The 72,089-nt window shown below is 35.7% G+C and overlaps 5 protein-coding genes and 1 long non-coding RNA gene across 8 annotated transcripts; 2 read left to right on the forward strand and 4 right to left on the reverse strand.

Moving 5' to 3' along the window:
- Positions 1–11,176: 11,176 nt before the first annotated feature.
- LOC112710294 (uncharacterized) lies at positions 11,177–16,014 on the reverse strand. Of its 2 annotated transcripts, XM_025762466.3 has the most exons (3): positions 15,239–16,014; positions 14,711–14,758; positions 11,177–13,987 (listed from the first exon to the last, which is right to left on the reverse strand). In XM_025762466.3, the coding sequence occupies exon 3, from the start codon at positions 13,860–13,862 to the stop codon at positions 11,541–11,543; it is 2,322 nt and encodes a 773-aa protein (XP_025618251.1). In that variant the 5' UTR covers positions 13,863–13,987; positions 14,711–14,758; positions 15,239–16,014; the 3' UTR covers positions 11,177–11,540. The 2 variants fall into 2 exon arrangements, with proteins under 2 accessions (XP_025618251.1, XP_025618242.1); XM_025762457.3 differs by lacking the exon at positions 14,711–14,758.
- A 10,915-nt stretch (positions 16,015–26,929) lies between these two features.
- Positions 26,930–30,159, reverse strand: LOC112710308 (NAP1-related protein 2). The gene is made up of 10 exons (XM_025762473.3): positions 29,888–30,159; positions 29,671–29,793; positions 29,509–29,559; positions 29,328–29,399; positions 29,059–29,172; positions 28,892–28,953; positions 28,583–28,643; positions 28,364–28,420; positions 28,144–28,188; positions 26,930–27,409 (listed from the first exon to the last, which is right to left on the reverse strand). The coding sequence occupies exons 1-10, from the start codon at positions 30,008–30,010 to the stop codon at positions 27,320–27,322; spliced, it is 798 nt and encodes a 265-aa protein (XP_025618258.1). The 5' UTR covers positions 30,011–30,159; the 3' UTR covers positions 26,930–27,319.
- A 9,693-nt stretch (positions 30,160–39,852) lies between these two features.
- LOC112710313 (probable methyltransferase PMT2) lies at positions 39,853–42,394 on the reverse strand. Its single transcript, XM_025762485.3, has 6 exons — positions 41,743–42,394; positions 41,454–41,655; positions 41,072–41,360; positions 40,461–40,814; positions 40,304–40,381; positions 39,853–40,224 (listed from the first exon to the last, which is right to left on the reverse strand). Exons 1-6 carry the CDS (start codon positions 42,256–42,258, stop codon positions 39,993–39,995), a joined length of 1,671 nt encoding a protein of 556 aa, XP_025618270.1. The 5' UTR covers positions 42,259–42,394; the 3' UTR covers positions 39,853–39,992.
- Positions 42,395–44,759: 2,365 nt separating this feature from the next.
- Positions 44,760–47,713, reverse strand: LOC112710322 (uncharacterized). The gene is made up of 4 exons (XM_025762496.3): positions 47,492–47,713; positions 46,244–46,921; positions 46,061–46,159; positions 44,760–45,494 (listed from the first exon to the last, which is right to left on the reverse strand). The coding sequence occupies exons 1-4, from the start codon at positions 47,645–47,647 to the stop codon at positions 45,135–45,137; spliced, it is 1,293 nt and encodes a 430-aa protein (XP_025618281.1). The 5' UTR covers positions 47,648–47,713; the 3' UTR covers positions 44,760–45,134.
- A 1,524-nt stretch (positions 47,714–49,237) lies between these two features.
- On the forward strand, positions 49,238–49,762 carry LOC112774401 (uncharacterized). Its single transcript, XM_025818463.1, has one exon. It carries the CDS (start codon positions 49,238–49,240, stop codon positions 49,760–49,762), a length of 525 nt encoding a protein of 174 aa, XP_025674248.1.
- Positions 49,763–62,208: 12,446 nt separating this feature from the next.
- On the forward strand, positions 62,209–63,975 carry LOC140175339 (uncharacterized). 2 transcript variants are annotated; one of them, XR_011865922.1, is made up of 2 exons: positions 62,209–62,729; positions 63,602–63,975. It is a non-coding gene; the product is annotated as an uncharacterized lncRNA (long non-coding RNA). The 2 variants fall into 2 exon arrangements; XR_011865923.1 differs by having other exon boundaries at positions 62,209–62,710.
- The last annotated feature ends 8,114 nt before the right edge of the window (positions 63,976–72,089 follow it).

The following is a 72,089-nucleotide window of genomic DNA, read 5'->3' on the forward strand; positions in this document are numbered from 1 at the left end:
AACTCCAGCACACTGTCATCGTCGGTCAAGCCTGGTCGTCGCTGTTCAATGCTTCGTCTTCCTGGAGGAAACAACTAAAATGAAGGAATTGCAAGGGTTCTTGCTTTTCAGAAGAAAGATGCAAGTTGAGAGAGAATACGAAACAGGGATGAAAACCTAAGTGTTGTAACGAGGAGCAACGAAAACGACGTCGTTTCAGCCTTCGCTGACGTGTCACACTAACGGCCAGGTCAGCATATGTTCACGCCGTTACTCAAACATTTGACGGAAGGACTAACGTTACCAATTTTAAATTTTTCAGGGACAAATTTTATTATCTTTTTCTCACGGGGACTTGTTTGAAGATCGAGCTATCTTTTGGGGACCAATTTGACTATTTACTCAAATTATAAAGGCTATTGAAATAGAGTAAAATCAATTTAGGTCTATAATGCCGCGACGCGACGCTGTGCAAATATGGGACATGATATGATACAAAATATGCCATACATAAATTTTTAAATTTTATAAGATACAAGAACGGTATATATATAAAATATAAAGTATTATTTAGATAAATTTTAATTATATTTTGATATTTATTAATATTAAAATATAAAATAATTAAAAAATTAATTTTTTATGGAAGTTAAAATAATGATGTGCAATTATATTGTGCTATGATGTGTAATCCACAAATATAAAACGAGGAGTGCTAGGGGGCTAGCAACTTTTGTGTTTTGTAACCATCAATTGGCTATCAATAGTAAAGTCAGTAACCTGCAAAATATAGGTTACGTTTTAACTGAGCTGAAATTTAAAAAGCTGTATGTAGCTGCAAAACGCAGCTTGCATTTGGCAAGGGGAGGAGAAGGAAGCCTCAAAACGTGTCCCTATCCCTGCATGCCAACATGTCCTACAACTTTGACTATTCTCGAAGCTCCAAAATGCAACATACATTTGTTAGGATGTACAGACAAAACGGAATGCGTTTGGCAGCCTCCCCACCTGCATGTGTGACAAGTGTAAAGGAGAGTGGTGGAGCCGGCTTTTAAAAGCAAAACGTAGGCCGTGAGTGTTTTATCGTTTTCTTTTCATTTTACTTGCTGTGAGTGAAAGTTTTAAGAGTGAAAGGTTTGGGATTGAGAGTAAAAGGGAATAAGTTTGTGAGAAGGAAGAATCAGTGAAAGTTTGGAGTTTTATTTAGTAAAGAAAGAAAAATGGTTCGTAATTTTATTTTACCTGAAGAATACTTTATTAAATATCTGAATCATTTTCAATGGATAAGTGATTTTTTTTAATTTTATAATGAATAAATAAATTTATATTCTTAATTTATATGTTTTAATTAATAAATTTATTGTTAATTTTATTATTATTATTATTATTATTATAATAATAATAATAATAATAATGTCTATGATATCAATAATAGTTTTTTTATCATACTGTTAGTCATGAATTATTATTATTATTATTATTATTGTTATTATTATTATTATGCTTAACTCTTGGAGAAAAAAACTGTTATCATGATTAGTATAATAGAATACTGTTTAGGATGATAATAATAAATGATTATTATTATTTTGTAATAAAAAATAAATAATACTGTCTAATAAATAAATGTTTATTTTTTAATAATTTATTAATATTTTCTAATAATAAATGATACCGTTTAATAATAGAATATTATTTAGGATAATAATAAATTGTTATTATTTTTTAATAATAAATAATATTACTTAATAATTTTTAATTATATTTGAAAATTGTTTAATAAATAAATAAATAAATTATTTTTAATAATAATAAATAAATATCGTTTAATAATATTGTTGTTATTATTTTTTAAATAAACTATTAACTGATATTATTCCGAATTTAAATAATTATTATTTTTCTTTTTGCAGGCTATCAGGAATTTGTTGTCCAAAAAATTCGATCCGCCAGATACCTTTAACGAGGTAGCTGCAGCATCATTAGCGTTTACTGGGTTTCAACACGTTTCGCGAGTAGGCAAAATGAGAGGTCATTCTGCACTGCTGAGTGCATTGGTGGAACGGTAGAGGCTGAAAATTCACACATTTTACCTTCCAGTTAGGGAAGTGACGGTGATGCTGGAAGACGTTACGTATATACTTTGCCTCTCGATTAATGGGGAGCCCGTGACAGGTAGAACGGACAACAGTCACCAGTTTTTTATGGAGAACTGCATTGCTTGTTTTGGTCGGGAGCCAGATTTGCAGGATCACGTCTTGGGTAAGGTGAATCTTGCATCGGTTTGGCGGTGCAGAGACACCGAACCGTGTGACACGCATTGAGCGGTATGTCCGGGCTCACATTTTCTGCATGCTTAGAACGATTGTGTTTTCGGATAAGTCCACCACTTCATTGAACTCGAAGTTTCTGCCTCTACTTTGCGATTTTCACCGAATTCCAACTTACAGTTGGGGGCAGCCAATCTGGCACACCTATACAGATCGTTATGTAGTGCATCACGATACAACTGTAAAGAGATGGATGGCCCCTCATACTGCTTTTTGTTTGGGCGTGGGAGCGTATGCCGCTCCTGGCACCTATACCTCGCGATCAGCTCGGCAATGTTGGTATTCCACTTGCACGACGGTATTGTTTTTTACTGTACTTATTGTTATTGTTATTGTTGTTATTATTATTATTATTATTATTATTATTATTATTATTATTATTATTATTATTGCAATCGTTCTGTTTTTGTTTAGGTGGAGTCATTGGCGCCGACATACAAAATATATACAGGCCTACTGCGCATTTTAGGCGAGGACTCGATGACATGGGAGTTGACGGTGTAAGTTTTAACCATTAATGTCCAATATTTTTCTTCAGAAGAATAATTTTCCTAATCGGCCTCTTGATAACTAATGTGCAGTTTATATGGCAGCCGTATATGGGAGTGGGGGTTCCGGATGACCTCGCTGCCCATTTATTTTTGTGCTCCACGCAGTCTCCGCTAGTGTCATTCGAGTGCATAGAGTGGCATCCGACAGAACGAGTTAGACAACAGTTCGGGATGCAACAACTTTCACCAGGCCCGACATTCGACCTCGGTCGTGATCATTGCAAGCGGTTGACAGGAGCACAGAACCATGACTGGGGAGAGATTTACAGTCACTTGGTTAATATGTAGACATCTGACTGCTATAACATATTGCACTTAGGCGAGGAGATTATCGACTTTCATCCTCTCCCAGTGTACTACGTGTGGTACACACAGCAGTACAGAATTCACCTACGACTGTCAGATAGAGTTGTACGTGAAGAGGTTGGCGCGAATGAACCACAGCCACAACAGGAAGAACCAGCTGGTCCTCAGCAGCAAGTCCGGCCTCATCAGCAGTAGTTTCAGGTATTATTATTATTATTATTATTATTATTATTATTATTATTATTATTATTATTATTATTAATTTTTACCGTTTTAAATTATTATTAATTATTATTGTTTAGGTTTATCTATTATCATTAATTACTATTAATGGTAATTAATTGTTAACTAGGTTCCAGCATATGAACACCACTATCAAGTCCAGGCATATGAGCACCAGTATCAAATGGCGGCATATGCCCAGCAGTTTCAGGATCCGGCATATACCCAGTAGTTACAGGCACCGTCCTACGACCAACAGCAATAGGAGTGGCCGGCATATGAGCAGCAGGCACCATACATACTAGAACCACAGCCATATCAGGCACCTGAGCCCTACATACCACAGCTGGTAATTCCAGCCGATGGTCACTTTAGTCCGTTGGGTGGATCTAACACCCTCATCTTGTCTCAGGTCCTGAGAGATACAGATTATCTATTTTCGACGCCACTGCAGGAAAGGTCTGCTCCATCTCAGCAGTTTGGCGGTCGTCGCGCCACATTAGGTCATGCCAGTGACTTCGACTTTGATCGATCGACGGGTCATGTAGATCCACCCGGTCCTTCCGTACCACCGCATCCCCAGTTGTTTGATTTGAATGAGTACCCACAGTAAGAAGAGGGAGATTTGGGACATGACTTGTAACATTGGTATGATCTTGGTGGAGCGAGTGCTCCGGGAATGAGTGGTTCCGGTTTGTATGACACTGGTGGTATGAGCATGCCAGATTTCAGTGGTCTCGACGTTGGTAGTGGTCTGGATGCCGGTGTGCCTCAGAGTCATCTGTATAACTTACGGACACAGACTGCGCCTCCGAACAAATACACCCCATCCTTGTATTCGAAGAAGGTGCTGAGGAAGTAGTCTTGGACATTGTTTCTTCTAAATTAATTTTTTTATCTGAAATGTTGTTTGCTGCAATATCTTGTAATACTGGTTGAAAAACTGGTTGGTAACGATGCAGGAATGAAGCTCAAAGGTGGGCCAATCTGCTACTAGATTGCGCTGTTGCCAGAGCATAAACCACAACAAATCGTGGTTGATCAGTCCCCTAGTGAGCTCCTGAAAACATTGAGCCTCTGAAGTTTCTTTGGTATTCTACAGCTTCCAAGTACAAAGAATCTATCAATAGCTGTTAGCACCATCGAACATTGAAAGAGCATCATACCAAGGAATGTGACTTAAATCTGAACCACCATGGAAAGCGGTGATCACCGTCGACATGGTGTTTAGTGAAAGCACCATTTGATACGACATTGTATCAAGAGATAGAGAGTTAGATAAAAATCAAAGAGAATAGAATAGGAATTCTTAGAATTAGGACCAAGAAGGAAATTAGAGTTTTCAATTATATCATTGATATTCACATTATTACATCCTATTCCTATTTATAGCATAATTCTTTAAGTGAGCTATATGTCCAATACTAATCCTAACATTCATGTGAAAACCAGGGTCTCAGTACATTAAAAAAAATCAAATAATAAGTTTTTTAGTTATTAGTTTTATGTGAAAGAATTTAAATTTTTTACGAATTAATATTAGGGTAAGTATATTTTTTGTACTTAAAATTTGTCAAAAATTTTAAGAAAACTCCTAAATTTTATTTTGTTTTAAATTTGTCCTAAAATTTTTCAATTTACATCAAATATATCTCTTAAAGCTAAATTTTAAAAAAAAATAGGACTAATCTAGCAATAATGCATGACAATTATCTTTGATATGCTTGTGTTGATGTTTATTCTTATAAAATTGTTGCTGAAATAGTCTTAATTTTTTTTGAAAAATTAGCCGTCAGGGGTATATTTGATGCAAATTGAAAAATTTTGGGACAAAATTAAAACAAAATAAAACTTAGGGGTATTTTTGAAACTTTTAACAAACTTAAAAGACAAAAAATATACTTTATCCTTAATTTTAACATTCATTATTTAAAATTTGAAAGAATTTAATCTGTATACTTTTACATTTAATTAGGTGTTAAATTTATTGCACAAATAAAAATAATTAATTTTCATCCTTATAATTTAAAAATAATATTTTTTTTCTCTGTATATATAAAATATAATTAAATATTAGTATAAAAAATTTATATTGATAGTTATGAAATTAATTTAAAATTTTTTTTTTTGAAATAATTGAATCTTAATTCTAATTATTAATTACAACATTAGTATTCTATCCAAATTATATGTAATGAATATTTGAAGGAAGAGAGGTAAAATTATATATAAAAAAGATAAGCGATAAAAATTTAAAACTAAATTAAAAAATAAAAAAAGTGCATATAATAATAATAATAATAATAATAATAATAATAATAATAATAATAATAATAATAATAATAATAATTTTTTTATGTAAACGAGATATTTTTTAATTATATTTAATTATAAATTTAAAGTATTTTTTATAATTTTATGAATTTATTTGAATTATTTTATTAAATTTTTTTAGAACAAAAAGGTAGAGAGATAGAGAATGAGAGAGTAAAGAGAGAGAAAGAGGAAGAAGAAGAAGGACAGAGAAAATTTGTTCATTTTAAAAGAAAAATTTTTATTTTAATTATAATGAAAAAATATCTCCCGACACATTTTATTTTGTCAGATTAGTAATATAAAATATAAATTATAAGTGAAAAATTCTGTAATGCTCAAAGAAAGATTCATCTACACATGCTGAAGCCTATGTGTTATGGTCTGGAGGGAAACGCGTGTCCCTTGGATGTGATCGTCTGGTGTGAGCCCTTGCAGTTGGTGCTGAGATTTCATTGAGATTTCACTTTGTGACAAAAGAGTTAAATAAAGTCTCAGTGTCCAAAATACATGTACAAATAGAATGTAGATTCAGCGCCGAAACATATGCACAATACACGAATTGGTGACTCAATACTCGAATTATTTATTTTAATTTAAATAATTTTAAATTTTAAAAGTATGAAAATATTTCATCTAAAATTTAGATGATTATAATTTAAATTAATAATTTAATTTAATTCAATAAAAACAATATACTTATATTATTATTATTATTATTATTATATTATTATTATTATAGGATTATTATTATTAATGTAATAACCATATTTTAATATTTATTATTTATATATTTAAAAATTATATTTGAGAATTATTTATTTAGTTTCATAATAAAAAATATTTTTAAATTTGAATAATTTATTAATTAGTTTGTACTTATTATATTATATACTCAATAATTTATTGAAAAAATATTAATATAATGAATAAAAAAATTTAAAAAGATATTATTTAAAAAATAGAGACAAATAAATTCCTAATCAATTTTAATTTAGAGACAATCAGACCCCTATTCACTCCTGAACCTAACACGTCAACGTTTTTCATTCAGAGTTGATGAAAAAATACAGGAATCTCGTTGTGTCACAGAAGTAGAGGATAGAGACCGAAGTAAGTTGTTTTTATTGTGAGGAATCCCGTTGTCATTATGAGAAATAAACATGGATCAAATTGATAGTTCACTCTAATTTAAATGACATGGTTTCTAAAAAAATAATGTGATGGCAGTTTTAAAGTACGTAACTTAATCGCTACGGTTTAAATGTACAGTTTTAAATTACGTTTAATCTATCACCGTATTAATTAAGATGTTCCTATATTAATTTGAACGTTCTCCTATACAAGAATAAATTGTTATAATATTATTTATGATTATTTTAAAAGAGTACTATATTTAATAAAATTATTATCTCTTAGGTATTATGGTGTGATATTATTAAAGTAATTTTATATTATATCTTATCATACTAAGATAGAAAATGACGTTATTAGACTAAGTATGCACGTAGAAAGGAGCCAATTTATTTTTATATGCTCATGATTTAATTTAATAATATTTTTTTTTTAAATTAATTTTACTGTAGTACAACAATACAAGTATATTTATTCTTATTGAATTAAATTAAATTATTAATTTAAATTATAATCATCTAAATTTTAGATGAAATATTTTCATAATTTTAAATTTTAAAATTATTTGAATTAAAATAAATGATTCGAGTACTGAACCACCAATTTGCGTACTATGCATATATTCAGTGCTGAGTCTACATTCTATTTGTGCATGTATTTTGAGTATTAAGATCTCATTTAACTCTTTTGCCACAAAGTGGAGTCTTAGTATTCGAAATGGGTTCAAATTTTAAAACTTTTCTTAGTATCTAAGATATGGTCAACTATGTATTTATATAATTACGTTATATTTTATGTATTTCTATAAATTTGATATTTATTTAATTTAAATAAAAAAATTTATTTCTATGACATAATTTTTTTTTACTTATTTTGGTTATGTACTGTGCATGCATTTTTCGAAGGCCATGATCATACTCATCACATTTTCATCACTTCACACAACCCACTACAAATCCAACGTCCAAGGCCAGCCGACCATTAGGATATGTGCACAAAAAATAAAATAAAATATTACATTCCAAAACAAATTACCTTTGTAAATTTAATTAATTAGTGTGTTTTGATAATCATCTTAACATCTATCATCATGCTCATTGTGAGACAAATTCTGAAAAGGATTGGGTCCACTACTACAATTGCCAGCACCAACTGCACTGGCTCACATCAGACGATCACATCTAAGGGACACGCATTTTCTTTCAGACTATGACACATAGATTTTAGCATGTGTAGATGAATCTTTCTTTTAGCATAATAGAATTTTTCATTATAAATTATATATACAGTGAAAAAGATAGATAGAAATAGAGAATAATAAGAGAAAGATATATAAGACTATTGAGAAAGAAAATTTATTAATTTAAAAAAATATATTAAAAGTTGTGGTAGGCTTAAAGAAGGGGGTTGAATATATGCCTTCCTTTTTTAAGTTGCTGTTTTAACTTTTTAAATCAAAATTTTCAATTCTGATTCTGTTTGTACTCAGCAACGAAAATTTATGAGACAATTTATTTTTGTCTCATGAATATCAGAAAACAGAATACAGCAGAGAAGAGAAAAGTTAACACCAGCATATATCCTGATTCGGTTGCCTTGTGCTATGCAACTCACGTCTAGCCTCCTCCACAACAATGGAGAAATTTTCACTATAGTTAAAAATATTACATACACCAATTTCACACTCAAGTTCTAACCTAACTTGACATTGATTATGCTAACACCTAACTATTCACTCTTAGTGCTAACCCAACTAAGAAAGGGATACCTAACAGGTACAAGATACAAGACACTTAACCAACCTAAAGAAATCAGAAAATAACTCTAGACTTTTCTCTCAAGTATATCACTTAGCCTTTTTCCACTCATGGCTTTTACTTGAGCTTTCTCACAATGCCTTTTCTCATAAGAAATTACAGAAAGATAAACATAGAAAAGTGCATCACAATCTGTAAAACATGAAGGAGATTGACTTCATCAACAGCCTCTTAGCTATGTGCATAACCAGATTTGCAAATCTCAGATTGAGTTCTTCAGTATTGGCCGAAATGCTTCTTTGAAAGAAAGCATTATCCAAGTAGAGGAACTTTTCTTCAGAACACAACTCACAAACTCTGGTTTTCTCTCCTTGCTTCTGAATGAGCAGAAAGTCTTCTTTTAACTCCTTATATGTTGCTGGGTTCTTCTTCCAAGGTCAACACCTTGAGCCTTGAGCTTCACCAACCCATAGATTCACTTTTTCTCCTTAAACCTTAGATTAGAAACTTTGCTTCTGACTTATCCAACTTGACCGAAAGCCATGAAGGAGTAACCGAAATTGTCTTCCAATGGTCAACCAAATCTGAACCATAGAGATGCAACTTGGTCCCCAAGAATCTCTTGTGATTGAATTTGTAGCAGTGAAGAACAGAGATCAACTTTCCTTTGTATCCCATTTCGGACCAAGCAGAGAGTTGGGAAGCAGAGAAGAAGCTTTGATGCATGCAAGAGGAAATGGGTTACCTTTAACCTTTTCTTAAGCCAGATTTGGTTTGAACTTGTTGAGATGACATCTACCTTTCAAACTTAATTTTTCTTTCTTGCTTTTTTGGTGATTTGCTTAGGGAAGAAGCTCTCTCTTTTTCTCTTTCTTACTTTTCTGAAACTCTGATTTAACTAAGACAAAAAAGAGAGGAACGTTGCTTTGGTAAGAGCAAGATGGAGGGAATTGAACTCAACTCGGGCTTGGATCGGATATGGTTCATGTAACCCGTTTGGCCCATATGACTTCTTTCTTTATTTTTCATTGGGCTTCATTTGATTTACTAACCCACCAGCTTTGTTTTATTTTCCATTCTATTTGGACTGTAATTCAAATTTTGGCCTGCAACATTTTATAAATAATTAGTAATATGCAATTATAATTAATCAACACTAATTATTTATTTGTCCAAAAATAATGTTTGTCATCACTAATTAATTTAGTTAATTTCTTAACTCAACAAATATTTTATCTCAATTTTAATGAGTGTCATATGTCATATTTTGATTATTAAATTAGTAATATAATATAACTATATTTTAATTTTAATATTTTAAATTTAATTTAATTTTAATTGTAATTAAAAAAAAATCATGTATATTTTGATTGTGAAATTTATAATTAATCATTGATAATAATACATAAGAAAGATAGAATTAGTAAAGGGATAAGAATGATAGAGAAAGATAGATAGAAAGAGGAAGATAGAACTCTTTAATTTTAGAATGAAAGATTTGATTTTAATTACAATAAAAAAGTGACATTTGACATATTTTAGTTGTGATTTGTAAAATTAACAAAGTATAATAAATGTTTAAAAAATGAGTTAAAAGCATTTCTCATTATTAAATTTCTAGATTAAAAAAATTGAACTGACTGCTAAAAATATTAACAAAAAACAATCAACTCTGTTGGTCTGAGTTTTTCTCTTTCAATTAATCCAATTTGAATTTCTAAATTTTTAAAAATTTTGATTTGTGATGCGTGTTAGTAAAAATTGAGTTGACTCGTTAAATTACCAAAGTGCAAAGGTTGCTTAAAATTGTGTTATGGAGGAAAAGGAGGGTAAAATAAAGTTCAGAGGATTTTGTATGAGAATGATGATCTCTTTGCAAAGAATGATATAATTTAACTTATTATGAACTTGTTTGGAAATCCTTTAATATTAAGAAAAATATTTATTTTTATTTAAAATTTAATTTTATCATTTAAAATAACTATAATATATCAATGGAATATAATTCAAATTTAAAAATTGTGTGAATGGATTTGGAATTCAAATGCTTTTTTATCTGATTTACAAATTAAAAAAAAATGAAAATTAAAATTTTTAAAAAAATTCAAATCATTTATTTTTAATTATTCCAAAACAAAAAAAAATCAACTTTTGAATAAATTTTAATTTCTAGCATTCCAAACAACTTCTATACAAGGGCGATGAGACTTTTTTTTTCTTTCCCACAACGACAAATTAAAGAAGAAAAATTGCTAAAATCAGAAAACAACATATACCAATCACATAAAAGATATAACCAGATGCAATTTCTTCTCAATATCCTTTCAACCATTATTTTCTGTAGAATACAAATTCATGTAACCTTACTAGCAGAGCTATCTTTAAAGTTTAAACTATACCTAATTCTTGTAATTGTTTTTTTTTACCAAAGATATGGAGACTCAGATCTGCAACCTCTTAAGTGAGTATAAAAAGACTATATACCATTTGAGTTATAACTCATTAGCTACCCAATTCTTGTAATTGTAGGTAAATAGATGCACCTTTTAATGAATTTTGTAATAATATAACTAACATGAAGAACTGAAGACAACTTTCGTCATGGCATTAAATTTAAATATCCTTTTTTTTTATTTCTTGAGTAATTACAAAACAATTAGATTTCTGATTTCTCTGTACATGTTATATTCTCTCACACTCACACTCGAGGCCAAAATTTGGTTTAAGTGACACTCCAAGCAGAAGACACATCATACTTTGTGCCCCTTCAATTTCTTGCTATGAAAGTTGGTGATGTGCTTGACATGAATAATCACGTTTTCATGTCTAGATTCCTTCATATTTCCGGTTCCTCTTTTTGTTTTTCTTTCCCGAATGTAAAGAAGATTTTCCACCATGAAACTTCCTACCATTTTGGCAGGATTCTTCCAGTAGAATCAGCAATTTTCTTAAGTAACAGCTGCTGACGTGGCCCTTCGATCATGAGACTTCACTGTTGGAAGCGTTTTCTTAAGTATCTTCCTATCTCTAATGCCATCAAATAGTAGTTCATAGGAATGGTAAGTTATGTGGCCTTTCTTCAACAAATCTTCTACAACAATCTTGGGTGCTGCAACCACCTTTTTATCAGCTTCAAAGATTGTATTTACAATATCCGGGACGATACCCTTTCCGATCATAAGGTTGATGATACCAACTGCTTCATGAAGCTTGTCCTCCATGCAAAGACAATTTAGAACTCGTCCAAATGTAATTAGCGATGGAATAAACCCCTTTTCAATATTTTCCACTAGAAGATTATACCCTTGTGTAACATTTGCAGTTTTGCAGAAGCCATCAATCATGACCCTATAGGTATAGTTATCTGGTTCACAGCCATTTCGCTTCATCTCAGAGAAGAGCTTTACTGCCATTTTCATGTTGAGCTGTTCGGAAAACGCACAAAGTACAATGTTATATGTTGCTGTTGTATGATAAACATTGTATTGTTTTTCCATCCTTCTAAATAAGCTGTAAGCACCATCAAGATCCCCAATTTTACAGAAACCAGTGATCAATGTGCCAAAACTAACCACATCAGGTGCCAAACCCTTGCTTCTCATATCCCCAAGCAAATCCAAAGCTTCATTTACTTTCTTATCTTTACAAAGGCATTCAATGATAATGTTGTATGTAATTATGTTTGGAGCGGATCCCTTCTCCGCCATAGCCTTGAAGATCTCCATTACTTCATCACTTTTCGCAGCCTTGCAAAGCCCATTCAACAAAGAATTGTATGTGATAACATCAGGAGTCACACCTTGGCTCCACATTCTATTTACCATCTCAATTGCAGTGTCTAACTTCTGCTGTTTACAGTAGCCATCAATCAAAGTATTGAAAGTAAAAATGTCAGGAAGGCATCCTTTGGCAATAGCATCATTGACAAGATCATTGGCATCAGATACACAACCCATCTTGCACAGTCCATTTATGACTAAATTGTAAGTCCACATATTAGGGTGAGAGCCATTTTCTGCCATCTCCTTCATCAACTGCAAAGCTGGCAAAATCAGACCCAACTGAGACAACCCTTTAATCATGGTATTGTAAACAACAATGCTTGGCCTCAAACCCTTCTCAATTCCATGCTTAAAAATAGCCATGGCTTGATCAGGATCACCATCCTGGCACAATACATTGATCAAGGAACAATAAGTAAACTCATCAGGCTGGAAGCCCTTAAAAACTGCATCCTTCAGAATCCTATTAGCATCTTGCACCTTCCCAGTCTTGCAGTATCCATTAATAATAGTATTATAGGTGAAACCATCAGGCTCAAGCCCACAATTAACCATCTTATGCAAGTATCCCTCAGCTTTGACAACCTGAGAATTCCTACAAAGCCCACAAATCAAAGTGTTATATGTGACAACATCAGGACTCAAACCTTCTCTCGCCACAACACCAAGCAACCTAACAGCACCATCAATATGACCTCCATTACAAAGCCCTTGAATAAATATATTAAAAGTAAACAAATTGGGATTAACCCCTCTCTTTAAAACCTTGCTCAGAAGCCTTTCACTCTCTCCCACAATCCCCTTTTTACAGAGCCTATGAGCAAGCTTGTTAAAAGTTGTAACATCAGGAAACAAAAGTCTCTCGAGCATTTCATCAAACACCTCACGCGCATCATCAAAACACCCGGATTCATAAAACCCTTCAACAACGTTACAATACGCCACCGCATTCGAATTACACCCCATGAAATGCATGTTCTTAAGAAGCCTAAGAGCAGCATGGGGTCTCCTAGTTCTACAAAACGACTTGATCCTCACGGTGTAGGTGCACACATCGGAACAAACCCCTCTATCCTTCATCCTCATGTAAACCTTATGTGCTTGGTTGTGGTACCCGTGCTCAACCAGAATGTTCATGATAGCGTTGTAGGAGTGTACGGAAGGGTCGCAGTTGAAGAGGTCCATGTGCTCGAACGTGTCAACAGCTTCCTGAACTTTCCCTCTTCTTCCGTAGCTCCTCATGGCTTCGACGTACGCTCCTTCTAGAATCGCGTTGTCGAGGTTGGTTCTCATCTCCGAGAGAATGTTCTCCATGTTCTCGAACTCGCCGTGGAGACCAAGCTTCTGAACCATGCATTTGTATGTTAAAAGCGTATGCTTGAACCCTTCCTCGGTTTTCACCGAGTTGAACATTTCCAATGCCCTAAGAGGGTTCTTTTGGGATTTTATTACCGCAGCGACATGTTTCGGAAGAAGAACACGATTCATTCCACAAAAAAGAAACTATAAACATAGTCTTCAGAACCGAACTGGTGATCGAATCGGTCAGACTCCTGATTCACTAGTTTATTGGTTCAACTGATAGATCACTGATTGAACCGATAAAATTGATCCTACATAAATAAAAAATATAAAATAATTTATTTTAACAAGTATTAAACGTAAATTAATATAAAATACATGACAACAATCAATTATCAATTTCTAAAAATACCTAAAAAAAAATTTTCAATTAGCATTAAACCTACATTAAAACAATTAAATAAAAATAACAATAAAAATTAAACCTAAATTAAATCAGTATCAATCAAGTATTTAACCTACATTAAAACAGCAATAATCAAGTATTAAAATAGTAACAATCAACCGCAACAATTAAGTATTCTATACAAATTTCAATTAGCATCAAATTTTTATTTAAACTTACACATTAAAACAACAGCAACAATTTATACACAAAGTCTAATTGCTTTTAAATTTGTTATCAAGTGTCATTCTATACCAAGGTTCTGAAAACCGGACCGATTATCGAACCGCTTTAGATACTGGTTTACTGGTTCATTGGTTTACCGGTTCAACCGTGGTTCAACTAGAAAAATCGTTTTATAATAAACACCTGATTCTAATAAAAATTCAATGAATAAAGCAACTGGTTCTAAACACTCTTCTGCTGCATTTTTTTACTTCAAAGGGGGATCATAAACTACTAGTTCTATGAATAAACAAACTACAATGATATGCAATGCCAAAAATAGGCCAATGATGAAATAATAAAGGGCTTCACGCTTCAATTCTATATTCAAGTTTGTAGGGGACCAGAATCAACAGAGTAATACCGTTGGAATAGTCTTCCTTCTTAATTCTCATATACCTCAAAGAATTTCCTACAAAATGAAAATTGAACACAACACACAGCCTTAAAACAAAAACAGAACAACACTCAGAAATCAATCACCTCTTCCAAACACAGCCTTAAAACAAAACAGAACAACATTCAGAGTATGAGCATTGATCACCAAAAATTGATTTCTGAAACAAAACAAACACAGCAAAACCAGCAGAACAACATTCAAAGTTTGAGCATTGATCACAAAAAAAATTATTCCAGAAACTAAACAAACACAGCAAAACCAGCAGCACATCACTAATCATAATCAATAATCAAAAGACATTCAATAATCAATTATCTCACAAGACCTTCAATAATCAATAATCAGCAAAATCACAACACACAAAACAGCAACACAGGAGAACCAGAGCTAATCAGTAATCAAATAATCATTCAATAAAAAATTTAAAACACAACTTTCAAATAATCATTGAACAGGGCATAAAAAAAACGCAGAAGTGAGCAGTGAACAGACCTTCGAAGTCTGGGGCTCTGGACAGAGTACGTTGCCGCGACTGACGACGCCGACCACACGACAGCGAGCAGGACGGCGAGCAGATGAAGACGAAGCATGGGCCGAGCTTGCGGAAGAAGGGAGCAGGGGTTGGAGACGGGGAGAACAGGACGAAGAGAGAAGACCTGCGTGCGACGGACGGCGGCAGTGGCTAGACGGACGGACGGCGGCAGAGGCTAGGGTTTTCAACTTTTTCTTTGGTTGAGGACTTGAGGTTGAGTTCTGAGTTCTGGAGAAGGAGAGAAGGGGATTGGCTCAGCGCCACTGATTGTAGACAAGACGAAGAGAGAAGCCCATGCTGCGTGCGACGGACGGCGGCAGCGGCGAACTCCTTGCGGCGGTGGAGGAAGCTAGGGTTTCTCTTTGGTTGAGGGAGAGGGAGAGGGAGACGCGTGCGGCGCGGTGACGGGGACCGGTGAGAGGAGAGAAATCAAGCTGAGGCGAGGCGACGACGCAGCGACGAAGGTGGCTGAGGCGACGAGGAGGCAGAGGAGCCGGCAATCGTGAGTGTGAGAGAGAGAAAGTGCCTCTGCAGCTCTGCGGAGGCTGAGTGAGGATGTGAGATTGAGAAAGAGTAAGGTTCACTTCACTGGCTTCAGGGAGGGAGAGGAACTGAGGGTTAGGTTAGAGTTTTCTTTGCATAGGTTGAAGGGAAGAAGATCAAGAAGAAAGAGTAGAGGAGTTTGGTGTTTATCTGCTAGTTCACAGCACAGTTCTCGGACCGAACTAGTCGGTTCGACCGGTCTAACCATAAACTGAAAGTAATTATGGTCCGACTAACCTCATAAAATCGTTGAGCAAAAAATTAATGGTGAATTGCAAAATTGCTCGGTCGGATCAAATTGGAATTCGTCCGGTTTTTACTTTTCAACTAAAAAATTAAAAAGAAGCCTCTAGTAGGAGAGGCAGTAGGACCAGAGGTCATCTGAGACGGGTCAAACGAAACTGTCCGGACTCTCGGAGTCGGGATAATCTTTCTTGGAGTCAGGATAATCTTCTTCGGACCCTGGGACTCAGCCACCAGCTTCTTCGGAGGCAGCTGTGACGAAGACCCCTCCCCCAAAGTCTTATTTGACAGATTTTGGGCGGCCACCGCTTTCTTGGCCTTCCGAAAAGACTTCATAGAATCCGAAGATTTAACCATCTCTGAAAAGGAGCCAGGGAAACAATTACACAGAAGGAAAAAGATAAATTTACAGACAATAGAAGAAAACTACCAGTGAAGAAAGAGGCTTGTTCCACAAAGGGGCTCCCCCAGTGCTCCTCTAAAACACCCACAAAGGCTTGTTCCACCTCATCTAAACTTTTCCAAAGATACTTGAGAACTACTGTATCTTTTTGCCAACATAAAGAAGATGTTGGCTCATCATTTTCATCCAAAAAGAAAGGACGAGCACCCTCAACAGTTCGGACTTTAAAATAGTAGTTCTTAAAGACGCGGAAGGATTCGTCAAACATCGAAAACACTTTCTTCCCCTGGGTAGCTCGGAAGAAAATCCAAGAAGCCTTCTTCTTGGCCACCCCGGGTTTGGTCAACACAAACAGGTAAAGAAAAAGGTTCAAGGTAGGTCGGACACCTAGCTCTTGGCACAGTAACTGAAAGATCTTTACGAAGGCCCAAGAGTTCGGATGAAGCTGTGAAGGGGCCACATTACAGTTCCATAGGAGCTCGGTTTCAAAATGAGTGAAAGGAAGGATAATACCTAACTGGTTGAAGAAGTAGTCGTAGGCATAAAAGAAAGGGCGCTCTTCCCGAGTCAAGAGAGGGAAACAAACCCTCTCCTCAGGGTCGGGCGACAACAGCTTATAATTCTTTTCATCCTCCCTATTACTACACACCCTATGGAACCTCCTAAGTCTCTCACAGTACTCTGGATCGGCCACAGTAACACACATCAACACTATAGAGTCTAGCCAATCGGCCATGCCAGTAGGGACCCTAGTGGACATCTCGACAATATTCTTACGGGAAGACATATAGCAACTACACCTACAGTAATAAAAAAGAAAAAAGGTCACTACCAAACAACTCGGACAGTAAGAGAATGACAAGAAACAATCAACAAGCGTCAGATATGGCAGCAAAAGGGAACCCCAGGACTTGCGAAGAACAGAGGATCAACACCAAGAGCCTAGGGGCACCCTTTGGAGGCAACAACAGAGCAAAACGCAGAAAAGGAAACGACACAAAAGTCAGAGCCCTAACCCTCTCAAACAAAAGAAAATACAAGGAGGCAAACAGAAACCTAGGTACCAGCCTTTCTTCATACAAACAGCAAGATAAAAAGACTGTAACTATAAAAAAACAGAGGCACACAAAGAGACATGCAGAAAGCTTCAATCTTCTCGAAGGAAGTCCAGCAAAGATCAAAACTTTTTCCAAAAAGATAGCATGCAGCAGTTATTAAAACGCATAAAAAAAAGGTATGAAGTAAAATACCAACCTGAAAAGAGGAACAAGAGATAACAACAGATGTGCAGCAAAAAGCACGAACGGTCCAACAGACTCTTTGGAACTCCAAAGAAAGAAGAAAGCTAGGGGCAAACTGAAAGCAAAGAAAGAGGAGTCAAACAAAAGTCTCTTAGAACAAGAAAGTAGAAGGAGAAGATAAACTTCTCTAAATTCAAAATTGAAAGGAGGGAAGGAAATGGCAAAATAAAATTAAAAACCCTATTAATGGGCTTTTAAAGTACTCGCACATTCGAAGGAAGCTAAACGCACCCCAAAAGCACGCCGCAATTAAAAGACTAGAAATGCTTCACATTAAAGCAGAAGCAACGCTAGATTCGCCCAAAGAAGAGCTACTCACAACCAACTAAAACAATGCTTGAGCACGACTTCCTCAAAGGGGTCGAAGTATAAAAACACGGCCTCAAAGGGAAGATCGAAACTGAAGTAGGGGCACTGTTTATACCCTAGGTCGAGCTAGGCGATCTGGGTTGGACGAAGACAAAATCGACCGACTTCTTATAAGGGTGGCTCGTCACTGACTTCTTCTCAAAGAGCTCAGTCAAATCGCTATAAGGGCATAAGCAGGTCCAAAGCAGAAGATCACAGCCCACTTGAAGGCGGCTGGCCAAAGATAAGTGGACTCACCCACAAAAAAATAAGATAAGATAACTAACTTATCTCAGGGGAGTCACTCCACACTACTATAAATACACTGGAGCACTCAGGTATAACTCACACCCTGATTCTACACAAAAAAAACCTGCCTAAAACCCGTGCTAACTTAAGCATCGGAGTCTCTTGCAGGTACCACCATCCTTCGGTGATCAAGGATCAACAGCATCTCAAGATTCAGCAAGTCGGACCTAGCAGCTCCGATCACACCCAAAGATCTCATCTGAGATCGACCTTCAGTTTTAGGTAACCCTCGGAACACCTAGCTTCAAGTAGAAACCTAATGATGTCATATCCAGGCAGAAAAAATGACGGAAACCTATGGTAGATCCAGGAGACAACAAGCGGCATGCACCCCACAATGTCAGTCACATCACACCCAGCAATGGTGCAGAGTAAATAGTACATGTGTGTCAGCAGTGCAGACCCCAAGACAACTGCCTGCAACAATCAAAATCCACCAGCAACGTCAGCCATCTCAAAGGAACAAGTGTATCTGACTTGTCCGTGAAAAGAAAGCCCCCGATAAGCATCATCAAGTAGCACATGACGTACTTACGGAGTGTCTATGTATCTTCCCCATATGGAATGTGTGAAACCCTGTTCCTCAGCCAGGTCATCGTCAAACTGAAAACCTGTTTTCCTTCCCCTGGCTGTGGTGGTAGCTTGGCACCAAGTAAATCCTCAACCCACTCCCACGTGGGGTAGCCATGGTATTACTAGAAGTCTCTAGTACAACCCCCAATTGGCTCACCCTTCATGTGCAGACCAAGATGATAGGAAACATCTTGAAGTGCAATGCTACACTCACCTTGATGCACCACTATTTCGTGGTACATTTTGTACTTAATTGATGGATTTTATCCACTAAACTCACACTTATTCATATAATTCACATGTTTTACATTTTCCTTCTTAATTTTGTGCTATGATTGAAAACATGCTTCTTTGGCCTTAAATTTGCTAATTTTAATCCTCTCTTATTACCATTCGATGCCTTGATATGTGTGTTAAGTGATTTCATGGTTTATAGGATAGGAATGGCTTAGAGAATGGAAAGGAAGCATGCAAAAGTGGAAGGAATACAAGAAATTGAAGGAATTGTTAACTTGTCAACCCTGATCTCTTCATACTAAATCGACCACAACTTGAGCTACGGAAATCCGAATGAGGCGGTTTTGGTTGCGTTGGAAAGCTAACATCCGGGGCTTCAAAATGATATGCAATTTGCCATAGTTGCCATGCAGTTAGGCAATGCGCACGCGTGCATTACGCGTACGCATGACCTTGAGAAAGTTCAATCGACGCGTACGCGTGACAGAGCCACGTGTTGGACGTGTCAGAAATTGCTGGGGGCGATTTTTGGGCTGTTTTTGGTCCAGTTCCAAGTCCGAAAATACAGAATAGAAGCTGCAGAGTGGGGGATTCATGAATTGATACAAACTTCTGATTCACATAATTTTAGGTTTTAGATGTAGTTTTCTAGAGAGAGAGGCTCTCTCCTCTCTCTAGGTTTTAGGATTCTTAGTTTTATTCCTTTTCAATTTCTGAATTATATCTTATTTCAATTTAGTTTCTCTTCTACTTTTAATTGTTCTAGCTTTCTAGTTTATTTATTTTCCTTGTTGATTACTTTGTGTTGCTATTTTAGTTTATGAATTCGATAAAATCCTATAACCAATTATAAGTACACTTCCCTGCAATTTCTTGAGAGACGACCCAAGGTTTGAATACTTCGGTTTATTTTATTGGGTTTGCTTAGTGACAACCAAATTTTTGTATGAAAAGATTCTTTGTTGATTTAGAAACTATACTAGCAACGAGAATTTATTGTGAAATTCTAAACTATCAAAAATCCATTCGTCACACCCCTTCCAAGGTTTAATTAGATTCGGGTATCGCCTGATTTGTTGCATAAAGATAAAGACATTTCGCTGAATTAGCTCTAGTTTTATTTATAGAATAAAGCAAGGAATCCATCTTAAGCAAGGACTTTCAAGGAGCCAATAGAAAATATAGATCTTATTTTTTCTTTGTTTGGCTAGGTGTATATCTCTTTATTTATTTTTGGGTAATTGATGTGCATATGAAATGGCAGAGCTTCTTGTGCTTCCTTTGTATATAGCTTTTTGAAAAATGCAATAGCCATTTCTTCTAACTTGTCTAAGTCTTCCTCCCACATTCCAAAGGGCGTTCTAAGTTTTAAAATTCTATTTTTTTTCTTTTGTGTATGATCATTTTAGTGTGAAAGTAGTGAGTGTTTTGATCATCTTCCACTACCCATAAATATCTTGAGTTTTGCATCCACATCACTTCCTCCTTATCTAGACTTTCTTCTAATTTTTCTATTAATTTTCCTTTCAAGTTAATTAAGAAAAGGGTTTCTCCCATAGCTTGCAGCACGTTGAATGTCCCAATTTTGTTAAAAAAAAACCTTTTCTATTTATGGATGTTTCCAAAGATTTCTTTGTTACAGATTTTCAGACCTTCTGTCAAATGAGATAAGAACACAAATAAATCAATATACTACTCCCAATTTCTTACTATACAATCTCTAAGATCAGAGTCAAAATCTCACATTGCCTCCTCATAGCGAAAGGGTAATGTTTTCAATACTCTTCCTGTGGGTTAAGAGTGACTAAAATCGGATGGTGGTTTGAGTTAGATCTTGCAAGAACTTTCACCTTTGCATTTAAAAACCTATTTTGCCAACTAGGATTTGCTAGAGCACGATCCAACCTTTTAAAAACTCTTTCTAATCCTTCCCACTTTGGACTTTTCCATGTGAACTTCAACCTGACCCATCCAAGATCAATAAGCCTGCAATTTCTAATCCATTCAGCAAATCTCCTACAAGCATTAATATCTATTCTATCTCCCCTATTTTCTCTGTAGTGTTAGCAATTTCATTTTGAAATTCCCACAATTAAGAACTATTCTCTTCTCATACTTTGCACAATGTTCAAGAACTCCTTTCATAAGATTCTTCTTTGACTTTCTTGAGGACTAGCATATACTGCAGTGAAAAGCCATCTTTTTTAATTGTTCTCCTTCACCTCCATATAAACAAATTGAGTTCTCGCGAGAATTGAGACCAATAAGTTATGGTCATTCCAAAGAATCCATATTCCACCATTGAATCCTATGGCTTCTTCTAAATGATACAACTGCATGCCAAATTTTTTAATAACATATTGGTCCTTCTGGCCACTACATCTCATCTCTAGTAACATGACAATAATAGGCTTAAACTGTTTAATTAACTTCTTTAGGGTGTAGCATAAAATTTTACTAGCTACCCTCTACAATTTTATGAAAGAATTATCATTAAAAGGAGAATAGGAAAGCAGCTATCTCAAAAGGTAGCATGGACATACTATCCTATGGGCTCATCACCATTTTGTTCTTTAGCTGCACTAGATGCTTCTTCACATTTCATATCATTGTTTCCTATATTTTGGATGATTTCTCTGTTCCTTGCCGTAGCGGAATTTTTCTCATACATCTTTGTAGCTTTCCATCATGATATCAGAGTCAATAGAATGAAGATCCAAGGCTCTAGGTCAGGGGTGCAAGGGCTTTTTTCCATTTGTTCTATATTTTCTACCACAAGTTCCAACATGTGTGTTGTATTCTCCACCATAATTTCGTCCATAGGTGTGACCTGTGTGGTGGGTTGGGTTTGGATCCAATTTTTAAGGTAGTGTTAGGGGTTGTGTCTTAGGTGTTGTTGTCTAAATCAGTATTGGGCTAAAGGATGTCAGGTTTTGGAATTTAGAATTCTATTTATGGTTTGTGGATTTGGTAGGGGCGGGGTTAGGATTTTGATAGTTTTGTCTTGGTAATTCAAAAGGTTTCTGGTTGAGTTCATAAGTGATGAGTTGTGTTTTGTTCTTTGTTGGAGCTGCTAGGTTGTCTTGAATTAGGTCAGGTATGGGATGAGGCTGAGTGGCGTTAGTGCGACTTAGAATATTCTCTATAGTCATTGTTATCACTCCATCAACATTTTTATTATTTGGAACATTTTGATCTCTTTCATTGTCTTCATTCTCCATGTCATTGTCCTGCGTGCTTAGAATTGCAAACCTCATACTAGCACTGCTAATTTTTCTTTTACCCCACTATCCATGCCACCATTGCTACTAACATCTCCTTTGCCTCCTTTTTTTCGTGTCACTTTTTGAACCACCATCTATGCCCATGTGTTTCATTGTTTTTTATTGGACTTATTTGTCCTTGTCTTTTCTAGTAATTCCAAAGCTGTCATTTTTTGCTCTCTCCTGTTTTTTGCTGATCTAGCCTAATTCGCCGCCTTGATGCTTCCATTTCTATGGTTGTTCCTTTTAAATTTTTAGCGTCTTGACTTTTTAGACAATTTTCTTTCTCATATCCAACTATGCCACATCCAAATTAGATATTATGTAAACCTTCATATTCAATCTTGTTGTGCATTGATAGAACTCAATTTATTGACTAAAAAATGTATACACATAACCTAAGTTTTTAGAGAAATAGGCTATTTTAGCTCACTTTTTTTTTTTCCAAATCTTACCACAACCTCGTCGTGGCCACATTTCAACCTTGTTGAAAGTCCTCTTGAATATATATGCATGTAAATGGTTTCACATTGTAAATCCTAGGAGAATGACAAGTTAAGAAAAATATTTTGTAAGGTTGAATAGGATGAGAGTTTAACTTATACACTTGAGAGAATGAGTGATACACTATTTTGATCAATGCATGAATGAGTAAATAGCAAGTCAATTAATTTTAAATTATTTGAAGTATTAAATATTTTCATTGTATATATTTAAGTTTTAAATATTGTCAAAGTTCAAAAACTAAGTTCTTAGATCCTATATATAAGGTATAGGATATTTTGTTGAGATGTTTAGGTACTAGCCTTTCTCTTTAAATTTTATTATCTTTTGGGAATTATTGCACCGGAACATGCAATGGTTTAAGTGTGGATGATTTGATAGAACTTAATTTATTAACTAGAAAAAGCATACATTCACTTGGATGTTAGTTAATTTTTTTTTTTACTCTTCATACAATTCAATTAGTTTTGAATTCTCTCTTTCAATTTTAATAATTGATAATTTGAATGAATTTTGCATTTGATTTGAGAATAATTGGTTTGATATTTAACTGATATCCGTGACAAATTTTGTTTGAGTATTCATTTTGAAATAAAGGGCATTATTTAAGGAAAAGGTATCACAGAGAGCTATAATAATCGGATTGGAGTAAATTTAGAGTCGTTGAAAAGAAAAATCCAAGTTCTACAACTTTTATGTTGAATACTTTTTCCAATTCTCAATGATTCTAGGTGTAATTCATAACCAAATATTAGTGCTAAGAATGTTCTAGATGCAGTCAATCTTGACCTCTTCATTTTAATTTGATCATAACTTGAGCAACATTACAAAGGTCCAAATGAGGCAGTTACAGTAGCATTTGAAAGCTAACATCCGAGGATTCAGAGTGATGTGTATATGTCTATAGTGAACATTAAATATGAGCCGTGCATCTCACCGTTTTTTGGCGCCACGAATCAAGACTCACATGACACCATTAATGAAGGCGTGACTCACATTTTGGGTCTTCAAAAGGCCCCAAACTTCATATTTTTTGAGTATTTAAAGATAACATATGAAAGAAGAAAAGGGAGGAGATTTTAGGGTGAGTTTTATTTTGAGGTTCATAGGTTTCTAGAAAGAGAAGTTCTCCCATCTCTCTAGAATTAAGGTAGATTCAATTAATTTCTTGTCAAATTTTCTCTAGTTTTAGTTTCTAATCTTGTTTTAATTTAGTTGTATTTATATTTTCTTGTTATACTATCTTAGTTCATTAACACTTTCTTGTTAGTTTTTTGTTATGTCATTTAATTTATGAACTCTTGTTGAATTTATATTTTTATGAATGAATTTGATATTTTATACTTTATTCTTACTTACTTGAGTTGTTATCGTCAATTTCTTTAATTGGGTAGTCATAATTTTAATATTTTTTGTAATTTATGAATTTTTTATGTTTATGCACTCTATATGTTTGATAAAATGCTTGACTTAGTTATAAAGTAGATTTTAGATTCTTGACTTGGGTTAGAAACTTGGGAGAACCTGAGTTACTAATGTCCAAGTTGATTGATAATTTAGAGATGTTACTTAATCTTGTTTCTACTAACGTTAATCTTTTACTAATTTAATTAGTAAGTTGGTTAGAACTTGTGGATTAGGGTTAATTAAGCCTAATTGATTTTCTTTAATTTATAGAAGTTGACGAATTGGATTTGCTCTTTGTAATTATTATGTTGTGCTTAGTGACAAAGATAGTGATTTTTAACCCTCAATCTTTACCAAAATCTTTTAGAATTTGAATTTACTTTCATTCCCTAGTTAATTGTCTTAATTGCTCTTAGTTTAATGTCTCTTTCTCTTTAGATATTGTATTGCTCTTTAACATCTTGTGATTTACATTTTTGCTAATTTCAATCAAATCTCCAACTCTCCTATAGCCAATGATCATGCACTAAATTGTGATTCTAAAGGAGAACGAATCAGAATTAAACTCCCGATTATTGTTTTAATTTGTCATATTTTTAAACTAAACTTTGATGTTAATTATCGGTTTAAAACTACAACGAACCTGAGCTTTTTAACTTGTGAGTTTTTTAAACCGCTACTTAGCACTCATCACGCATATCATTGATAGAATATTGAGATACTAGGGGTTCTTTAGATCAAGTTCCACACAAAGTGTTGCAATTTTTTTTTTCTGCTTTTATCAGCTGTGTTTGCATCCACTTTTAAGGTTCTACCAACCACATTCCCTATTTTCTTCAGCATGGACTCTTCATAGTATTCAATGGAAAGTCCTAGGAGTCTCACTTATGCTGCAATGTGATTAATGGAGGTTTCCAGTGGATTGAAATCCGGTCTCCAGAAACGGATAGAGAGGTAATGATCGAATATTTTTCCAGGGTCCGTCTATGAAAGCATAATCTAGGTCTTCCTGAGAAAAATTTAACTATGAAAAAATCATTTCCCAGATCTATTACTTCGATGCTTCTCATCTTTCCCCCACATTGCCTCTAGCCTTCTCTAGTGAGAACAACTAGTGAAATGTGCCTGCCAAGCAGTTTCACAATGAGGGTGTCCCACCAAGGGTTCCTCAATTTCTTCCTAGCAGCTTCATTGATGGTGAAGTTGTATATATCCCTCACTTTCTCAATTTTTATTTCTGACTATTGTTTCTTAGCACCTTCTTCCTCTTTCTCATTTTTAGGATTACTATCTTTGACACCTTCTGCTTCTGTATGAGCGTTTTTTCTCAATAGCCTAATTTTCTCATCAGAATCATTCAAAAGCCTTCCCTTTCTTATAGTGTCGCTAAACGATCTCTTAGAAACAACTATTGTAGCTGTTGTCTCTTATTCACCAATCATCCAATCCTCTTCTCTGGGAATTGCAGCAGCCTCAAGGTCTCTAGAAAAGTGGGAGCTTCATCCTCAGTTCTTACCTTTTTTTCCCTGGCGAAGCAATTGGTCTTATTTCCTTCTAAGAGACGAGTTTCGGTTATGTGACCGGAAGTGCCCTCTGCAGACATAGGCGCCCTTCATGAAGCCGGTAAAGGTGGTAGAAATGGTGGTTGTAAAGGTCTAAGGTGGTGTAGGGAGAGAAAACTATAGCTTGTATTTTTTCCTTTTTTCTTTCTTTATTTTTTTGGTCATACCTTTTTCTTTCCCTTATTTTTTTTCTGGTTTTTGGTATAGATGCTTTTTCCTATTCATATATATATTTGCATCTAAGTGGACCCAACGATTGGTGTGGCCCAATTGAGCAGTCTAGGGCCTGATGCTTTCTCCAATTTGCCCCCCTCACCAGTCTGAAGACTGTACTGTCTGTAACTGATAGAGCAGAATCAAAGAGAGTCAGTAATTTAAGAAAAAGAGATTCGGTTAGCATATACATACATATATGTGTGGAACTAGAACGACAAAACTGAGAAACAACTATGATTTTCTTTCCTTTTTGGATTCAATTCAGTGCAATTATACATGTATCATGTCTCTGAATGCTTTGGAGCATTCAATTCCACTGCTGTCTTCCAATTAGATTCCACTGAAAAACTAAACAAATATAAAATAGGTTGCTCTGAAAAAAATTGATCGAGGTGCCCGGTAAGTATAAATTATAAAAGCGATGCTCATGGCTTCGGTAGCGGACGACCTGACAATACTGTTTCAGACGACTTGGAAATATTAAGTACGGCCGAAAAGTTTTTTGCATACCGATTAAGGAGTTATTAACTTGTGTTAATGAGAGAACATCTCAATAATTCCACGCCAGTTAATTTACTAGATTTTCCTAACTCAGCTGCAAATTATGACTGCATGGTCTGCATCTAAAATATGGATGGAAAAATGTTCTAATTTGAAAACTAACATTCAAATGTAGACTACTAAATCATCGTTACTACATTCCAAATATAGTAAACGGTAGACGGAAAAAAAAGCAAACAAGTTAACATTGAAACGACTACATATCAGTAAAATGCTTTAGAGCTAAGATGGTTTTCATGCTAAGATATCCAAACTACTATACACTAAATAGTAAATACTGTAATTTAACCATGTGGTTCCACAAGAAGAGACCAAAAAAGGGAAAGGGGGGGGGGGGGGGTAACGAGGCTAATATACCATCAGTATCAAGAAATAGTGCATGAGGGATGAAACCAGAATAAATAATTTCACAAATATCATTATGGTCAGGGAACCTCTATCTGGCCGTCATAACTCTACCTGTTGACATGAGTTAATAGCCTGGAGAATGGCCATGGTCACTATTGCCTAAATAGCCAACTCAAACTCATAACCAGTGGAAAATAAACAGGTAATACTATAATGTATGTTTTCAATTGCCATTATCGTCATCGTTGTCATCATCTTCCTCGTCATCTTCATCCTCTTGATCATCGTCTTCAGAATCATCCTCATCATTTTCCTGCCATGTGAAACACATAACCAAAGAAACACAATAAAGAATTGCTTTGCAGTTCAATAATATATTGCTTTTTCAAGAAACCAATAGACCTCTGCCTGTCATGTAAAATAAATATTCAACCATGGATCAAGAAACTGATACTAGAACCTCGGCCAATCAGAATTGTAAAATAAGAAGCAACAAAGAAACAAAATTAGCAACCACTTTACATAACTTCCACCAAGTTTTTTTTTTGGTGATCGCAGCTATACATCCCAGGTACAGCGATTCACCTTTTATTCTTATCTGTGTTGTTTGTAATAGAACTACCATGGTTACAAGTTTTTCCATGTTCATTATCAAACATCTTAAATGTTTGGAATTTTTTGTTGCTTGTGGACCATGAATATAACTAAACTTTTAGCATTCTACCAATGTTGAAAGCATGACTTATTAACTTAGCATTACACCTTACAAGAATGGGGGGAGTTTTGAATCATTCAGGTCAACACCTGCTGTTAAATATATCACTACTGCTAGGAGGCACATGCACATCAGTACATGGTACACATACTAACAATGAAACATGCAGCACTAAAAAAATTAGGTACTTTGATAGTTTGATATTTATTTTACTTTTTTAACTATTAAACTTGAGAACCCACTGACTCAACTTGTATGGAGTTTTCAAAAGAAATTTTCCAACGTTTTGCCAATTCACTATGTTTTGGAAAGAAAAAAGGAACCTCATTTACCTCATCATTAGCTTCATCATCACCATCCTCGTCATCAATCTCCTCCTGTTACCTCATATAATCAAATACCATTAGAAACATAACAAATTGGAAAACAACAGGAAAATGGGACAATAAATGGTAAAGTAAAATGGGTAAGATGTGAATCTGAAGTTATAATTGGTATTCAACACACAGAAGGTAAAATTATATCTCAAAAAAGAACTGCAAGATAACTAACATTGTTGACATAAGTGAGTGGGTTTGGCCATAAATCATCCTTGATTATTTCTGCAACCTGCAATTCAGATAGAAATATTGCAATTAGAATTAGAGTGGAGCAGAAAAAGCAACAAACTAAAAGAAACATAATGCGGGTGTTATAGAGATAAAAACGAACAATGGGGTGGTTGGACAATTCTAGAAAGAACTTTACAAGAGAAAAAAGATAAGAACATACCTCATCATGAATCTCATCCATATCATCTTTCTGCTCACAGTCACTAAACCAGCTAAAGAAACTGCATTCAATAGCATAAGAAGTCAACTTTGAAGTCTTAGAGAAGGAGTCATGACGATATATTTCTCACAAATACATTAGGTAACAATTAATCAACAAGAAAAGATTCCATCCTCAGTGACCTTCTTTAAAATTAAAAATCTCATCCATGAATCATGAATGAACTAATGTAAAAGACAAGTATGAATGTGACTATTATATTTCAATATTTCTGTACCCAAAAAAAAAATTTTAAAAATAGAAAATAACCTGATATCATCAAGAGTCCGCTTGTTCCCTTTATCCTCATGACTGACTCCATTGGGTATGCCCTGCACATTTAAGAATTATATTTCAAAATAAAGCACAGAGAATACAACAGAAGAATCCAACAGGGAGAAGGTAAAAAAGTTGATACTTGATATTCATAGACTCACCTTGCCCTCTTTCCATTTTATGGGGGTGGCAGTAATTTTTGTTGTTCCCTCTTCAAGGAAATTAAAGGTCTTTACAAGCTTTGTTTCCTCAAAATAAGGATTTGGATTGAAATTCTGCAGAAGAATTAAATAAAAACCGTTTACTATTATTCAATATAGTGAATAACTACTTCATATGGATCATGAAACACCCAACAGTAATGTGCAAATTAATTCTGCTAAGAAAGAAATCACAACTCCATAGTTAATAGAAGGGAAGGGTAACTTACAAGGGTGATTTTGAAGCCTGATTTGACATCTTTATGATCTTCAACTTCGAGAGAAGCCAAATACTTAAATATCTATCAAATAAGGAGTCTTTTCATTATTAACATATTACATATACAGTAAAGGTGTTAGTAGTAAGTATCAATGTTTAATTGCAAAACTTTAGTAGATATGAGGCAAAACCTTTATGTCTTCCTCATTCAGAAGCTCAGAGAGAGTGGGATGACTCATAAACTGCGAAAAGGGAAAAAATAAATTCAAAATTTTATAAGTATAAAATTAACAACAAAACTTGAACTATGAAATTAAGTAATTAACCAAAAGAGAATAAAAAGAGGAACTCACTGCAGTCAACCAGAAATCAGGAATAGATTTGATCAATTCGTTTCGTTTGTCGTAAATCGGTTTCCTAATCTCATTGTACTTCTGTTCTATCTCCAGAACTTCATCACCTGCCTTGTCATTAATCTACATCCCAAGTTTCATGTTCCAAATTCAATAATTCAATTCAATTTAATTACATACACTACGTTTACGAATGCAAATTGGAATAATATAGAACCTTTTCGAGGTCGTCTTGGATCTGTTGCAATTTCTCGATGTTGATGAGGAGCTGTCCGTGAACTTCGTCCAAATTCTCGGACTTTTCAGAAGCTTTGAGCTTCTTGCTCCTGTCGCCTGCCATCGTCAAAGTACAAGCTCGTTCGTTCTTCTGCCTCTGAGAGAGTAAGGAGTGAGTAGGGTTAGGGTTTATGTTTGGGGTTTATGCTTTTATTTGTGGGGTTACTTTAGTCATTTTAGGTCTATATGACATGGACTTTTGACTTTTGACTTTTGATCAGGTACCTAGATACGTTAATGGTCCCAGAAGAAGGGAAGAGATCAATCCATCAACTCGGGTCAAGGAGGGAAGTGTCTTTCCCATGGTTTGAAAACCGAACCGGACGAAATAGCGATTAATTGATGAACCGTTAAAATTGGTTAGGTTTTTTCTAGTTCACTGGTTATATATATCAGAATCTCTCTCTCTCTCTCTCTCTCTCTGGAAATCCTAACAAACCTAGTTCTCCTACCTAACCGCCATTACATCACCAAATTTTCACCAAATCCTAACAAACCTGGACGGTGTTGTCACCGCCGGCCGGGATAGACCGTGGGTGTCGTCGTCGCCCGTGAAAGGTCTACTCGCTTCTCCTCGATCCTTTTATCCTCAACGTCCACGAAGGCTTGTTCAGAGCTGTTGGTGTCGCCGCCACGAAGGGTTTCTCTGTCATCGTCTCTGCTAAATCTCTCTCTCTCTCTCTCTCTCTGCAACGTCTCTCTCTACTCGGTTGTGGAGGATTCACCGTGCCGTCACCTTCCTTCCTCGCTGTAAGAACCAGATTTTAATTAACAAGTTAATTAAAATAAAATAATAATTAACTTTTCCGAAATATGTTCGAAATTTAGAAATGTTAATTTGAAGTTTAAATATGATAATTGGACTCTTTATATTTTTCTGAGTGAGAAAATGTAATTTTTTACGAAAAATTGCGTAAAAATGCGTAACGGTAATTTAGCCGGCAGTACTAATTTAAGTCTATCCAGTACTATGTAAGAATAATAAAAACAGTGAAAAAACTTGGGAAAACATTTAGAATTAAAAATTGGACACTAATCTTAAAGGGAAAATTATTCTAAAGGACCGTTAGGAAGATTTAATTATTAAAAAGGACCTTTAATGCCAAAATTATTAAGAAGGACTAAATCTTTTTATATAATATTTAAGAAGAATAACAAAATCTTTTTATAAGGAGATAAATATCTCCTTAACTATTTTTTCTCAACCATATTTATTTCAGTAGTCTTGACTACAAAAATTGAAAATATATTTTCCAACCTTCCACAATCATGCACCCATATCTTTTACAATTTGATATCACTCCATTTTACTTCTTTCTTTTGTTTGAATACATTCTCCAGTTTCGGGAGTGTTTCTAAATGAATATCTTGCAACTTGATGTTATGCATAACATCTTGTTTTCTATTATTATCGTCAGCTTCTTCAAATATAACTTTGATTGACTCACAGTTCGTAACCCTCAAGCAACTTAAATTCGACAATTTTTCAACCAAATTATGAGGAATCACATGGACCAATTCATCACATTTCTCAATGATCAGAGTGTGTAGTTTGCCCAAAAAAATTTCATGAGCTTCAGAATTCCATATTTTGCACAAACTCTTTATGTTACTCAGTTTGACAGCCTTCAAATTTAGAAAAATTGCATCCTGCTTTTGGTTCACAATAGTAAGCTAATTGAATTAGCAATTATGCTAATATGCTAAATACATTTACTGCATTCAAAGTGCAAACAACTCATTTGAAATTCTTTTTTCCTTTCAAAAATCCTATCAAAGCTATAACTAAATAGGTCATTCACCGAAGGGTGTAGAAATTAATGTGTTGTATGGATATATAAATGTAAATAAATAATCAGTAATTTAAGAAGATAAAAAGATTTGGTCCTTTTTAATAATTTTGATATTAAAAGTCCTTTTTAATAATTAAATCTTCCTAATGGTCCTTTAGAATAATTTTCCCAATCTTAAAGGTTTTGGCCTAAAGTAGGCCAAACAGACTTAAAACACTAACGGGTTGGATTGGACCCAAGTTGGGCCAAAACCCAACATATATAAACACCTTTTAATGAACATTCAGCTCATTTTCAACCCTAAAACAAGAAAGGGGCACTGCTGAAGTGAGAAGAGAGGAAGAAGAGAGTTGCACTATTCAGCCTATGAGAATGCCAAGCTCTATAAGGAGAGAACCAAGTTATTGCATGACAAGAAGATTGCCATCAGAGTCTTTGAGCCAGCACAGAGAGTGCTTCTGTATAATTCAAGGCTCAAACTCTTTTTCGGGAAGCTGAAATCCCAGTGGTTAGGACCGTTTGTGGTTACCAGAGCATCACCATATGGTCATGTGGAAATACAGGAAGAAAATTCTGACAGGAAATTTACAGTGAATGGCCAGAGGTTGAAACACTATCTTGGAGGCGAGATCGATCGCCAGAGGTCTGCTCATCTGCTAAATTAGTAGAACTGACCGTCAAACTAGTGACGTTAAAGAAGCGCTTGTCGGGAGGCAACCCGATAATTTCGTATCCTTAATTACTTCTCGTAGTAGTAGTTTTCTTATTTATGTGATTTTATTGAGTTTTCACTGTTTTTCTGATTATGTAGCTATCTTAGAACAGGAACCGGACACTTCCTTAAAAAAACGAGCACACGACGCGGGAGTGTCGCTGACGCATACGCGTCATATGTGTGTGCATGAAAAATAAAATTGGATAGAGAGTTGAGCAGGAGTAGCGCTGGAACTGTGCTGGGCGCATAAGCCGCATCACGCGTATGCATCCCTGACGCGTGCGCGTCGTTTGCGCAAATGGCCACCCACGCGTGCGCGTCCCTGACGCGTACGCATGACCCTTAAAAACGGCGTCAACGAGTGTTTGGGCAGAGAGTTGTAATGGCTTGGGGCTGGAGGTGTGCTAGAGGCACAAACTTGATCACGCGTAAGCGTCCCTTACACATACGCGTCCTTTGCACAAATGGGCATCCACGCGTGCGCGTCCCTAACGCATACGTGTCATAGGAAAATTTTGGTTCCCAGGCCACGCGAACAGAGAGTTGTGCGTGTGCGCGGCCACCTTCGCGCGATTCGCACAAATCAAGGGCACGCGTACGCGTTCCTGACGCTCAAGCGTCACTAGGAAAATTGCGCAACCCAAGCGTACGCGTACGCATCGCCTGCGCCGCACAACTACACTAGTTTGCCACCCAGTTTTAATTTTCCTTCTCTCTCTCCCAAATCCTAATTCTCTCTTGTTCTTTTATCCTTTTCTTCTTCTTTCATCATATTATTTCTTTTTGTTTTCAGATTTTCTTTGCTTGAGGACAAACAAACCTTTAAGTTTGGTGTTGTCGCTTTGCTTATGGCTTTTCCATGGGACTAAAGGGAGGCGAATCGTATTCACTGAGGAGCATAGCCGGAGGAATGAGATGGCCACCAACATAACTGAGGTGGTTAAGTTCTTCTCATTCTATATTCCTTTCCGCTCTTGCTATGTTAAGTTCTGGTTTTCTACTATTTTGTCTCGTTTATTGCATGATCCTTTATTAGATAAATCCCTAGGTTCTAGTTTAGTTCTACTATTTTAAAATTTTGTTATTTGCTTTAATGTTGAAAGGTGCCTCATGTATTGCCCACTGAGCTTGAAATAAAAAAGAAAATACAAGAGTGATGTATTGCATGAGAAATTAAGTTTATATTGAAGAGAGTCTTATTTACTTAGATGTGGTGGTGTTTTCTGTGACTCTGAATGCATGACATGAACAGTGCATATTTAAATTTGAATCAAAGAATGCTGATGTACAAGGAACAGGAATTTGGAGAATTATTATGACTTCTCTGAAAGAAGTAAAAGTTTAATTCTTGAAGCAAAAGAAACAGCATTGAATAAAGAAAAGATATAAAAGTAAGGTCCAAGGCTTTGAGCATCAATGACTAGGGAGGTCAGACATGATTAAAAGCTCAAAGAGTTGTTTCCCTAGTCACATGTTTGTGGTGTTCTTGTGTCAAGTAATCCTTGAGACAAAGCATTTAGAGTCGAGATCAATTGCAATTATCAGAGTATGCCAAAGGCTTTGAGCACCACTGTCTGGAATTAACTGAAAGAAAAATCAGAACTTCAAAAGAGTTCCCCAGTTAAGTGCTTGTGGTGTTTCTGTGTCAAGTAAAACTTGAGACAAAACATTTAAAGTCACGGCTAGGCTTAAGGTGCAAAGCACCAAAGAAAAGAAAAATTTCTGTGTTCAAGAGTTAAATTGAGTTACAAAATATCAGAGAATTCATAATATGATCCGGATTCTAATTCCAAATGACAGTGACATCCTTCTGATTCAAAGGAGACTGAGATGCCAAAACTATTCAAGATTGCAGTTGTAAACCCCACTATAAGAAGAGACATGAGCTTAATCGAACTCTCATTCTCATGCAAATTCACATCTAAAGCCTATATTAGTTTTGGTTGATTGAGGACAAGCAACAATTCAAGTTTAGTGTTGTGATGCGTGAGCATCTTTCCTATATTTTTCTTGTGAATTTGCATTTAATTTGATGAGTTTAATCAAGAATTAATTATCTTTTAGCCACTATGGATGCTACTTTGAGTCTTGTACAATTCTATTTATTTTAGGTAGCATTCGGATGGATTTGATGGAGTTTCTGCAGCACAAGAATTAAAGGAGATGACAGTGAGGAGCGACGCGTGTGCGTACTTTGGAGCTTTCCATGGCGACGCATGTGCGTACCTGACGCGTACGCGTGAAAAGCAAAATTGCTCAGCGACGCGTGCGCATACCTGACGCGTACGCGCGACACACGAAGAAGATCAATGACGCGTACGCGTGACATGCACCACGTGCAGAATTCGCAGAAAACGCTGGGGGCAATTTCTCGGCTGTTTTTGACCTAGTTTTCGGCCCAGGAAACACAGATTAGAGGCTGCAGAATGGAGGATTCAAGGGAACACTTCTCGTTACTTCCCAAGTTACGCGTGGACCCTACAAAGCAAGTGGTCCCCATCCATCAATTGAAGACTTGCTGATTATTTAATTAATTCTGATTTAAACTTAATTTTTATTTTAAAAATAGGAAAATATATTATTTTAGTTTTAGAAGATAGATTTTAAATTAATTAGGATTAGATATAAAAGGGGATGTGAATTATTCCATAGGGATGCCGATTCTACACTACCAAAATATATTTTATCAGAATCCTTATTTTCTCTCTGAACCATGAGCAACTAAACCCCCCATTGTTAAGGTTAGGAGCTCTGTCTATTGTATGGATTGATACTATTATTTTTCTATTTTAATTCATGTACTGATTTATATTTCAAGAATTGTTTTTGTTCTTTATTTTATGAATTTGGGTGGAACGGAAGTATAACCCTCTTTCTAATTGAGTTCTTGTATAACTTGGAAAAGCTCTTTACTTGAACAACAACTTGAAAACATATTCTCCTAAATTTTAATTATCTGGACTTAACGGGATACGTGACATATAATCCTCTTATATTTGGGTAATTAGGATTTTTGTGGCACATAAACTAGAAATGAACTTCACCCTCTAATTGGAATTAATTGACCAAGGAATTGGCGGTTGATGAATTTTAGAGGAGACTAGAAAGGTCTAAGGAATTAGGGTCTAGTCACATATAGTTTGCCAAGAATTAAATCTTGCATGATTAGAATAATTTAATAAGAAAAGTCAATCCAGAAAATAGATAACTCTGAAACCTTAACTGTCTCTCCATATTTTATTCCCAACTTATTTACGTGCCTTTCTCTAATATTCTTTCTATTGTTTAATGTCTTTGAACTCTCAAACATTATTTTCTATTTGCCTAACTAAGTAAATTAATCAATCATCGTTGCTTAATCCATCAATCTTCGTGGGATCGACCCTCACTCACCTGAGGTATTACTTGGTACGACCCGGTGCACTTGCCAGATAGTTTGTGGTTAGAAATTCTGCACCACTAAACAAGGAAAGATCGGCCTCTGGGGCAAGAACTTGGACCTAGGCCTTCAGGTTGGCGAACATCTCGTCCATCCCCTCAACCAGAGACTCCTTAAGTATGGCATATCCTTCCTTGGTTTTATTCAACTCCTCTTGGAGGTCGAGCTTCTTCCCGAAAACTTAAGTGTAGCTCTCCTCGGCCTTCTTCTTCAACCCCTCCACCATGGCCAAGGATACCTTGGCCTTCCTCATTTTAGCCGAGTTTTTTCCAAATCGGACGTCAGTCCATCCCTCTCTTCCTCTAGTTCCTACTTGATCTCCTTTAGCCTCTCCACTTCAACTCGGGCAGCCACCAGAGAACTATGTGTGGTGCTTATAGGAGTCTTTTCTAACTCCCTAGCCAGAGCAGTACACACACCCGCCATCTGAATTCCATGTCGGGCCATGTGTTGATGGTGGTTTTGAATAGCCACATCGTCCATATTGATACAGCTATGAGAGAGAATATTTCTCTTACTTCAGGCAAACCCATCAAAACCCTTATCGTAAATACTCTCCGCTTCAACAGTCTTTTACCTTTTGGGAGGAGGTTCCAAGAATGAAGGAGAAGGACGGTCCCCAGCACTCCCTGAAGGAGAATCGGGAGAAATTAACCGAGAAGCTAGAACGGGGATAACTTCCTTTAGAGCTGAAGGACCCGAGTCCAACTTATTGGGATTAGATCAGACAGAGAAACCCCCGACTTCTTTCTGCTAAATACCATGAGCCACAACGTTCTTCTTGTGGCCCATATTGTCTTCATCGCAGCAAATTTTGGAGCCATTTTTTCTGCAAAACAAAAGTAAAAGTACATTAATTACCAACACAAATCACAACCAAAAATCAAAAGCCAAAGGTAAGAAAACTACATAGCTTAGACCGAAGTTGACTGGGGTCCCCTAAGAATTTTTTGGTGTCCAAGTGAGGAGCTCGGCCCTAGCACTCTTCAAACAAGTCAACTACGGCCTTCTCAAGCTTGTCTAAGGCATCTACACTATACTTAGCTATCATGGATTTTTTCTCCTAGTATAATGGGAAACAGGGTTCATTATTCTCATCCAAAAAGAAAGGTTGGGCACTCTCTACCACTCAGACCTTGAAAAAATAATTTTGAAGTCGTGGAAGGACTCATCAAAAATGAAAAAAAATTTCCTACCCTAAATGGCACAGAAGGAACCAAGCTAGCTATTTTGAACCAAAGGGCTTGGTCAGAACGAAGAGGTAAAAGAAGATCTTGAGAAAAGGTCGAACATCAGGCTCCCGACACTGGAGTTGGTATATTTTGAGAAAGGCCCAAGAATTAGGATGAAGTTGGGAAGGGACAACATTACAAGTCCAAAGAACATTACTCTCAAAATCAAAGAAAAGAAGCCTAACATCTAGTTTCGAAAAAAAAAACAATCATAAGCATAGAAAAAGGGATGCCCCGACTTATCTAAGGGGAAAAAGCATACCCTCTCCTCGGGATCGGCCACTACTATTTCATAGTTTCGCTAATCCTCCCGATTCTCACAGAGCCTATGATGTCTACAGAAGGTCTCAGCATATTCTCTATCGACTACAGGAACAATGGTAAGGACAGAAGTATCTTCCCAAGCTAAAAGGGAAGGAGGGACTTTTGTTGACATGTTGTGAATAATGGATCGAGACATAAAACTATACCTACAAATGCAACAAAAAGAAGTCCTCGCTAAAGAGCTTGGACACCAATCAAAAGAAGTCGGGTAAAGAAAAATAAAATAAATATATGATTTCAAAAGATCTTTTTAGAAATGGTGTCACTCTTGCACTAGCAATAGCAATGCCATTAGGGGACAACATGATGGCATTCTACAAAAGGCAACAATTTTTCAAAAATTCCAGAGACACAGCCAAAGTTCATAACTATAATCCTAGACGGCAAACAATTTCAAAAGGGTTTTTTAGCAATAAACAAAGCAACAACAGTTAAACAAGCTATCAAAATCTCAAGACGCCAGTATCGATAACGAAAAAACAAAATTTATCACCAACATTACTATTCAGGGGACCATTCAGAACAGTGTCATGAATGCAGAACAATCGAGACAACAAGCAAAAGTGGATAAAAACACCAACCTTATGAAATTTGAAAAATGGAAGGGCACGTTAAGTAGCAAAATCATGAACGATCCTCTTCGAAAGCTCCAAGAACTCTTCAAACGAATCAAAATAGAAAAAATCTTGAAACTGAAAAATGGTTACAAAACAAGAAACAAAGAAAGAAATTGAAGGAGTTTTTTGCAATGAAGGAAGCAAAAAGAGCATTTTCAGAAATGGAAAAGGGAGAAGAAGGAGAGCGTGAAGCATTATATAAGAGAGAAGGGGTAAAACAGTCATTTCACATTCCTCTTTAAAGCCATGCGCGGATTGCAAGGAAACTGCCACGTAACGTTCGCCCCTCATTTAAAGTGGTAATGTTCAAAATTTCAAAACACGTCGAGTACCCGACCTCTTGAAGGCTGCGTACCTGACAACGAAAACTGAAGCCACGAAATGCTTGAGCCCGACCTCATGAAAGCTCGGACTCAAAAAGGGGCACTGTTCATACCTTAGTCCAAAACATAGAGCTAGGCTCAACAAGGACAAAAAGGCCCACCCAAAAAGGGTAGCCTCTACCATTTACCCGACCTCTTTAAGAGGCCGGACACGGCGACAAAGACCAATGTTATTTATCTAAATAAGTAATTGCCTCCCCGAATCTCTGCTGCTATTTCTGTCTCTCCTAAAAGATAGATCCCAACGAACTCTCAAAAATAAAAGAAACGGTTATCCATCAATTAAAGGTGGAAATGGAACTACTCCAAAAAATGTGGTCATCAAACTCTACTATAAATACACTGACACCCCCCTTAAGTATACACACGCTCTATTCTACTAAAACCTACTTAAAATCCTTACTAATTTAAACATCGGAGTCTCTTGTAGGTACCATCTCCCACCTCCTCATGAGGAACTCGGACAGTGGTACCTCAGCGCAACAAGTCAGATACTGCCTCATAAAGAGTCTGAACCTCACATTCATACCCAATCAACGTTTTATGTAATTCTCGGAATAGAAACTAAAAGTGAGATTTGTCATTCTCCTATTGCGTCTCGATTCAATTAGAATTTTATATTATTTTTAATCATTTTATTAAGATAATTATACAAATAGCAAAATTTTATTGGTTCTCTATTAAAGTGATATTAACATATCATCTCTTTAAGGTGAGATTTATTTTATTTTATCTATTAATTTTAATACAAATTTTAATTTTAAATTAATTTATTTTTTAAAAATATTAAAAAGTAATACTTTAAAAATGCTCTATTAGACTTAATATAAAAGACCAAAAGTGTAGATAAGAATTTGAATTTACACATTAACGATTATCAACGACGCATCATCAAAAAAATTAATGAAAAGATTAATTTATCTCATATGATATTTTTTTAAGAGACTATTAATCCTATAAATTAAGAATAAAAGATAGAGCAATGTTAGGGCCAGTAATTTTTTGTGATTGGTAGCCAACAAATAGTCATCAATGATAATTTAATGGTGAGAGATTGATGTGAGATTTCATCCAATGACTCACATTTCTTTGCTGATTACATGTTAGCCAAAATTTAACAAAACTGCTAGCCCCCTAAATTTTTCTTAAAAGATATTCATATATAATTAAATTAAGATAAATAAACAATGAAAAAGTCTAGGAGTCAGCAACTTTTGTATTTTTTAGGTCAACACTTAACTATCAAAAGAAAATTGAGTGATCTCCCACTATTGAATATAATTTCACCCCATTAAAAACACTATTGATAGCCAATTAATAATTACAAAACATAAAAATTACTGGCCATAGCACTCCTCATAAACAATGTCTATTTTAGATTCATATATTATCTAAGTATGAAATTCGTAACTCGTAATAAATTTCTAATAAATGATTTTTTTTTTTAGGTTCTTTAGTATAATTGAGGTAAAGGCCATGCCTTAGAAGTGAAGTCAAATATTCTCTTAGAAATACAAGACATGCCCTATGTCCTATGATATTTTCATGTGGTGGTGATGTTGGTGTCACCTTCAACCCAATACTGCTTGACAGCAAACAAAAGCTTCTCTTGCTCAAGTGGACCATCCTCGTGATCCACCATTTTGGTCTTCCATCTCATTCCCCTCACTATTCTCTGAACCTTCCTCAACACATTCTCTTCATCTCTCAATATCACTGCTCCTTCCGGCCGCAGAATCCGGTCCATCTCCAGTAGCATCTCTTCTGCACTACATCTGCATGAATCAATTTCATTTCAGTTACACATTCGTGTGATTGTTAATGAAATAACAGAAACAACATTAACCAACTTACACATTCTTGTACAAACTGAAAACACCATTTGCGTGGATCAGATCATATGTTCTTGGATATGTGGAAAATGCTTCACACCTTGTAGAGGCAGAATTACACAAATTAAGGTTTATGAAAATGTTGTGCTTCACACAAAGGAAAGCATGTCTAAATTTACCAATCATGATAAATGCCGATCAATCCACGCTCCAAGATAACATCAAGAGAAGCTTTTTGAGAAATGGTAGGCACAACATTCATAACCCACAATTTGGTTGAATCTAGAGCTGCAGCAAAACTTCCCAGACCAGCATTCATGTCCATGATGTTGCGATACCTTCCTGAGTCAATGATTTTGTTGACCCTCTTGTAAGCATTTACATGCTTCTTCCACAATCGGCTGTCCTCCTTGTATACCTCCACATATTCTCTGCTTACTCTTGATGGAATGGCGTTGAGCCTCTCTGGGAATGGTTTCCATGAACGGCTTGGTCCGGGGCTAGGAGTTACACACTTTTCCATCTTCTTGTACCTAGTAGACAGTGAATACATGAAGCTACTTATCCCAAAAAAGTCTGAGCAGATAGGAGGAGATATATGAATAATTATATATCTATCAGGATCAATAAAGATCAAATTCTAGAGATCATAGAAACTGTGATATCATATAAAAAAAATTACTTATTTCAAAAGTTTAAAGTGATAGAAAAAATACAGGAATGATTATATATCTATCACATTGAAACAATGTTTCTCAACTGCTCATGAGGTTGAAGTGAAGCAAGTTACCAGACATGATCAGCATGGGTGGATTTGCATACTGCTGCCGCCGTGGGTGGAGTGTCTTGTTGGCTGCAATTTAATCTTTTTCTCCATATGGCAATGTCACCCTTTTCATATTTCTTTTCCCAGCAAAGAAGTTTGGCAATATCTTCAATGTTCCTTTGCTCCTTCTCAAGTTCCAGTTGGGAACGCTGCCATTCTTGGTAGTTATTCTTCCAATTGATAGGTGGACCGGAAAGTATCCAGTAACCACCAGGCCTGAGAACTCGGTCAACCTCCATCATGTACATTCCATCTGTGCAACAATAAGTTCCAAAATTTCAGATCTTGTCAAGGAACCAGTGAATAGTAAGTAAATAAGGAGCATCATATCATAGTTTATCATCACCTTCTGTGTCCCATGGAATGAGACAGTGAGAACAATGTGCCATGTCAAAAGATCCTGAAGGGAAAGGCAGCTTCATGGTTGCAAGAACGCCAATGATAGCAGGAATACCTCTTTCCATTGCGTATTGCACTTGAGATTCATGTCCTCCAATTGACATAGTAATTACATTTTTCTTAAACATGTATGCACCAAAACTAGCAACCTAACATCCATAAAAAATTATTCCAAGTCTAGAAGGTAGAAAGCAATTAATTATATCAAAATTAAACTCATGAAAAACAAGACTTACCCTACACTCAGTATCCAATGCAGTTCTAATCATTCCCGTGTGGAAGGGTATAACAGATGAAAGTTCATCAATGTATGCATCAAGTTCTTGAGGAAACCGTGTTCCTCCTCTATTCTTGGGCCACTGGTACGGTGTTGCATACCCTTTAGGAGCAGGAATGAGGCACTTCAACTTTTCTTGCTGAGCAGGGCAGTGCCTTTCTTGACTTTCGCCGCTGCGACGGTGACACGGCGTGTGATCGATGAAGCTTGCATCACACGGCTTGTAGTTGTATTCCTTGATATGATCACCATCATTGTGATTGTTGGGAGTGTCATACATGAGATCAGAGAGAGTAATGCACTCTGTTCTTTTGATAACTCCAATGGCTATTCTATCTCCCTTTCCGAAACCGCTTCGTTGCCATAAACCAACTACGTAGAAGAAACCGCACAATCCAACTACAATCAAAACTGAAGTTAATGAACAATTCTTTTTAATGGTGTCTCCTCCTTGTACTTTGCCCTTTGTTAACATGATGATTCTTTGTTTTCTCCGAACTGCAGAAATATGTATCGTATAATGGGGATTAGTTTGTTGGTTGCGACACTCAACTGTTACGCCTGCTTCTTGTATGCATTCCGTTGGGTTAGTTGACTTGGCGGTTCAACTCTTCACCAGTCACAACCCTTCACTTCGTTTTTAAGCTTTTTGAATTGAAAAATGTTGTTAAAATAGTAAAACCGAGTCTAATTATCTTTAAAATAAAATTGATAATTTTTTAATTTATTTCATTATTTTATAATTTTTTTAAAGTAGTGCTAGGGAGCCAATGGCCTAAGTTAATTTTGGGTTCACCAAGGTTCGAACTTTTGACCCTTTTGAATCTGGAACTCTAATACTATATTCTAAAACCACTCATCCCAAAAGCGTAACTTGATAGAACAATGTAACACTAATAATCATATCTCTAATACTTTCTAAACCTTCATTGTACACATTGTACGCTTAGGTCATTGGCTCCCTATACTTTCTCATTTTTTTATTTTAGAGGATTTTTTGTTAGAATTTTTAAGTTTATTTTTTTATTAATTTGTTTAATTTATATACATTCTATTTTATTGTATAAATATTCTTGAATAATTTATTTGATATGTATATTTTATGTTTGTTGTATAGATATTCTTAAATAATTATTAAACATATATTATATCTTTCGTATAAATAATTTTCAATGATTTTCTTTTTAAGTCTACGTTAAAATATCGCATATATAAATAAAAATCAACAAGTTACAATACAAGTACAATTATGAATAAAATTAATAAAATAAGAATATTGTGAATTGAATATGACAAATATTTAAATTATTATTCTTTAATAAATACTGTAATTATAATATAAAAACAAAATATGAATACATGAACTAACATTGAAGAAGCCACGTTTATGTTCTTTATCAATAAATATGTATGGTTACACTAATATGAAAAATATAACGGAAATTTAACAAATTTAAAGAGTATAATGAACCAAAACAATGAAAACATAACAAGAGAATATAGTTTCAAGGTGGATTATAGCATACAGATGCTATTTCATAAAGAAATAAAAATATTTTTATTTGTGGATTGGTTATTCGACACCTAACCCTTCTTTCTTTAGGTAGGGAGCAGCTTGACAAAATTTGGTAAAACTTGTCCCAATAATGACTAGTGATACTTGTGACGGAGTCACATGTGAGATAATAGAGCCTTGTAACCAAGTCTTCTTATAAGGAATACACGGTTTTATATATTTTAATATTGTAAGTAAAAATACTGTTCACCACTTAAATAACAATATTATTAAGTTGAGGTTTGTAATCAATAACTTTTATTTTGATATATTAAAAAATATTTATTCATTTAAAACATAATAATTAATAATTTTTTTAATGAATATATTTTGAGTTTATTAAAATAATTGTCTTGTAATGGATGCGCAATTTGACTTGTCTTGAGAAACCGGCAAGTTGTGGGAATACCAAGCCTACAGCATATGCAGCATCTTCTTCATGATGCTGCTCTGCAAGAGTTGCTTATTAGAGAAATGAGGGACAACCTTGATTGCCAGTTCCTTAACTGCCTAGCCTCAGTGCAAACAGTAACCATATCTCATGTAACAATTTAGAGGAACTGCCCCAGTGGATTTGCATCTTCTCACAGCTTCGGGATCTTCGCATTCATTAATCTCTTCCCTTGCCAATTTATACACACTGGAAATACTTGGCTGGCCTCTCACATGAAAGATGCAACAGGAAACAGGAGCAGATTAGCACAAAATTGCTCACATCTCACTCATAACTCTGAATGACTAGAAAACCAGATACATAAAAACTTAGCTTCAGCATGAAAATTTTATCAACAATGTTAGGGAATCAAGAAAGTATCAACCAAAAATCAGCCAGATGGCTCTGGGTGAATCCAAAACTTCTACGTAAATGATGCTTATGCTAGGTATTAAGATGTTTCTTCTATTAAGTATCAGAATGTTTCTTTTTCATACTAAATGAATATTCTTTTATATATTTTATTAATTTTGTTATATACTAAGAATCAGGATTGTTGGAAGTTCCATTATCTCTGCCCTTATTTCTCCAACGTATCATTTAGAATTTTAATTTGGGGTGAGAAGCAATAAATATCAAATATTATAAATTAAAAACAAATAAAATTAATTAAATATAATTATAAATTAGTTAAGTTATTTACTTTTTGACTGATCACCTCTTAGTTCATATACTTTTCCAAATTCAAATTTTATATTATCTTGTTTCATATACTTCATTATGTTGGTTAAGACACTTCAATTATTCTTGGGAAAAAATGTCCATTTTGTACTTGATTAAGCTAATATAGATTTCTTTTACAGTAAATATGTCGTACTTTTAAATTACATTGCAACTGTTTGCTGTTGGGGATAGTAGCAATGAAATATATTGATACGTGTTCAAAAACCTTAGTTTATAAGAAAGGAAAGGAAATATGCATGTGAAATAAATAGTAAATTTGGTTGAAAACTTACCATTATAGTACCTTTAACAAGCGTTCTTAATAAATAATTTAGGCTAGCATTAAACAGAACAACAAAACATCTAACAATCTGTTGCACTGTTTTTTCAGTTGTTCAAACACCACTGGCCCTTCTGATTTCATTGCTAATCACGGTGTACGCTAGTCATGCAAATTTACTTCACTAAAAAAGTCACACCGCAAAATCTAAAATAGAAACGGATAACACGTATAGATTGATAGTGTCATCCTGGTGGTATTAAAAGATCTGCCTAAAATTCTCATCTTCATTTACTTCCTTTCCTTCGTAGAATCCAAAAGGCTTAGACTGAAGTATGCAAAAGCTACATATAATTCAGTTCATTGGTTACTCCTAAAACATTCACCATCATCACCATCGTATACTCCATTTGCAGAAGATGCTTTCCAAAATTTTTCACTTGAAGCTGCTGCTGCCAATTGGTTGTCCATCATAAAATACTTCATGTCATTGCTTTCATGTTGCACCCTCCCAGTAATCTCCAGGCACAAACTGTTGCTTACGCCTTTGTTTGTTTGCCTATCTTTTGTATGCTTCTTAGTGAATCCTAGGTCTACAAAAATGGGCTGTACTCTAAGACTTGGATTTGGTCTGATACGGTTCACTTCCTTTTCATTTGGTGGACGTAGTATTCTATTGTCAGACTCTAGTTCTGAAACTTCATCTTCATTCAGAAGAACCTACAAAAAGCAGACCCCTTTAAACTCTGTTTGCAGTAAACAAGTATATCAAGTGCATGTTTCATAACAGATCTTTTCTTTGCAGCGAGAAGTGAAAATTTTCTATTGTGTCAGAATCAATTTTATAAGAACTTCCAAAGGTAATCACTTTGCATCAAAATCAATTATACAAAAGAAGAATCAAACATGAACTTGTTGCTAATTTGCTATAAGGGCCATTAAAGAAAGACAGAGAAGAAAACATGTATCCTAGGTACTTTACAGTTTAGGCTAAACTACATACCAATAATTGTAGTTATCGCAAAAACAACAAAGCTTGTTACATGAGTATTTAGTGTCATCTTCAAGACTTCCATTCAGTAAACAACATAACAAATAATATGTGAAACCGCAGAGAAATGGAAAAAGCAGGATAACTTGAGATACATATATAAATAACAGGAAAAAATATCATGGTGAAAGGTATCTTTCTAGTCATACTCAAAGGACATAGGATAATTCATGTCATCCCGCAGTGAATCCAATTTAGTAAACTTTTAAGCAGGAAGACATGGCAAAATACTAACCTTGCGTCCAACCAGATCAAAAGTCACAACCACTTTATTCCGTTTGGCTCGTTCAGCTTCTTCCATCTCCTCTTGTTTCTTCTTCAACATCTCTTTCTCCTGAAGAAAAAGAAGAAAAAATTTGATCAGACTACCAGATGCATACATCATTGCAAGTTGCATACAAGTAGTAAAATACAGTACCTCCTTTGACAACCAACTGTTTCCATCAATCTCATAATAGTCACTTTGGTCATCGATAACAGTTGTACGAGCAGTAGCATTTCGATCATATTCGACAAGCCTCTTTGCATAAGCTTCAGCAGCAGCTTCGGTATTCGATAAAGGGGGCAATGTTTCTTCCAGACCAGCGTACGAGCTGCCCTCTTTCAACACAAGTGCGCCGCAGAAATGGCAAGGCCCCTCTCCTTCTTGTTCACAAACTATTTTGCCACATGATAAGCAATTGCTGACCAGCCTGTGACGACGAGCTTGACAAGAGCATGGTCTTCCCTGCTGAAACACAATTGACCCTTTGGCTGCCTCGGCAAGCGAAATGGCTTTCCCAGCCTTCTTCTTTTTGGAATTCCCTTGGTTTCCTTTCTGTGATGTACTCGATTCACCGCCTGAAGTTGGAACCTGATTTTTCTGATTGCTGGGAACTGCATTCTTGATGGGTTCGGCATTACTTCTTTGGACTGTAACTGCTTTTGGTGCTCTCGATGATTTCTTACTTCCCCCTGCAGATGCCTCAACTGAAGGTTTGACATAGGCATGCAATTGGGCAGTTGGAACATTGGATTTGGTTGTGAGTTCTAAGTGACCCCTCCGTCTTAAATATTCTTCAATCACAGGCTTCCCGGCTTCCTGACCAATTATATTCTGCAGAGGAGAATAAAGATAAAGTAATTCAGAGTTAAATCTTCTACTCAAGTGAGACACTAAAAGACACGACCCACTCATAAAAAGATAATCTCTTTTGCAAAACCTACTCTACGACCAAATATTAAGGTGCCATAAAGTTTATTTTTGTACATGAAAGCCTTATGTCATAGATTTGTGACTGATTTGTAAAGCTCAGTTATGAAACAAGGTTCTTGAATCCAACTATTAGATCTCAAATTACAAGCTAAATCATGATGTTCATTGTTGACCAATATAAGAGAAATGCATTCAGAAGATGCAGTATACCTAATCTCATCACGAATTTTTAATCACAATTTAATGTAATCAAAATTACACATAATCAAACAAAGAAACATCAGAAGAGCCCAAAATTGGTATTACACAGCATCCTAATCCTTCTGCAGTATAAAGTAAACATAAAATAAACTAGAAAGTAAGTTAGATTCTCAAACAAAATTAATTCATAGCAATTGAACCCTAAATCCCGTAAAACATAATTCGAAGTGTGTATATATATATTCCAGCTGAAAGGAAGAGATAACTTACATCAAGGTACTCCTTAGCATCGCGAGGCTCAGCAAGGTCACAGTAAGAAACAAGTCCCTTTATAATCTCTTCATCCAAACCCAAACCCAATCCCGTCTCTATCTTCGAACACAATTCCACCAGCGCCTTCTCCAGCCACTCCCCCGCCGATCCCATTCCTCTTTATCTCTCACCCAAAATCGCAAAATAATGATTCCCTACATCGCGGTCCTTACATAATTTATATAAGCAGTTAAGCACCCATTATGATCTTGCCACGTGAACAATCCAAGACCCCCTCGAGGACCCCACCTTTTTTATGACGTGGCAATCACACTATGAACCAAGATTCTAAAAACCAAATCTTCATTAACTGCTATAGTTAATAATTTATTAATTTATTAGTCCAACCAATTCAACCGTAATTCAGTTAAAATATTATTTTATAATAAAATATAAATAAATACATTAAAATTATAAAATATAATTATACTTTAACATAAGTTTTAAAATGATATCTAAATTAAAAGTATTATATTACTCAAAATGTTATAATTTTTTCTAAATACAAACTAAATAAATATTCAAATATTAAAGATAAATATTAAAATTTATTATTAATCATCAAAATCAAAAGACAAGAGTCATATTCAAGAATTTTTAACTATTTCGTTGGATCACATACTCTCAATAAATAATTTTTTTTATTACTCTTAAACATATTTTTTAACTTTGTTAGGAACAATTCTTTAATTAAATAATCAACATACAATACAAAGAATATAAAAAATTAAACTGCACACAGCATAAGAATTTAAAAATATGAAAAACAGCAACACAGCAAATAAACAACACTATAAAAAATAGCAACAATCAAGAACAAGAACAATAAAAACTGACGTGTACCCTATAAACTCGGAAATGAGATCAAATCAAAATTGACCAGACAATTAGGAGAAATTAGCAGAGGAGATCAATTACGCAACTCGGTTGCAGTTTTAAATTAGTCAAATATTATCTGCAGTCCGTTACCAATAATAACGGCACCCACAATATTACTAAAAGATCGGAACAAACAAAAGAAAGCTAACACTTCACTCATCTATATAAATGAGCCAATAAGCTCGGTGAAGGACAAGTCACACAATCCACTTTATTTCTTCTTTGCGTTGCTTTTTTAACACCTTATTCTAACTTGAGCGTCGGAGTGCTTTTTGCAGGTGCTCCCGCCGTGGTGTTTCATTTTGCCGAGGTGTTTCATCCTTCACCTAGAACGATGTATAACTCTCCATCGAAGCTGAACGTCAGCGGAAAGAATCTTCATACCTCGGCTGCATATGAACAGAATATTTGGCGCCCACTGTGGGGCTAAAATTTATCTAACCCTACTATTTTTTTTGCCTAGCTTTTTACTCTTTTTTGCAGGATTTTCGATCCTCAAGCATGGCCGATAATGGAATCCAACAACCCACACAAGCAGAGCTCCTAGCTTAGAATGTTGAGCTTCAGGCAGAAGTTTGGAGAATAGCGAGCTGTCTTCCGCCAATAATGCTGGAAAGCATGAGGAAGGAAACTCCAAAAGCTTGGCTCGGGGTAATACAGACCCTCTGAACATCAGTCCGCCAAAGGAAAAGTTGACCTTAGACAACCCTTTCTCCGAAGAGATCACCAAGTTTCAGATGCCGAAAAACTGTGTTACCCACCGCCCTTGAGCCATACAAGGGGTTTGGTGATCCTCGCGCTCATGTTAAGAAATTCCAATTTATGATGTTTTTTAATGGCACTAACAATGAACATGTGCTTTATCGAGCTTTTCCAACTTATCTTGATGGTGTTGCATTACTCTGGTTTTCCAAATTGTCTGCAGGTTCAATTTCTTTTTTTGAGGAGCTGGCGAGATCTTTCATCGATTACTTTACCGCATCAAGAACATATGTGCACGGATCAGACTACCTAGGCACAATCAGACAAGGGCAACACGAAAGCCTAAAGGACTACATGACTCGGTTCGCTGAAGCAACCATGGAGATTCCAGACTTAGACCCGGCAGTCTACCTACACGCCCTTAAAACCGGCCTCAGACCTGGCAAGTTCTGGGAGACAATTGTAGTAACCAAACCAAAGACGATGGAAGAGTTCCGAGAAAGGGTTGCAGGTCAAATAGAGGTCGAAGAACTCCATGAAGCTCAGAAAATGAACAGACAACCACCCAGAAGAGAAGAGGAAAAGGCTTTCAAATTACCAAGCAACAAGGAATCAAAAGAAACCTTTCAAGCTCACACCAAAATTTGATACTTATACCAGATTCAATACAAAGAAAGAAAAAAATAATCAAAGAGATTCTCAATGCCAAAATAATAAAGCCCCCTGCCCGAGCTGGAAGTTACCAGGATCAGCGATTTGTAGACAAAAGTAAACACTGTGCTTTCCACCAGAAGTATGGACACATAACGGACGAATGCATAATTTCCAAAGACTTGTTAGAGAGATTAGCTCGACAAGGTCTCATAGACAAGTATGTCGAAGGACGAAGAAATAGGGAAAGCACTCGGGACCGAGAAGAGCATCAACGAACCTCGGAAGAAAAAGATTACAGTAGATGGTCCAACCTTAATCAACCAAAAGGGGTCATAAACTACATATCCGGAGGATTCGCTGGGGGAGGTAAGACAAATGCGGCACGAAAACGAAGTTTCTGGGCAATGTTGGCAATTGAAGAAATATTACCCTAAAGAAAGGTTAATACAACAGAACCCAAAATAACTTTCAGCCAGGCCGACCTATCCTCACCAGGCCCAAACCTCAACGACCCGGTAGTTATTTCCATCCAAACAGGAGAGTTGTTGGTAAGAAAGGTCCTCTGGACCCAGGTAGTAGCGTTGATGTCCTATTTTATTCTACTTTCCAAAAAATGAAACTATCTAAAAAAACTATGCAACCTTCATTCGGAGAACTGGTTGGGTTCTCTGGGGAAAGGGTCCCAATAAAAGGCTACATATGGTTAAAAACGACAATGGGAAACACCCCATTATCAAGGACCATTGATGTCCAATACCTTATAGTCGACTGCCCTAGTCTTTACAATATTATCCTTAAAAAAAGATCTGCTCTGAACACATTCAGAGCAGTGGTATCTACTTTACATCTATGTGTTAAGTTTCAAGTACAAGATGGTGATATACCACTATTTTATGATATATTTTAGACTGAATTGAGTGGGTTTTATCAACTATTCTCACACTTATTCATGTAAATTGCATGTTTTTAAGCTTCCTTCCTAATTTCGTACTATGATTGAAAATATGCTTCCTAAGCCTTAAAATTGTTAATTTTTAATCTTCCTCTATTACCATTCGATACCGTGATGTGTTTGTTAAGTGTTTTCAGGTTTATAGGGCATGAATGGCTTTAAGGAGGAAGATGAAGCAGGTTAAAGTTGAAGGAACACAAGAAATTCAAGAGTTGAGAAACGAGGAGCGATGCACACGCATGGCTGACGCGTGCACATGACTAGGAGTGTCATTAAGCAACGCGTATGCGTGACTGACGTGTACGCGTGGCTAGGTGCAAGGTTCAGCGATGTGTACGCGTGGCTGACGCGTACGCATGACAGAGCGTCACGTGCTACACTTAACAAAACTCGCTGGGGGCGATTTCTGAGCTGATTTGGACCCAGATTCAAGCCCGAAAACACAGACTAGAGGCAGGGATGGAGCTGAGACTGACTACACTTTCACTTTCACTTTAGTTTTTGATTGGTTTTTGAATTATAGTGAGAGAAACTCCTACTTCTCTCTAGGATTTTGACATTCTTAGTTTTATCTTCGAATTGGATCTTGAGAGAGATAAGGCTACCTTCATTCCTCATCATTTTGTTCCTAGTTTCTTCTTAAATTCCCTTATTTACTCTTTTCCATTTGATTATTGAATTCATGTTTGATCTTGTCACTTTTGAATCTTATTAATGCATTGGAGTATTTTTATATTTATTTTTATTACTTGTTTGATTCATGTTAATTATTGTTTGTGCCAATTTTTATTTAATTAATTTTTCATAATTATCATGTCTTTTATTTACTCCTATTATGTGTTTATCAAAATGGCATTCATGTTAATGGAGTAAAATTCCCAACTTGGTTGGGGGTTGGGTAATTGGAAACCCTTGAGTTGTGATACTCAAGTATTAATCTGTAATTGGGGATTATTGGCTAACTCGATTTTCACCAACTCTAGTCCTTCCCCATGAAGTGATTAGGACTTGTGAGTCAGAGTTAGTGACAGCCACTTGACTTTCCTTCAACTGTTAGAGGATAACTAAGTGGGAGCAATGAACCTTTACTATTATACTTGGGAAAGACAACAAGGATAGAAACTCCAATTCTCTCCCCTAACCAAGGCTTTTTATTTTAAATACATATCACCTCTTGTTATTCATTCATTGCTTTAATTCCTAGCCATTTATTTCTCCGTTCTCAAATTCAGAAAATATTCAAAAAAATCCTAACCAATAATTTGCATCTCGTGTCAACTCTTAGGGAAACGACCCGGGATTCTACTCCCAGTTATTTATTATTAATTGTGACACAATTTAAATTTATAGTGGAAATTTCGTCGGTTAAGACTATACTTGCAACGCTGTTTTAGAAAATATTTTTCAGGAATTCTTAACCGGCATTTTTCCTCCCATTAGATGGCAGGATAGCAACAATACACTTAGATCGACAACAAGCTCGGCAATGTTACAATGCAAGCCTAAAAGGGGCCAACACAGGAGGAAAACCTCAACAAGAAGTATAGGTTGTCCACAGCACAAACGAAGTACTATCATTAGTAGAACTCAATCCTCGGGAAAATTCCTAAGAAAGACCTCAACCAGCAGATGAACTCCAAAGGGTTCCTCTGACCTTAAAGGCAGAACAATTTACGTATATTGGCCGAGCTCTTGAAGGAGAGGAGAAATCAAAACTAATAAAGGTACTACAAGACAATGCCAACTTGTTCGCTTGGACCCCATCAGACATGCTAGGGATAGACCCGAGCATCATTTGCCACAAATTTGCCATCGACAGAACAATCCAACCCATGGCTCAGAAGAAAAGAAACCTCAGAGTGGAAAAGGCGAAGGCAGCCCTGGAAGAGACAACGAAGCTCCTTAATGCTGGCTTCATCAAAGAGATCTGCTTCACCACATGGCTCTCAAATGTGGTAATGGTAAGAAAGAACTCAAGTAAATGGCGCATGTGCGTCGACTTTACAAATCTTAACAAGGCATGTCCAAAAGATGCTTACCCATTGCCTTGTATTGACAAACTAGTAGATAATACTTTTGGGTTTAAAAGCTGAAGCTTCATGGATGCATACTCTGGTTATAACCAGATTCTTATGCATCCATTTGGCCTAAAGAGTGCAGGTGCAACATATCAAAGACTAATGGACAATGTATTCCATCAACAAATAGGTCGAAATATGGAGATCTATGTAGATGACATGGTGGCCAAGACTCCATCAGAAGGATCGCACTGTGACAACCTAGAGAAAATATTCAAACAGATCCAAGCATATAATATGACACTCAATCCAAAGAAATGTCCTTTTAGGGTACAAAGAGGAAAATTCCTCGGGTTTATGCTGACTTCACGCGGGATTAAGGCGAACCTCGAAAAATGTGAGGCAATACTCAACAAGGCAAGTTCAAAAACAATCAAAGAAGTACAATAGTTAGCAGGAAGGGTAGCCGCACTGTCACGATTCCTGCCCGCAGTATCAAACCGATCATACCACTTCTTCCAGACGATCTCCAAGAATAAAAAGTTCAAATGGACCAAAGAATGTGAAACATCATTTTCCGAGCTTAAGGCTATCCTATCCTCACCACCAGTACTACAAAGTCCAGATATCGGCAAACCTTTGTATTTGTACTTATTTGTTTCTAATCATTCTGTAAGTCCAGTTCTTGTTATCGAGATAGGAAAGGTACAAAAACCAGTATACTTCGTTAGTAGAGTCATGCAACCAACCAAAAAAAGGTATCCTAGAATAGAACAATTGGCCCTAGCATTGGTAACAACAGCAATGAGGCTAAGGCAATATTTCAGAGCCACACAATAGTCGTAAGGATGAACCAACCATTACGGCAGATACTGACAAAGCCAGAATTGGTAGGACGGCTGACCAAATGGTCCATTGAACTTTTTGAGTTTGATATTCAGTTTCAATCAAGACTGACTCTGAAATCACAGATCTTGGCAGACTTTATTTTTGAACTTACCGCCAATGAGCAACATGACAAACAGGTTTGGAAGTTACAGGTGGATGGAGCATCAAACCGTGAGGGGAGCGGAGCTGGGATAGTACTAAAGGAAGGAGAAACAGTAATGGCCGAACAATCACTTCAATTCCACTTCTAGCGAGCAACAACTAAGCCGAGTATGAGGTGCTCATAGCAAGTCTAAAGCTCGCCCTCAGTTTCCATGTACACCGCCTAACAGTATACTGTGATTCCCTGTTGGTAGTTCAGCAAATCAAAGGAGACTTCCAGGTAAAAGATCCTCTGTTAGAGCGGTATTGGCTCATAGCAAAGGATCTTATTTCAAAGTTCAATGAATTCATTATATCGCATGTGCATAGAGAGAAGAACACTAGAGCAGATATATTGTCCAAACTCGCCGCTACTAGAGCAAACACACACACATCGGCACTAGCACAACTTACACTAGAAAATCCTAGTATCGAATCATTGTGCATAATGAACATCACTTATACAAACGACTGGAGGATGCCTTTTCTTGAGTATATTAGTGCAGAGACCATTCCCAGAAACGAGACTAATCCTCAAATTTTTAGACGAAAAGCAAGTTTTTATACAACTGTGGCAGGAGAAAAAATATACAAACGTGGTTTCTCACAACCACTACTAAAATGTCTCGGCAAGGACGAAGCCAACGAAGTCATGACCGAGGTCCACGAGGGCGTGTGTGGCAACCATATAGGAGGACGAGCACTGGCGCCCAAAATTGTCCGAACAGGATATTAACAATGAAAATGGACTGCATAGCAAAGGTAAAAACATGTGACAACTGTCAAAAGCATGTCACTATTTCAATGAAGCCTGCCGAAGTGTTACACAACATGGAGGTAAGATGGCATTTCTATAGATGGGGGCTCGATATCTTCGGCCTATTCCCAAAAGCACCAGGACAGGTAACATTTCTTTTAGTTTCAATAGATTATTTCTCAAAATGGATAAAAGCATAGCCATTAGCAAGAATAACAGCCAAAAAGGTACAGTCTTTCATATGGAAAAATATCATATGTAGATTTGGAATACCTAAAGAAATGATATCGGATAATGGTAGGCAATTTGCAGATAGCAAACTTGCATCATTCTTGAAAAACTTTAACATACAACATCATTTTAGCTCGGTCGAGCACCCACAGACAAATGGGCAGGCCGAAGCAGCTAACCGAGTAATCTTGCAGGAAATAAAAAAGGCTCACCGATGCGAAAGGTGAATGGGCAGACTTGATCCCAGAAATATTGTGGAGCTATAACACGATAATACAAACCACTACAGGCGAGACTCCATTCAAATTGGTATACGGAACGGAGGCACTAATACCAATTAAGGTCGGCATCACTACCTTAAGGGCCGAGCTATATAGCCAAAGCCACAATATTGACACAAGGAAAGTCGAACTAGACCTCATGGAGGAAGATAGAGAAATTGCAGCTATAAAACAAAGAGCAATGAAGCAACTTATTGAAAGACAACATAACAAGAAAATGGTACCCAGAACATTCAATGAAGGAGAACTCGTCCTCAGATAGAGGAAGCAAGACGACCTCCATCACATGGCAAACTCGCAGTAAATGGGGAAGGACCATTCCGGGTTGCAAAAGTACTCGGATTGGGGGCTTACCAGCTACAAACACCAAAAGGCGACTATTTATCGGGAAACTGGAATATTTCTTCACTAAAGCTGTATAGATTGTAAACTTTTCAATCAGCAGATGAAGGTACTCTTTTTTTCCCTTAGAGATTTTTTTCCAAATACAGATTTTACCTAAGGAGGGTTTTAATGAGGCCAGATGCCCAATATGTCAATTGTCAATTATTACAAGGACAGAGAGTTTACTGACGTATGAATAAATGATCTCTTGTTCCTATTCTACTTTCAAACAATTGCGCAAATGCAAATAAATAGTAGTCAAACATGCATACTTCTAAATATCAAAATATCCAAGGTTCAACCTGTTGAGTTTGGAAAACTTGAATTCTTTGTGATGATCAAACATTATTATTAATATATTAATTAGAAAAATTATAAAATTATTATTCTCAAATTGTTTAGCTAATGGATTTTGGTTAGTGTGCAGTTTTAGCATTGGGCCAGAATTTGATCAAGCCCAAATTGGAGCAATGATGAACAGCCTTGTGAAAATTCATTTTGAATCAAAAGCTAATTGGGCCAGGAAACCAATGTGCAACACAAAACAATCTTTTTGATAGAACAACAAAGCCTTTGGTCTGAAATTGAAGAAAGAAGGAATGGAAAGAGAAGTGGTTCGGTTATCCACTCTCTTTTGATGGTGGAATTCAAATTTTAATTAAATTGAATGCATGCATTGGTTACTGGAACACAAAATTCAATTTGATTAAATGCTCACATAGGTAACCGAAGTCCACAATTCAATTTCATTTAATTTTGCATTGAATGCTTTGTTTCTTCTCTCTCTTTGTTGTTTCGGTTGTCACTTTACTCAGGAAAGAATAGTGAACAAGTTATCAGAGAAAACAGTAAAGCTATGAAGAAGAAAAAAGGCTAGGTTGATGATGGTTTCTGAAGAAGGAAGATCCGAAGCATGGTGTGGCTAAGATATTTGCCATTGAAGGCAAGATTTCAAGAAGAAGCTTCAAGATCTTCATGCCAAGAATAGACAAGATCTATCTCGGTCAGAGAAAAAGATCTCAGTGGGTAAAGCTCATTTCAATTTTTATTCATCCAAGAGAGAAGGTAGCTACTGGAGCTATGAAGAGGAAGAAGCAAATATGAAAAAGAAGGAGCTGTCAAAGATTAGAGGTTCATCAAGGGTCAGTGTTCTTTCTTGGAGCCAAAGTCAAGATCAAAGGCTCAGATTGAAGAAGCTTGATGAAAAGGGTTGAGAGAGGTACATGCATGTTGATTTGATTTTGGTTTTCCCTCTCTCTTCTCTCTGTCCGAACCGGCTGTGTGTTGGAGAAGATGTTGATAGCTTGGTTGAACCAGTTTCAACTTTGGAAGCTTCCCCTTCTATAATAAAGGTGAACGGCCAAGGGTTGAAGCAAGGAGAGTAAGCACAGAGTTCTCATAGCTACCCGAAGCTAACAGAGGACCCTTGTCGTCATCATCAGGGGCAAGCACAATCTTGCCCTCGTCTACAATATTATCCATGCTAAACAAAGAGAGGTCGACACCTGGAGCCAGAACCCAGACTTAGGCCTTCAGATTTTCATACATGACAGTCATGCTATTTATCATATGGCCCTGAAACTTGGCATAGTCGTCCTGAGCAGACTGCAATCTCTCCCTAGTCTCCAACAACTCGCCATAGGTCCGAGTATAACTCTCCTTGTACTTTTTAGCCGTCTTCTCAGCCAGATTAGCAGCCGCCTCTGTGGCAGTAGCACGAGCCTTCTCCCTCTCCACTTCAAGCTCCAACCTAACAGCTTTGGCCTCAAACTCCTCCTTAAGACCCTTTATCCTCTCATACTCGGCTTTAGCATCCTCCAAAAAAGCCTTAGTAGCACTGATTGGAGACTCCCTTACAACTCGGGACAAGGCCGCACTGAGATTGGCCATCCAGATACTGTTGCTTGATATAAAGTCCAGATGGTAAAGAATCGACACGTCGTCAAGAGGAACCTTGCCATAAGGGAAAATCAGCTCTGTGGCAAAGGCCACACCATCAAAATCCTTATCATCCACATCGTAAGGACCAACAGTTCTTGGCTTCTTGGGAGGAGGACCAGCAGAAGTAAGGGAGGAGGCAGCACCAGAGTTCACCGGGGGCGGATAAGAAGAAGCTATCCGAACTTGAGGGGTCGGGATAATTTTCCTCGGACCTTTAGAATCAGAGGCCAGCTTCTTCGGAGGCAGTTGTTGCGAAGAACCCTCCCCCGACGTCTTCCTCGACAAATTCTGAGCAGCCACCGCTTTTTTTGCTTTGCGAAACATGTTCATCGAGTCTGAAGACGACACCATCTCTGAAAAGATGGCAGGAAAATAGTTACACAGCAGAAAAGAACAAGATCACAAACAATAAAAGAAAACTTTCTATGAAAAAAAGAGGTATGATGCTACCTAGTTCGAAACGGAGGAGGGAAGGATCTCCTAGAAATCTCTTCGTGTCCAGATGAGGAGGCTCCCCCAATGCTCCGCTAAAACACCCACAAAAGCCATCTCTACTTTATCTAAACTCTCCCAGGGGTACTTAAGAACTACTGTATCTTTCTACCACCATAAAGGAAAGGTCGGCTCATCATTCTCATCCAGAAAGAAAGGGCGAACACCCTCAACAGCTCAGACTTTAAAATAAAAATTTTTAAAGTCCTAAAAAGAGTCATCAAACATGGAAAAAACCTTTCTCTCTTGGGTAGCCCGAAAGGAGATCCAAGAAGCCTTCTTCTTGGCCACTCCAGGCTTGGTTAGTACAAACAAGTAAGGGAAAAGGGACTGGGAAAGACGGACACCTAGTTCTTGACATAGCAACTGGAAAATCTTTATAAAAGCCCAAGAGTTCGGATAAAGCTGTGAAGGGGCCACATTACAATTCCACAAGAATTCGGTTTCGAAAGTAGTAAAAGGAAGGGTAATACCTAGTTGGCTAAAGAAATAGTCATAGGTGTAAAAGAAAGGACGCTCCGTCTGATCTAAAGGATGGAAGCTAACTCTCTCATTAGGGTCAGGCAACACCAGTTCATAATCCTTCTCATCCTCCCTACGCTCACAGATCCTATGAAATCTCCTAAGTTTCTCACAATACTCCGGCTTGGCCACAGTAACACACATCAACACTATAGAATCTAACCAGTCAGCCAATCCAGAGGGGACCTTTGTAGACATCTCAACAATATTTCTACGTGAAGACATAGAACACTACACCTATAAGAAGAAAATAAGAAGTGTCACTACCAAACAACTCGGACAAGATCAAAACCAGGATGAAAAAGTGAAGCAAGCACACAGTAAACAAAAGGGCATCCCAGGGTTCGCAAGAAACAAGAAGATTATCACCAAAACCCAGGAACATCCTTTGGAAGCAACAATGCAGATACAGTAAAGGAGGAACATAGGGAAACAAAATCAAAACCCTATTCCCTTCACCAAAAAGAAAAAAATGCTAACAGTTCACCCAAGCACTAACATTTCCGCAAAAACAAAGCAACAAAGATAAAAAGATTTCAAAGAAACAAGGCATGCAACAATCATAAGAAGCCAAGCGTAGAGGAGAATAAGCAGGCAAAATCAGAATAACACAAAGAGGTATGAAATAGAAGTACCATCTTGCAGAAAGGAGAAGAACAGAAATGACGGGTGCGCATCGAAAGCACCAGCGATCCACAAGCACCGCTCGAAAGAAAAAGGGAAGCTTGGGGCAAAAATCGAAAGGGCCAGACGAATGAAAAATCTTTGCAGAGAAACAAAAAGCAAGAAAGCAGAGGAAAGAAGGAAGCTGGGAAAGTAAAACATTTTCTTTGATTTCAAACAAAGTTAAAGAGAGAAATGAAACATTAAAAGGAATAAAAAACCTAATCAATGGGCTTTTAAAGCGCTCGCACGTTCCCAAGGAAGTTAAACGCATTCCGAAAGCACGCCACAATAAAGAAGATAAAAACACTTCACGTTAAAGCAAAAGCAACGCCAGACTCGCACGAGGAGGAGCTACTCAAAACCAACCAAATCAATGCTCGAACACAACTTCCCCAAAGATCGAAGCTCGAGCAGGAGCACTTTTCATACACCGGTCTGAACTATAGGGCCGAGTTGGATGAAGGCAAAGGGACCGACCTCATGAAAGGTTGGCTCATCGCCGACCTCTTTGCAAAGAGCTCAGACAAACGCCTCGGAGGCCCAAGAAAGCCCAAAGCAAAGGAACCACCGCCTTCCAGAGGGCGGTTGGACAAAAGATGAAAATCTTCTCCCAAAAGATAAGATAAGATAACCAACTTATCTCAAAGGAAGATCATTATTACTATAAATACACTAGAGTACCCAGATATAATTCATACTCTAATTCTACTAAAAATCTGCCAAAAGCCCATACTGACTTAAGCATCAGAGTCTCTTGTAGGTACCACCCCCCTTCGGTGATCAAGGACCAGTTGCATCTTAAGCTCCAGCAAGTCAGGCACGGTAGCCTCGGTCAGATAAGAAGATCTCATCTGAGATCGACCTCCCTGTTTCAGGTAACCCTCGGAACAGTTTGCTTTTGTTTCTTTGTTAGTTTTTGCTAGTTTTAAGAGTTTGCTTTCATTATTTCTTAGTGTTTATTTTTAATTTCTCTTGTTACTATGAATTTTCATCCTTTTGGCTATGAGTTTGGTTACAACTATGTTGCAGAAAATGCAGGCTTCAATGATGATATGTGCTATGGGATTGGAAATCAATCGAAGGGGGAGTTGCATTCTTATGAACAAACTTCATGGTATCCGTACCAATTTTCTCCGGCCGATAATGATTATAATCCTTCCTATAATGCACACCAACATGAATTAACCCCTCAACATAGTTATCAACCTTTCTCACAAGCCCCATTTTACCAAAGACCTTCCTATAACCCACCTCTATCATCTTGTCAACCTTGTATACCTCAACCATATGAACCATATGAACCATACATAGAATCACTCTCATTCCAACACCAATACTCCCAAGAACTGTCAATTTCATATACACCACCTCAATACTCCCACCTAGATGAACCACCTTCCTATTATGAACCCTTTCTCCTAAACAATGAGCCCTTCTCTCCACCTCAAACATTAATGAATGATGCTCTTATTTCATATCTCCAAGAGCTAAGAGAATGTCGCACCATTCTTTAAGAGCGACTTGAAGCTCTAGGGAGGCAAGATGAATTCATGACTACCTCGACCGAAGTGGTAACCAATTTAGTCTTCCAATGCTTATGCATTCAAAGTACTCTCATGGCCACATGTGGAGAATCAAGTGAAGAGCGTAGTATGAAAGAGAGATTAGAAACTCTGGTGGAGAATGAGGAATGAGACTTTGTATTGGAACAATTGGAGGAAGCCAAGATTGTTAAAGAAAAGGAAGAAATGGTTGAAGATTTAGGAGATGCCGAATGCCCATGGGAATAAAAAGTTGTAAAGCCTTCTTCCGAGAAGTTTGAAGTTAATGTTGAGGAGGCTAGTGTACAACCTCCCACGCATATTGAGAATGAAGAATTGGAATAAGTGAAGCAAGAAACAAGTTTTCTTGATAATGATGATTCTGCATCAACATTTGATCTCCTTGAGTTTGAGGAATCTTCTTCCATTGAATTTAAGGTTGATGTAGACTTTTCTCAACCTCCGATTTATGTCTTGAGTGATGGAGAAGAGTTCGAAGAAATTGGTGAGGAAGAGGTAGAAGTTGAAGAAGCTTATCAAGTGCTTGAAGTCTTTCGAAAAAGGATGGACATGAGTGAAATTTTCTTTATTAAGACGGTTGGAACCATCTTCTTCTAGGCCACCATCCATTCTATCAATCAAGTGGGTAAAACCTTTATCCTTAAGCTTTCTTATCCCGCTAGAATATGGTTTACTTGAAATTGATAGTCAATTTAGAGCTCTTTGTGAATTTAAGAGCAAAAGGGAGATGGTTAGTGGTTGGAAACAACATTCAACGTTCATTATGGTTAAGAGCTCAAGATTGAAGTGCAAGGATTGGTGTAGAGCTAGATTGCTTGGGTCTAGGAAGTTGTTTGTGAGATTGAGTGAGAATTCGGATTGCTTGTCACCCAATTGGAATTGTAATGATCAATTAGAAGATGGGTGCAAAAATAAGGTTTGGGATCCCGGCATACAAGAAGATCAATTTTGGGAGCTCCAGAACTTTGTGGAACTTCATCAAGACTTGGTGCATTTGGTTGAAAATTCTGGCAACCAATGGAGATCCAAACATTGGTGGAAGTTTCAAGATGAGTTCAAGCATAACCCGCCATGATAGGGAGCTCACCAAAATGTCCAACTTAAGGACTTTAAATAAAAGTGTTAGATGGGAGGAACCCCACCATGGTAACATCTTTTCACTTTTCTCTTTTGTACACATTGGTAAATAAGTTTAAATTTCATGTTCTTTTAGTTTTGTTAATTTTATTTGGTAATTAGTGTGTTTAAATAAGGATTGGTGATGTTTTGGTCACTTTTTAGGCGTTTAAATTGCTAGTTTCTATGCATTCTTAAAAAAAGGGCCTATCGCGCGTACGCCTGATCCACGCATATGCGTGAACCCCCCATTCTGGACGAAAATGATCGTGCCAAGATCATGCAGGCACTATGCCATCGCACGGTCTTGACAGTGAGTTGTGTCAAAGGTATGTGGGAACTGTACATCTAGCACAATTTCTTTCCACGTGTATGTATGACCCACGGTATGCGTCACTCCCTCTTTTCTCTTATCACTCCTGCACGTGCTAGACGCGTCGTTTACCATTTCGCCCACTCCACATTTACGCGTGACCCACGAATATGCATGGGTTTAAATGTGATAACCCTGACGCGAAGAGCCTAGCTCATTTGCGTGACCCACTTTCCATCTTCTTTCAATGTCTCTGCTTCTTCTTCCCTGTCTCCTTCCCTAAACCTCTTTTCTATCCATTGTTGAACTGCCTTCACCACCAGCCAGCCACCACCGGCGAGACGCCACCGCCGACCACCCCTGAACCCTCTCCTTCCTCTTCCTTCTTTCTTTTCCCTCCTCCCTCGTCCTTGCCTCTGCCAACCAGTCTCACCGTCGCGGTTGTCCTTGCCGCTGCTGACCCCCACCAACAACCACTTTCTTCCCCTTTTCTCATCTTTTTTACTTTTTCTCCACTTTCTCCCTTTCCCTTCTTCGCAGCAAAGAACAGGGCTACCGTTTCCCTGTTTCTGCCTCCTACTGCACTGTGCACCACTGTTGTACCACTGTAGCAGCCACCTTTGGGCGGGCATTGTTTTGCTTTCACTGCCCCCACTCTCCCTCCAATTCCATTTCTATGTCTGGTTTTTCTTCCTAGGTTCCATTTTCTTTTCTATTTTCAATTCTGTCTTAATTTTGTTAATTAATTTTCTGTTAGCTTAGTTTAGTTTTTGCTAATTAGGTTAGTTAAAGATGCATGTTTAGTTAGTTCTAGGTGGTTAGATAATTTGAATTTGGATAATGGATCTAGGTTTGAATTTTTGTTGCTTATGTTGTCTGGATGGTTATATTCTTGCCCTGTTTTGATTGAGTGATAATGATGGTGATGTTCTTGTGTTAATTTACATATTGCTGCTGAGTACCACTTTTGCTTGTTGCTGTCCAATTCATATGAATTTATTGTGATTTGTGATTGTTTGATTTATCTTGAGTTCATATGGATTGATTTTGCTGTTTGTTTAAATTCGGGAACACCAAATTTACTGCTAGAATGCTGCCAAAATTTCTCAAAATTTGTGTTAGTTGGATTCCGATGTGTGAATTGAATTTGGTAACTTGTTGCTTTAGTTCTGTTTTGTTACCAAACTCAAGTCATGAATTGCTTGGTCAGCGCTCCTGTCTTTCAGTTCCCTTATGTTGCATTGTTTGATTGATGGAAACAAGGAGCTATTTGGCGAATTTCTATGTCAAATAGGCCCTTGTTGGCCAATTGGTTGTGAATCACCTCTTTCTTTTGAATGATCAAGTTTAGGTCAAAATTTTTCTTCTTCATGGTTCAATTTCAATTCTCTTTTCTTCAACCATTGAAGCTTATGTTTTCTAACTTCTCTAATTGACTTAACCTTGCTACTTTTAACTGAGGTTCTTTTAATTTGTAACAATTGGTGTATTTTTACTTTTGTAACCACTTGAATGTAAATTTTGCTTTTCAAAAACTGTTAGATTAAGTGCATGTTCAATTTAATGCAGAATACACAACATGACCCAATGAAAATCGCCAAACCTAGATTGGCCAAAGTTTGATTGCGGATTGCTAAGAAGACCGGACCAGCAGTATGTACTTAAAATGCACATGATCGCCCTAGAAATGCTTTCAATATTTTCGAACAATTAATATCTAGTGGTGGCAAAAAGGCCATCCGTCACTTGTCAACAGAAAAAAGGGTTGGGAGAGGCCAGTAACCAATTTTAGTAGTATGAAAATAAACAAGAAATAAAAACTCAACAACTATGTTACTATTAGTCTTGCAGCAATGTAAATCACAACTAGTAGATTAAAAAAAAAAAACAATGCTGCCACTTTCAATATTCACATATTTATTCATTCAGATGGTCACTACTCACTATCCACTCTCATTCAAGCCAGACTTTTAAATTTACTTTTTATTTTCTTAACTTCTAAAGTAGTATTTTAAAGAAGAATTATGTTTCAAATACACATGATGACACCCAATAATTCAATAACTCATTATGATATCATCAACTTATTAGTTATTATTATTTTTGTTTTGACCGCTTATTTTTTATTTTTTATCCTTATTTCCGACTTTAATTTGACTGTTCATTTAATAGTCTAGGAGATATCGTAAAAAATTTAAAAAAAATTTGAATGCTCATTTGTTCATAATTGACTAAATTATTAATTATATTAAAACTAGCCGTAATCCTAACGTTTAAAATTTAAATTGGATTTCAAAACGGAAATAGAAGCCGAAAAAATATAAAATAAAAAAATTAAAAACTTAAGATTGTCAAATATGCTACCTTATCCAAAAAGCCAAAGACGAGTTTGACTAGTTAATTAGTTAGACTCATTTTGTCATCCCTAATCTAAAGTTAGAATTGTTAGGATTTGATTTCTTTAGTATCTTAACATAACACTGATTTGAAATATAGTTATTATGGACAAAAGAAGGCATAACCGACGAGGCAATTAACTCGTAACCGACATCATGAGATAACGACAAAATCACCATAACGGCTACACTATTAAAGTCCATAACTGTTGAATCTCAATAGTAAAACGCTACAATTAGCACTAAATACTGGAAAAACGGAAGCTCTAAAGGACAAAATTAAAAGGATAAGGCAACCAATAGGTAAGTATACGAAAAAAGACTCTCACTACCTAACATCTTACTGACTTTAGCATTGGAATGTCTTATAAATTGTCCACCTAGTCTGGTTCTATGCGTGATGAAGTTGGGATCTCCAGCTCTAGCTTCCACTTCATCAATTCGTAAACTCGCTTCGAACAATAGCAGAATTTAAATTTTAGATTTAATGAAGTTAAAATAGACTAAAGTCACGAAACCCAACTTACACATAGAATTGATGATATCAACATTCTTCATGAACTGAACAAGATTACAAGAATATAGATAAGTAAAATAACGAAATCAAATTTAGTTTTATTTGAGTTCCATAAAATAAGTACCTACTTATTAATTTCATGTCATGCTTATTTTGTATAATTACTTCCAAACATTATATTTGATTTTTTTTCATTTAAACTTGCTTTTCCCAAAAACAATAATAAAAGAAGTATCAAGATCTTACACTCCACCTTATACTTCGAGTTTTTCAAATATCATAAAAACAAATAAATCAAGTAGGTTCACCAGCACTAGTTACATGCATTTTTTAAAGAGTAATGTTAGGGGACCAGCAATTTTTGTGATTGTTAACTATCAACTAACCATCAATGATGATTTGATGGTGTGAGATTGATGTGAGATTTCATCTAATGGCTCACCTTTTTTTGCTGGTTACATGCTGACCAAAATTTAATAAAATTACTGGCTCCCTAGACTTTTCCATTTTTAAATGTGTCACGCAACTACAAATGCATGCTTAAATAAAAATATGATACACCAACAAGAAGATCCCAACATTGGGACATGCAAGTAACTAGTAAAATAAAAACATAAATATCACTTGAGAATGACCAAGTCCAATAGTCAATTCTCCCAACAACTGCACATTGGCACACAATTTAAAACGTGTTAGTGCTTACAACCATTACCTTGAACATCAGAACCTGATTCATTGGTTCATTTCTAATGAACATAATAACCTAGAAGCTAATATTAAGGATCACTAAGGATGAGTAATTCCGATGTGCATACTAGCTCAGAGAGTGATGCTGTCAATCAAACACAATGGAGGAAAAAGGGCAAAGAAAACCGGCTTCAGACTCAAATAAACTTTTGCCATCTAAATCAAATAATCAGTTTCACAAATCATTAAATACCAACTACAATTAGAATCTCTTTATTTCCGAGGCCTGAAAAATGCTACCATAATACCATTAAAATTTCAATTTTGAGGAATTCAAGTCATTACAAATTGTTAAAATGAATAAGATTCTAATTCTCAAAATTATCACCTGGAAATGCAGAAGATTCATGAAGACTTGTGACACATACACAAATTGTGAACAGATACAAGGGTTTGGGAGGGGAAGGAGAAGGAATGCAAGGGTCTGAAAAGTAAAATGGACTTCGCTTTACCTACAATTTCAAGCCCTTCCCTCCTTTTCCTTTCCTTTCCCCATAAAATCAAAAACCCATAAACACTCCCAAGAAAACAATCTTTAACATTTAGCTCATATGCAAAAAGATTCAGTTATTGGAGTATGCAAGCAGTTTGAGATGAAGAGATACCATGAAAAGATTTAGTTATACATGAAATAGGCCATGTGTTTCCTAGAAACTCCTTGTTTGGAAGACAGTGACACCGTTTCAAATTTAAAGGTCTGAATGGTTTAAGGTTTCATTTCCTATTTTCATTCAATGTTTAGTTGAGAAAAGAATGAACAGTGGAATTCAAGCTGTGTTTGGTTCTTGGGCGAGGACAGTGGAAGTAGGAACAGAGACACAAATTTGCGTCTATGCATATTTTTTAGCTATAGGAAGAGAGGCATTCTAAGGTTTATATTTTAAAGGGGCAAAATGACAATAGTACAATACCAAAAAAGAATGAGACCAGTTCTTCCCTCTCAATCCATGCCCATCCTGTCCGAGCAGCCAAGAGTCTTTTGTCCCACCGCGTTACTTTGCCCACTAACCTTGGACAACAACCAAACACAGCTTCATCATTTCCTTTTGCAAAGTCTCTACAAAAAACCTACAAAACAAAAACATTGTCGAAAAATTCACTACACATTCTGGAGTTGTAAATAACAAAATCAATGACTTATAAAGTCACACTGGAGTTGTAAATAGGTTTAATTATTCTGTTGGTTCTTATAGTTTTGCGAAATTTTCAATTAAGTCCCTATATTTTATTTGTCTTTGGCCGGCTCTGGTCTTTTCTGGGGTTGATGAAGGACCACTTCCTAAATTGGACAGATGAGTCAAGTAGGAAAGAGGATCGCAAGCAGCGTTTGAGGTGCTTCTGTGCGATCATTTGACATATGTGGATGGAGAAAAATAGGAGGATATTTCAGAATCAAACGAAAGGTGTAGAAGATATCATCCACATGACCATGCTCAGCTACAACGAGTGGAGAGGTGCCCATTCCTAAGTGTTGTTGATGGCGTTGCCGGAGATGACATGCGAGTTTCTTTAGTTTGATTGATACTTTTGGAGTTGTCTTCTGTTTGTTGTTTGACGGTAAATGCTCCACCTAGTGTGTTAAGCTCCTTTGTTTTCAAAAAAAAAAATATTAAAATCGTCATTTTAAATAAAATAATTTTTTAAAAGATGAAGATACCCCATTTTACTATTGTTTATTTTGCAGTCCCACCATCACCGTTTATTCTACATTTCTCACCAAGCAACTTATTTGAATTAACTGATGATACAACTAATGCATAAGTTATAAGTTATAATTTATAAATAATTCTCCTAGAAGTTCTTAACCAAACAATATGAAACAGATTCTCCATCTCAGATTTAATCATCATTATCAATATATATTCTTCAATTTTACTATAGGAATTTTTAATCTTCTAGTAAATAAAATGATTACTTCCCAAAATTCACAGGACAAATGTGAATAACACAAAATCAAATTGAAAGAACAAAAAATTTCAGTTCAATTCACAAAAACTATACAAAATCATAGCTAACAGTAGATTGCACAATAGAAGCTAGCCCTAATTATACAAACAAACCTCATAAAACGCCACGAACAAAACAAAAAATTAAAAAATTTCTATGAACTCAGATCATGATTCAGCTTCGAATTTCATAGAAACGAATCAAAATTGATCCTTTCGAATAAGAAAGATCTAAAACGACTGAAAATCACTTAATAAAAAAAAAGAGAAAATTAATAAAAAGGAGAGGATTTTACATTTTTGACAAGGATGAAGTTGGCGGTGACGACAGTGGTGACTATACAAATCAAATATTTATTTTAAATTCAAAACTACAATAATCAAATTAATCAGCTTTTTTTATAAAATAAAATTAGAATTTAAAATATTCATAAAAAATCAATTTAAGTATTTTTAATAAGTTAGTTTCTAAAAATAAGAGTCCAAATTAATAAAATAAGTTGGAACTTTTTTCCTATTTAGATTTTCAAAATTGCAAGTGGTTACAAAAATCATTCTTTCACCACCGTTTTTTACTATCCCATTGGGATAAATTACCACAAAAAAGAACTGATTATTCTCCACGAGAACAAAGTTGAAGGGTAAACAGAGAGAAGAGAAAGAAAAAGATTAAATTGTGAATGGTGAGGGTATGGTTGAAGATGGGAGGATATATATAGAATTTTTTTCTAAAATATCCAGAGTGCAAAGACACCTATATCATAATACATATATATCGGGTGCTGAGATCCGCATTACACGTTTGAGTGTATCTCAGATACTGAGACCTGTATTAGATATTTACACGTATCTCGAATACTGAGATTCTATTCAACGTTTACACTTATTTCAGATATTCAGTATCTATTTTTCCGCTTAACATACACCCTAGATGTGTCAGCTGTCATTATGTCACAGAACGGGGTCTAAATATTCGAATTTGTTTATTTTTTAATTTTCCTCTTAATATCCGAGATGCGATATATTGTATATTTAAAAAAATTATTTTATATTTTATGCGTTTTCGTAATTTCTATATTTATTTCACTTAAATAAAAAATAATCCCAAAGGAAACATACTAGATATTATTATATAATATATGGTGTACTTGGCAAGACAAGGCTTTACAAGCTGTCCCTCCTCAATTAATTGAGAAAAACTCACTAACCCACTTGTGTTGTAATATGCACAAAATCATCAAAGGATTTTGTAATTTTTAGTTGGTCGGTTCTTTAGGAGTATGTTCGATATTATGGTACGTGTGGCTGTATATTCACCTCATCATCAATGAAAAACGCAAACAATGCTAGTGTCTTTTTAAGTGTTTCGATGTTACTTTCAGATGATAACTAGCTAGTAGCTAGCTAGCAAACTTGCCTCCTCTTGTAATATTGCTACACTTATAATATTATTGTTGATTTCACTCATAGATTTAGACACAAGGAGAGACATAATTGAAAGGATGAACTGGAACATACAAGACCCACGTGTTTTTATTAATATGAACCACACGTTTTAACTTAGAGACAGCATCAGATCAAATTGTGGCGTTTTCTTTCTATCATTTTCGAATGCACCAGGATATGTGGTATGCTAAGTGAAAAGTGATAAAAACGAAAAAAAAAAAGGGTTATATAACAAACTAAATGAAGTCAACATACATCAGTAGTGTTTCCAAGTCGGCTATAATTTGCTACTGATCACATTCTTATATTTTGCCAATTTATGAAGGCTTTAAAAGTTATTTTTGGTTTTAGTCTAACAAAATTTTACAATTAGTTATTTTAATTTCAAGTATTAGTTTATTTGAATAAGTAATAATATGAAAGGTTAAATATCAGGTTATTCATAAATAGAGCATATTAATTACAAAATTAAAATAAATAACATTCAGATTTTATTAAATCCAAACATTTTTTATGAAAAGCTTACTTATCCATATTAATTAAGAATACAAATTATTATTTTTAGTTGATACCATTCAAATTCACACACGCATCTACTACTTAATGCTATATCAACAATAAATAGCAAATTGCATTTTGAAAACCCAGCATTTATAGTATTTTTTTATACCTTTATTCCAAAATTAACTGAATTTAAAAATATATTATATATTATGTTATACTACTAACAAAAAAAATTGTCTATGAGTCACAGTTTTTGACTTATAATCACTAATTTTTCACCTAGGCCTATTCTGTCGTAGTTATAGATTTATGGTCACAGCTTTTTTTAATTCTGGTCATAGTTACAATTTTTAAATTCTGACACTTTAAATCATATTTTTTTACCGGGACTATAGCTTATCTGTGGTCATAATTTTAACGTGACGATAGCTTATCTATGATCACTGTATTTTAAAATCGTGATCATAAGCTGATCTATGATCACCCCTTTAAACAGTGACCATAGGCTGATCTGTGGTCACGGTTTTAGCATGACCTTAGCCTTATATATAGACACTCTATTTTAAAACTATGACCAAAGCTCACTATATGGTCACCTTTTTAAAAAACCATGACTATAGTTCACTCTATGGTCACCCTTTTGAAAAATTGTGACCATAGCCTTATCTATGATCATAGTTTTTAGGGTGACCATAGCTCATCTATGATTACACTATTTTAAAATGTGACCATAACCTTATCTATCATTACGGTTTTAACGTGACCATAGCTTATCTATGGACACCCTACTTTAAAACTATGACCATAGCTTACTCTGTTTTTTGAGATTTGTTTTTTAAAGCATAATCACAAAATAAGTCTAAAAAGGAGAAATTCAAAAAATCTAAATAAACACTACAAAAAAGAGAACTATTTTAATACTTTATTTTTTAACACCATAATTAAATATCAAAATTAGTATATAGTTTTGACAAATATCATAAATGTCAAATTTTCTATGTTTTTTTATGAATAATTTGACCGTAGAAAATTACTTCTCAATTTTGACACTCATTTGTTTTCAATTTACTCCACTATTTTTCTTCTTCTCTGGGCTCAATTTTGACATCACACTGTTTTCAGTTTGGGATCATACTACTCATTCTTTATCTTCAAAATCTCAATTTATTCTTTAGTTTCAAGATCTCATCTCATTCTTTGTTAAAAATTTTTGTTGAGAATATTTTATGGTCAATAAGTGTCAAAATAAATAATATTTTTTACGGTTAATAAGTATCACAGAAAATATATTCTCAAATTTTTTTAACAAATTATTTTTGATAGCTAATATTTATCAAAATAAGATTTAAATTTTTTTTACAATTACTTATATGTTAAAAATACTATTTTTGATAAAACTTTTATTAACATATTTTAATAGTTAAAATAGTATCAAAATTTATTTTTTTGACAAATTTTAATTCTTTTTTTACATATATAACCCTAAAAAATAATCTATATTATTGTAGTGTAAAAAAATTTACATTATAAACTATTTTTAGTCCAAACAACACAAATTAAAATAAAATATAATTTGTCCATTATATATAATACTGTGTAAAATCTTTTAAAAAAAAGTACAGAAGAAATTAAAATATGACATTTAGATAAACTTATCCTACTAGGTATGCTTTATCATCACTGTATCCTACTTGCTTCAATTTGTCATATCAACTTACCTTGCTTTATCATCACTATAGCAACTGGAGTGTCACATATCATATTGGATTAGATGACGATTCATGTGAACCATTCGATGCATTTTTGACACGAGTGATCAAAGATGAGCTTGACCAAGGATTTGCAGTTGTGATTCCTTTTGCCTGAAATACATATAAAAAATTGTAAATTATTATGAATTATTATGTATATACAAAGGAATGATGTATGAGAGAGCACATGGCACAATTATCAAATTATCATATTCTTAAAAGTCTATGCAATCTAAACTGTTATAATACTATGATCAAACAAAAAATAGACTAGCAAAATAGAAAAGTCGTGCCTACCTTTACTTTCGTGTTGAGGTGATTATGTATGCAATTAATAAAGTGAAATGGAATCACATCAAAATTTGAACACCCACATCAATAGATAATTACAGCAACAAGGACAAATATTATTGTATTATACCAAAACACAGAGTTAAAATATGTTGAACTATAATTTAAAATTAGTAGCAAAAAGTCAGATGGGTTAAATTTATCATCATAATATCATACAAGAGGCACAACAAGTCATAAGAACTAAATTTTAAGAATCGTTATCACTACAACGATATAGATTATTTTTTAGGGTTATATGTGTCAAAAAAAATTAAAAATCATCAAAAAAAATAATTTTTGATACTATTTTAATTATGAAAATATGTTAATAAAAGTTTTGTCAAAAATAGTATTTTTAACATATAAGTAATTGTCAAAAAAGCTTAATCTTATTTTAAAAAATATTGGCCGTCAAAA

The sequence above is a fragment of the Arachis hypogaea genome, chromosome 1 (genome assembly GCF_003086295.3).
Source record: "Arachis hypogaea cultivar Tifrunner chromosome 1, arahy.Tifrunner.gnm2.J5K5, whole genome shotgun sequence".
Lineage (NCBI taxonomy): Eukaryota > Viridiplantae > Streptophyta > Magnoliopsida > Fabales > Fabaceae > Arachis > Arachis hypogaea.

What these genes read in the sequence shown, in the direction of transcription:
- LOC112710322 (XM_025762496.3), bottom strand. Translation starts at nt 47,647, where the DNA reads ATGGGATCGGCGGGGGAGTGGCTGGAGAAGGCGCTGGTGGAATTGTGT. An exon ending in ATGCTAAGGAGTACCTTGAT is followed by an intron (nt 46,922 to 47,491) that starts GTAAGTTATCTC and finishes TCTCCTCTGCAG; the next exon opens with AATATAATTGGTCAGGAAGC. An exon ending in ACAGTTGGTTGTCAAAGGAG is followed by an intron (nt 46,160 to 46,243) that starts GTACTGTATTTT and finishes CTTTTTCTTCAG; the next exon opens with GAGAAAGAGATGTTGAAGAA.
- LOC112774401 (XM_025818463.1), top strand. Translation starts at nt 49,238, where the DNA reads ATGTTTTTTAATGGCACTAACAATGAACATGTGCTTTATCGAGCTTTT.
- LOC112710294 (XM_025762457.3), bottom strand. Translation starts at nt 13,862, where the DNA reads ATGAATCGTGTTCTTCTTCCGAAACATGTCGCTGCGGTAATAAAATCC.
- LOC112710308 (XM_025762473.3), bottom strand. Translation starts at nt 30,010, where the DNA reads ATGGCAGGCGACAGGAGCAAGAAGCTCAAAGCTTCTGAAAAGTCCGAG. An exon ending in TGAATGAGGAAGACATAAAG is followed by an intron (nt 29,400 to 29,508) that starts GTTTTGCCTCAT and finishes CTTATTTGATAG; the next exon opens with ATATTTAAGTATTTGGCTTC. An exon ending in CAGGCTTCAAAATCACCCTT is followed by an intron (nt 29,173 to 29,327) that starts GTAAGTTACCCT and finishes ATTCTTCTGCAG; the next exon opens with AATTTCAATCCAAATCCTTA.
- LOC112710313 (XM_025762485.3), bottom strand. Translation starts at nt 42,258, where the DNA reads ATGTTAACAAAGGGCAAAGTACAAGGAGGAGACACCATTAAAAAGAAT. An exon ending in ACCCATGCTGATCATGTCTG is followed by an intron (nt 40,815 to 41,071) that starts GTAACTTGCTTC and finishes ACTGTCTACTAG; the next exon opens with GTACAAGAAGATGGAAAAGT. An exon ending in ATCGGCATTTATCATGATTG is followed by an intron (nt 40,382 to 40,460) that starts GTAAATTTAGAC and finishes TGCCTCTACAAG; the next exon opens with GTGTGAAGCATTTTCCACAT.